Source organism: Salvelinus namaycush, chromosome 2 (genome assembly GCF_016432855.1).
Source record: "Salvelinus namaycush isolate Seneca chromosome 2, SaNama_1.0, whole genome shotgun sequence".
NCBI lineage: Eukaryota > Metazoa > Chordata > Actinopteri > Salmoniformes > Salmonidae > Salvelinus > Salvelinus namaycush.
This window is the reverse complement of record NC_052308.1, coordinates 57,357,773-57,418,720: the sequence shown is the minus strand read 5'-3', so window position 1 is coordinate 57,418,720 and position 60,948 is coordinate 57,357,773. Positions and strand designations below refer to the sequence as shown.

Here is a 60,948-nt window from a genome sequence, read left to right as displayed (position 1 = left end):
TCAAGATATTGTTCTCCTCATCTCCTGCTACTGTAAAGTAGGCTTTTTTAAGGCTGCTAATCATACTGTCATAATTTAAAGTGAAACTATACTGTTTTTGTAACACTCCATTAAGACATTAACAATACACTACCGTAAGCAACATTTTTAAAAATCATGGAGATATGGCAGTTTCCAACGACAGTCATTGTAACAAAGCTCTTTGTGTAATTTCTTAACAAAAAATGGAGGCTGTCAAAATGACAATGGCCTGGAGCTGATTTGGCTTTGTCCATGTTTGTCAGCTCGTTAGGACACATGACTAAAGGTAGACTCAGTGAGATGACGTTGCATGCACAAAGTAAACACTATATCAGGTACATTTCCACAACAACTAAGAGTGTTGATGGACAAGGTTAAAATTATTTTGTTTTGACCCCGTAGCTGTTTTGGTCCCATTGTGGCAGCGTGATGTGCCCCCATGCACAAGCGCAGATACCAGAGAAGGCTGTGGGAGGAGCTATAGTAGGACACGATGAAACGGTATCCAACCACATGTTTGACTCCCATCTATTCCATTCCAGCCATTACAATGCCTCCTATAGGTCCTCCCACTGGCAGATTCGTGCTCATCTCAATATCTGCCGTGCTGCTTATTGCAATGTTATCTCGCTGAGTCGATCTCACTGCATATCACTTTATTGTAGGGATTGTGTTATTCATGATTACACTGTATATTGCACTCATACTGATTAAATATATTTGCCAATAAATGGCAGTTAATATAGCCGTAAATTGTGTTTGCTTCTTATTGAGCTTTTTTTTTTATTTCACCTTTATTTAACTAGGCAAGTCAGTTAAAGAACAAATTCTTATTTTCAATGATGGCCTAGGAACAGTGAGTTAACTGCCTTGTTCAGGGGCAGAACGACATATTTTTACCTTGTCAGCTCGGGGATTCAATCTTGCAACCTTTCGGTTACTAGTCCAATGCTCTAACCACTAGGCTACCTGCTGCCCCATGGCTTCATAAGGATTCATGGCTTCATAAGGATTCATGGCTTCATAAGGATTCAAATTGGAATACTACAGAATCAAAAGGGAAGCACTGAATTGCATGTGATCTCCCATGGATAGTAGGAACCTGTAGATGCCTAATTTCACAACTGCTCTACTTAATTCAGTTTTGGTTAGTTTGGTAGCTTTCAAACAAAAGAATCCTCACACTACCGGCTGTTAAAGGTAATGTTCCTGCGTTCGAGGAGACCGCATTCACGGTAAACGCTGTACATGTCGGTACAATCGGAAAATTACCTTTAAATAGCGCATAGCCAACAAAGTGCTATCGGATTGAATCCTGGCCTTAAGCTGCTTGCCACCTTCTGTTCTTTGGAAGACCAGATTTAAGGTTAATCAGTATCGCTTGTTTAAAAAAGAAACAAATACATTTCAGACAATTTGTTACAATGCAAGTTTTATAGGTACATTTTAGGTTTTGGGTCATGTTCTCTACAGGGCGCCATTTTAGACCAGGCCTCTGAAGAGGAATGAGAGGGACGCTCCCAGAGCCAAACCCAGGGACAAGAAGAAGGCCATAATGGCTCCAGCTGTCTCCGCTTCATGAGCAGCAACTTTTCTGTGGAGAGAGAGAATGACAGCCGATAAGGTGTGGTAAGATTTTAGGTGCAACCTCATTTCTGTCAACCTGGGAGACATTTTTCTCTCGTAATGACCCTTGCAACGTGAGTAAACTAACCATAACATTTTAAATAGACAGGAGTTCCAAAAACTAAAGTTCCACGCTATGAGCAGTTAATGTCTTTTTGCTTGGTAGGACAGAATTGCTTTGCGTTTACCATGTGTGTCGCGCCTCGTCCTTCTAACAGACATTGTAACTTTAATAATTATCACCCTATTTCTAAACTTTATTTGCCTAGCTAAAATGTTTGAATCCTTGATTAATGCTCAGCCAAGATCTTTCTTAACTTCAAAATCTATTCTAAATGTGCATCCGTCGGGCTTCAGACCAGGGCATAACACCTTCTCGGCAGCATCACTGGTTTTAAATGATGTAGTAAATTGTTTGGATAGGAAGAAACAGTGTGCTGCTCTATTTATTGACTTGTCTAAAGCGTTCAACACTGTCGACCGATCTTTACACATTCAAAAAAGTTGTCTGAAATTGTCCTGGATCAGGTGACAGGTAATTGGTTTATGGTGCCCACATTGATCGTGTCCCTGCTTATAAATATCTGGGCATCTGGATTGACAAAAATGAATCTTTTCAAAAGCATATGGATGAGTTGAGAATAAAGTTGAGAATAAAAATGGGCTTCTTCTTTAGAAATAGATCATGCCTCTCCCTGAACAGCAGAAAGCAGATCATTCAGTCAACTTTCCTGCAATTGCTAGACTACAGTGACACCATTTATATGACTGCAGGTGCCACTACACTGAAACCATTAGATGCAGTTTACCACACCGCACTTCACTTTATTACAGGCGACAGGTTCAGTACACATCATTGCATCCTATAGCAGAAAGTAAGCTGGCCGTCTCGTAGATCGATACCCTGCTCTCTTTTTGTTTATATAGCCTTCTTGCACAAACGTCCACCTGACCATACTTCACTGTTAAATTATACGAGTCACCAGACCTGATCACAGGGATGGCTAACTCTAGAGGTCCCGTTGATCTCTACAGAATTAGGGAAATTCAGTTATTTTGCACCCTGTGTATGGAATGATCTGCAGACCTCTGCACCTTGGTGCTCCGTTACCTCTAGGGCAGTTCAATTTAATAAGATGTTTTATTGTCACATACACCAGATAGGTGCAGTGAAATGTGTTGTTTTACAGGGTCAGCCATAGTAATATAGCACCCCTGGAGCAAATAAGGGTTGAGTGCCTTGCCCAACGGAATATCAACATATTTTTGACCTTGTCGGCTCGGGTATTCAAACCAGCGACCTTTCGGTTACTGCTCTAACCGCTAGGCTACCTGCTCCTTGTTGAGGAATGTGATTGCTTTTTCAAAATTGATTGTAAATATTATCTGTTTTTATTACATTGTATTTGTATATTTTGTATAATTTGTGTACTTGCAAAAGAGGCATAGGTCTCAATGGGATTTCCCTGTTAAAGAAAAGTTGCATTTTTACTAATCCCGTCTATGTCAAATTTTAGTTAGCAAATGGTTAGTTTGCTCACAGAGTCATTGCGAGAGTAAAATGTTGCCCGGTACCTTGAACGTTGATCTATTTGGGTTTGTGCCCAGGCGAAGGCAAGAGGTCTTACTTGGGCCCAAAGCACATGCAAAGGCTTGCCAGGTATCCATTGGAAAAGGCAAAGACTATCATGAAGACGATGAACCAGGCGTCGTGTTCAAAGAAGATAGGCAGGTTGTAGCGGGGCTGAACATTGCACAGCATGAAGAGCGGCACGAAGATCACACGGGCCACCAGAAGAATGGGCACCAGTTTGCTGTCCTTCCCAGGCTGAAAGTAGATGGCAGAGGCATGTCAACACTACTGTACCTTAGCCAGACACACCACATTCACATTCAATGAAAAGCACTCAAGTGCATGTTTATTAAAACATTACTGCTGTGTTTGTTTTAAGCCGGTCACCACAAGATAAGGTAGTTATTTATATCTATTTATTTATCTGAAATTCAGGGTAGTTCAGTGTTGACCTGTATTTTTTTCTCAGATGGTAAATTTACCACGTCAGTAAAGGCTTATGCGTAACCTTTATTGTTCTGATTCTTCAACATCACAGATTTTGTTTGCAAGATCAATTATATTTATCTTCAAGGATCTTTTTTGGGGGGGGGGGGGGCGGGGGCAGGAAGCAACTGATCAATAGTACATTACTCTAGCCCCTTTTATACTAATGACCATGGGTCCTGTCCTGATCTTGTCACAATTCTGATTGTCCTCACATTTTCAGAAATAGGTCTGTACCTGGTATTAAAATGTGTCTCTTATCCTCAGATCCTCAAAAAGTTCTACATCTGCAACCCTTGGTACGGCAACTGCAAGGCATTCGACTGCAAGGCGCTACAGAGAGTCGTGAGCACGGCCCAGTACATCTCTGGGGCCGAGCTCACTGCCATCCAGGACCTCTATACCAGGAGGTGTCAAAGGAAGGCCAAACAAATTGTCAAAGACTCCAGCCACCCAAACAATAGACTGTTTTCTCCGCTACTGCAAGCGGCACCAGTGCACCAAGTCTGAAACCAACAAGACCTTGAACAGCTTCTACCCCAAAGCCATAAGACTGCTAAACAAGACTGCTAAATAGCTAATCAAATGGCTACCCGGACTACCTGCATTGACCCTTTTTGCACTAACTGTCTTGCACTGACTCTATGCACAGACACTGGACTCTACCCACACACTCACACATACTGACACCCCAACACAGACATACACTACATATGCACACGCACGCACACACACACACACACACACACACACACACACACACACACACACACACACACACACACACACACACACACACACACACACACACACACACACACACACACACACACACTATGTTGCCTCTGTCTATTATCTATCCTGTTGCCTAGTCACTTTACACCTTCCTATATGTACATAGCTACCTCAATTAACTCGGTACTCGTACTCCCTGTATATAGCCATGTTATTTTTACTCATTACTGTTATTTACTGTCTATTTATTCCTCGTGTACATATTTATCTAAAAAAATAAGTGTATCTTTAACTCTGTATAATTGGAAAAGGACCCGTAAGTAAGCATTTCACTGTTAGTCTACACCTGTTGTTTATGAAGCATGTGACAAATAACATTATTTTTTTTTTTATCCATCCACTGTGACATTTGCAACATTCATTTGACATGCAATATCCACACGCAGCTTTTCTCAGCCAGTCGAAATCATGAATCAGCATTATTTTTATGGATATATTAAAATAAATGTCAATAGAAAAACTGGTAGAATTTTTTTACGATCTGTCGGAACCCGACCGTTGCTGAAGTGCACGAGATGAAGAGTAGAACTGAATTGAAAAGGACTCTCAGCACACTCAAGATCAATGCACAATTTTAAATGTATTTAGGCTGAGCTTTGGGTCGTCGGACTTTCATCGGAGCATACAAAAACACACAATGACTGGCCACATATAGGCAACGTGCGAAAATGCAATCAAATATGATGAGCAACACCTGTGTACAACACAAACGCCAGGATGCACATCAGTAATCAATTATCTCAGAAAAAGTCTGACTTAATCGAGAGTTTATATTGTCTATGTGTGGCCTCTGTCAGTGTGTTTTTATATGCTCTGATGAAGGTTTGACGACTGAAAACTCAGCCTAAATATATTGAAAATTGTGCATTGATCCTCAGTCTGCGGAGATTCCTTTTCATTTCAATACAAGAAACAGGTCAAACAAAAAGAAATGCAGCTAGTTTGTGGTCTTTCCCACTTCAGTTTGAAGTGATTGTGTTAGCTGTGTAGTTCGCTAGCTAACAAAGGGGATGAGCCTCCATAGAAAACATTTTTGTTTGGCGTAGCAACCTGCCAATCAAACTAACCACCAGTCGGATTGGCTGGCAACGATGTCATTCAAACGAATGACCAGTCGGGCATAGCTGGCAACAATGCAAATCGAACAAACTACCAGTGGGCTTTTGGGTAGCAACCTCTGGACTATATCTTCGTGGAAGTAGTATTAATAAATAATGTTTTTAATGAAAATATTGTATGTTAATAATTATTTTAATATGTTGGTAACGTTGTATAAAAGTGATAATGCCTTTGAAAGCCGTGGTTTGGAGGATTTATTGGCAAGGTTTGCTGCCCGAGATGAACACCCGTGTCTGGTTACAGGATCCAGGCGTTTGACGCTAGTTCCTACTACACTGTAGGACCGTTTGAAAAACATTTGAGGGGTTGGACATGTCGAGAGATGAGTCCTTATTGGTCCGTTATGTCACACGCTTCTGTCTATAACAGAATGCGTGCTTCCCCATTATATCGATCATCTTTGCTACCACCGATTTTTGGAACGATATATCTATGGACAACTGCAAAAATGTTGCTACTGCTCTGAAAAACATTGATGCCCTGAATTTAGCTGGTGCTATCGACAAAGCTCAGTGGGCAAACGTTTAAGTAGAGAGACAACTTTCTGGAGGAAAATGCAATGCTGATATAAAGAGATCAGCAAAATCTTTCAAGGGCATTTTCTCCTATTTGTCTCCTGGTTTTACAGGTTTATCAACTTTCAAAGCAGCATAACTTTCCCTTGTTTCCTCCATCTATAGTGTATATGACATACCATTTTGAAGCTATGATTCGGTACAAAAAAAAACCAAAAAGCTAAATCGCAATATTTGACAGAATCTCATATAAAGTTGTTGGGTCACATATAGGCTACCCTCCAAACCAAGGCTTCTAGGACATTATCACGTAATCGTGTGTGGAGAGCTAAATGTAATCCAGACCTGTAAACTGGAATCCTTAGTTCACAATATGAAAAACTTGAATACGAATCAGTTAGTTTCAGGCCTTTCCGTTAATATCGACCAATTTCTTTCACTCTATTTACAAGTGTTTTGTTTTGGTGACTTACCCACATACACACAGCAGTAAGGCTTCTCCCAACCCAGTCGCTGAGGTTGAAGAGCAGGAAACAACACACCGGGATGAAGTACATCTCTGAGAGGAGAGAGCAATGTACAATAAGACACCACATCTGTTCATTTGTGTTTCATTGGTTGTGAATGACTGAATATGATAATTTTGTAAATGCTTGCAAAATGACAAGGCATATACGCTAATATGGACTCATAAACCATGCTCTTATCATAGATATTCATACACGCATACATGTACCACAACCACCCACCCACCCACCTACACCCACACACACACACCCCAGGTGCCTCCATCAGCGATGGTAGACTTGACATCCACAGTGACTGCCGGGAAGATGCCGATGGTGATGGTGAAGGCAAAACACACAGAGAGAGCCAGGACCCAGATCTAGAGTAAATGGGTCAGAGGTTAAGAAGAAAGCATATTAGACCAGCTGATGCCACCACAGACACCTTTTCCCCTGCAGATATACAGTTTAAGTCGGAAGTTAACATACACCTTAGCCAAATACATTTAAACTCAGTTTTTCCACAATTCCTGACATTTAATCCTAGTAACAATTCCCTGTCAGGTCAGTTAGGATCACCACTTAATTTTAAGAATGTGAAATGTCAGAATAATAGTAGAGAGAATTATTTATTTAAGCTTTTATTTATTTCATCACATTCCCAGTGGGTCAGAAGTTTACGTACACTCAATTAGTATTTGGTAGCATTGCCTTTAAAACTTTTTAACTTGGGTCAAACATTTCGGGTAGCCTTCCACAAGCTTCCCACAATAAGTTGGGTGAATTTTGTCCCATTCCTCCTGACAGAGCTGGTGTAACTGAGTCAGGTTTGTAGGCCTTCTTGCTTGCACACACTTTTTCAGTTCTGCCCACAAATTTCTATAGGATTGAGGTCAGGACTTTGTGATGGCCGCTCCAATACCTTGACTTTGTTGTCCTTAAGCCATTTTGCCACAACTTTGAAAGTATGCTTGGGGTCATTGTTCATTTGGAAGACGCATTTGCGACCAAGCTTTAACTTCCTGACTGATGTCTTAAGATGTTGCTTCAATATATCCACATAATTGTCCTCCCTCATGATGCCATCTATCTTGTGAAGTGCACCAGACCCTCCTGCAGCAAAGCACCCCCACAACATGATGCTGCCACCCCTGTGCTTCACGGTTGGGATGGTGTTCTTCGGCTTGCAAGCCTCCCCCTTTTTCCTCCAAACATAATGATGGTAATTATGACCAAACAGTTCTATTTTTGTTTCATCAGAGCAGAGGACATTTCTCCAAAAAGTACAATCTTTGTCCCCATGTGCAGTTGCAAACCATAGTCTGGCTTTTTTTTATGGCGTTGGAGCAGTGGCTTCTTCCTTGCTGAGCTGCCTTTCATGTTATGACGATATAGGACTCGTTTTATTGTGGATATAGATACTTTTGTAGCTGTTTCCTCCAGCATCTTCGCAAGGTCCTTTGCTGTTGTTCTGGGATTGATTTGCACTTTTCGCACCAAAGTACGTTCATCTCCAGGAGACAGAACGCGTCTCCTTTCTGAGCGGTATGACAGCTGCGTGGTCCCATGGTGTTTATACTTGCATACTATTGTTTGTACAGATGAACAATGCGTTTGGATGAACCAGACTTGTGGAGGTCTACAATGTTTTTTCTGAGGTCTTGGCTGATTTCTTTTGATTTTCCCATGATGTCAAGCAAAGAGGCACTGAGTTTGAAGGTAGGCCTTGAAATACATCCACAGGTACACCTCCAATTGACTCAAATTATGTCAATTAGCCTATCAGAAGCTTCTAAAGCCATGACATCATTTAATACAGTGAATTATAAGAGAAATAATCTGTCTGTAAACAATTGTTGGAAAAATTACTTGTGTCATGCACAAAGTAGATGTCCTAACCGACTTGCCAAAACTATAGTCTGTCAACAAGAAATGTGTGGAGTGGTTGAAAAACGAGTTTTAATGACTCCAATCTAAGTGTACGTAAACTTCCGACTTCAAATGTACCCTTGTCAAGCACTATTGTGCTTGCATCCTTCAGTTAATTTAACCCAGGAGAAAGATAGAGAGCTGTATGTGGATAAGCTGTAGAACAAGGTTCCCTAACTCGCCGATGGTTTTATTTGGCCCCCCAAGTTTTCTGAGGAAAAAATATATAAATAATTTATAATAATTGTGTGGAATTTTCATTTTTGGAGATAAAAGACTGCAAAAAAACACCAGGAAATCAGCTCCAAGTCATTTTTGTTAAAGAAATCTGTTCCCAAGTATTCCCATGCATAATAGAGAGACACGGCGTGATTGTGTACAAATGTGAGCAAGGTTTGAAACTATTATGCTTTAGTCAAACATTATGTCTGTTTGGGCTTCTTGCGGTCAAGTTGCAATCTACAAATTATTTGTAAGTATGTTCCGGCCCCCCGACTATCTGCTCAAGATAAAAATCAGCCCGCTGCAGAATCTAGTTCCTGTAGAACATCAACAGTGTGATTGAAGGTGCTCTTTGGTTTAGGGATATACTTTCGTAGTCTTGGAAAAGTGGCAAGTTAATCCATTTTAAGGAGTTATATAAAGAGTGTCTTGGTTTTCGTGATTTTCCAATTCATAAAGTGAATTGAAATTCATGAAATACATTTAAAAAAACTCCAAAACTCATTTGCTATGAAAGTGACTGGTCAGTCGACATGCTAAAGAGCTAAATAAACTGTATTTTTTTTAATAATTGGGCCGTTCCACGAAATGAGTCCCCTTTGATTTTGTAAGTCGAAACTGTGCACCAATACTGAATTTTAAAAGCATGTTATATCAATTACGTTCCCTTTAATATATACAGTGCCTTCGGAAAGTATTCAGACCCGTTAACATTTTGTTACGTTACAGCCTTATTCTGAAATCGATTAAAATTAAAATAAAAATCCTCAGCAAACTACACACAATACACCATAATGAAGAAGCGAAAACAGGTTTTTAGAAATGTTTGTAAATGTATTAAAAATAAAAAAACAAAATACCTTATTTACCTAAGTATTCAGACCTATTGCTATGAGACTCGAAATTGAGATCAGATGTATCCTGTTTCCATTGATCATCCTTGAGTTGTTTCTTCAACTTGATTGGGGTCCACCTGTGGTAAAATCGATTAATTGGACATGATTTGGAAAGGCACACACCTGTCTATATAAGGTCCCACAGTTGACAGTGCATGTCAGAGCAAAAACCAAGCCATGAGGTCGAAGGAATTGTCCGTAGAGCTCCGAGACAGAATTGTGTCAAGGCACAGATCTGGGGAAGGGTGCCAAAAAAAGTCTGCAGCATTGAAGGTCCCCAAGAACAGAGTAGCCTCCATCTTTCTTAAATGGAAGAAGTTTGGAACCACCAAGACTCTTCCTAGAGCTGGCCGCCGGCCAAACTGAGCAATCGGGGGAGAAGGGCCTTGGTCAACAACCAAGAACCCGATGGTCACTCTGAAAGAGCTCCAGAGTTCCTCTGTGGAGATGGGAGAACATGCCAGAAGGACAACATTCTCTGCAGCACTCCACCAATCAGGCCTTTATGGTAGAGTGGCCAGAGGAAGCCACTCCTCAGTAAAAGGCACATGACGACTCGCTTGGAGTTTGCCAAAAATGACCTAAAGAACTCTCAGACCATGAGAAACAAGATTCTCTGGTCTGATGAAACCAAGATTGAACTCTTTGGCCTTGAATGCCAAGCACCCGGTCTGCAGGAAACCTTACATCATCCCTATGGTGAAGCATGGTGGTGGTAGCATCATGCTGTGAGGATGTTTTTCAGCGGCAGGGACTGGGAGACTAGTCAGGATCGGTTTCATCATACCAGAGAACCTTGTTTCTCATGGTCGGAGACTTATTTAGGTGCCTTTTAGCAAACCCCAAGTGGGCTGTCATGTGCCTTTTACTGAGGAGTGGCTTAATGAAACCCTGCTCCAGAGCACTCAGGACCTCAGACTTGGGCGAAGGTTCACCTTCCAACAGGACAGCGACCCTTAGCACACAGCCAAGACAATGCAGGAGTGGCTTGGGACAAGTCTCTGAATGTCCTTGAGTGGCCCAGCCAGAGCCCAGACTTGAACCCGATCGAACATCTCTGGAGAGACCTGAAAATAGCTGTGCATCGACACTCCCAATCCAACCTGACAGAGCATGAGAGAATCTGCAGAGAAGAATGGAAGAAACTCCCCAAATACAGGTGTGCCAAGCTTGTAGCGTTATACCAAAGAAGACTCAAGGCTGTAATCGCTGCCAAAGGTGCTTCAACAAAGTACCTAGTAAAGGGTCTGAATACTTATGTAAATGTGATATTACATTTTTTCTACATTTTCCGAAAAGTTCTAAAAACCTGTTTTTGTTTTGTCATTATGGGGTATTGTGTGTAGATTGGTGAGGGGGAAAAAACAATTTAATCAATTTTAGAATAAGGCTGTAACATAAGAACATTTGGAAAAAGTCAAGGGGTCTGAATACTTTCCGAATGCAATGTAGGCCACATGGAGAGTTCAATAAATCAGATTCTTTATATGAATAAAGACTTGCTAAAGGGCCAAAACTCTGCCTTTTGAAATATCCCTCTTTGCACCCTCTATTACTTCACGGAAGATTTTAACCCATGAAGCCCTAGTTATTTTGTTGCTTCGACAAAGTAATTTCTGAAGATTATTATTTATTTCATATGATTCATTTTAAGGTAAAACAAAACGGTCCCTCATTTTAGGGTCAACCCTGTTATGGGAACTGAACTCTTGATTTGATATGGTGAAACTAACGCTTTTAAAATACACGACTGTTCAAATTTTGGGGTCACTTAGAAATGCCCTTGTTTTTGAAAGAAAAACACATTTTTTGTCCATTAAAATAACATCAAATTGATCAGAAATTCAATGTAGACATTGTTAATGTTGTAAATGACTATTGTAGCTGGAAACGGCAGATTTTTAATGGAATATCTACATAGGCGTACAGAGGCCCATTATCAGTAACCATCACTCCTGTGTTCCAATGAAACATTGCTGATAGGGGGCGCTGTTTTCACTTTGGGAAAAAATCGTGCCCAAATTAAACGGCCTCGTACTCTGTTCTAGATCATACAATATGCATATTATTATTACTATTGGATAGAAAACACTCTGAAGATTCTAAAACTGTTTGAATTATATCTGTGAGTAAAACAGAACTCATTTGGCAGCAAACTTCCAAACAGGAAGTGAAAATTCTGAAAATGGGGCTCTGTGTCAGGGCCTGCCTATTCAACTGGCTTATATTTATGGATCTGTATGCACTTCATATGCCTTCCACTAGATGTCAACAGGCAGTAGAATGTTGAATGGGGTGTCTAGCTTGATGTGAGACCGAATGAGAGCTTTTGGAGTGACAGGTCCGCTCTATTGGCAGTATTCAACTGCGCACCAGGGAACCTCACATTGTCTTCTGAAATGCGTTAGGTATACACGACGAAATGCTCCAGCTCGGATTTTATTGGATACATATGAGAAAAACATCATAAAGTTGGATTTTCAACCGAGTTTGACCAGTTTATTCGACGTTTATTGGGACTTTTGGAATTTTTCGTTCCATGCGCTAAGAGTTCTTGGACATGTGCCCTCCACATGGCTAGCCAAAGTTGCTAATTCGACAGAAGAAATGGACATTCTAAAACAAAACAACGATTTATTCTGGAACTAGGACTCCTTGCACAACATTCTGATGGAAGATCATCAAAAGTAAGAGAATATTTATGATGTTATTTCATATTTTTGTGGTTTGTGTTGGCTCCAACAAGGCGGAGAATTGTTGGGCGCTGTCTCACAATATTGCATGCTGTACGTTGTACTAAAGTTATTTTTTTAAATCTAACACAGCGGTTGCATTAAGAATCTTTCATTTGCTGTACAACATGTATTTTTTAGTAAAGTTTATGATGAGTTTTTTGGTTAGATTACGTGACTGTCCAAAATATCTCCGGACAATTTTGTGCAATATGGATACGTATTAACAATGTAAAACTAAAATGTATACCTCTAAATATGCACATTTTCAAACAAAACATAAATGTATTGTATAACATGATGTTATAAGACTGTCATCTGATGAAGTTGTTCAAAGGTTAGTGATTAATTTTATCTCTATTTGTGGGTTTTGTGAAAGCTATGTTAGCGGTGAAAACATGGTGAAAACATGGCGTTGTGTGTTTGGCTATTGTGGTGAGCTAATATAAATATATATTGTGTTTTCGTTGGAAAACATTTTAAAAATCGGAAATGATGGCTGGATTCACAAGATGTTTATCTTTCATTTGCTGTATTGGACTTGTGATTTCATGAAATTATATTATATGATATCCCTGTGGCGCTAGGCTAGGCTATGCTAGTCAGCTCTTTTGATGAGGAGGATCCCGGATCCGGGAGGGTGACTCGTTAGAGGTTAAAGAAGCAATAAAACTGGCCTCCTTTAGATAAGTTGAGTATCTGGAGCATCAGCATTTGTGGGTTCGATTACAGGCTCAAAATGGCTAGAAACAAATAACTTTCTTCTGAAACTCGTCAGTCTATTCTTGTTCTGAGAAATTAAGGCTATTCCATGCGAGAAATTGCCAAGAAACTGAACATCTCGTACAATGCTGTGTGCTACTCCCTTCACAACAGCGCAAACCGGCTCTAACCAGAATAGATAGAGGAATGGTAGGCCCCGGTGCACAACTGAGCACGAGGACAAGTACATTAGAGTGTCTAGTTTGAGAAACAGACGCCTCACAAGTCCTCAACTGGCAGCTTCATTAAATAGTACCCGCAAAACACCAGTGTCAATATCAACAGTGAAGAGGCGACTCCGGGATGCTGGCCATCTAGGCAGAGTTTCTCTGTCCAGTGTCTGTGTTCTTTTGTCGATCTCTAGTCTGTTTCTTTGCAACTCTGCCTAGAAGGCCAGCATCCCGGAGTCGTCTCTTCACTGTTGACAATGAGACTGGTGTTTTGCCGGTACTATTTAATGAGGAACATTGCCTTTACATTTCACTCATTCAATAAAGTTGAAATTCAGCAATATAGAATGAATCTAGCCCTTAATTTACCTTCTTGAAGATGGTCAACATGGACACGTTTTGCTCCTCTTCTCCTTTCTCCTTGAAAACTGGTCTAGTCTCTGCTGCATTTTCTGAGGGGTTAAGGAACAAGGCAATCCATTAACTGCAGTTTAAACAATAACAAAGCAGAGACCCCCTCCACTGTTTCAGTAAACAGCTGAGGGATGGGGCTGGAGAAATGTAACCACTTTCAAATTCATAGACAGAGCTGTAGATGCAAGGACTGACCATCCATGATATTAACATTACAGTTTTAACCATGTTTTGAGGCTATAGAGTGTTTGTTTACAATAAAACAAACAGGAGTACAGCATGATTGGGGCCATACTTGCAAACATAAAAGTTTTTCTAAGTACATTTTTTTGCTTTGTCTCAAAATGTGCATCAGCCAGTTGCATGTGATACAATGCTACATGTATTGATAGCTGTTCCCATAAGATAGCCTAGCACATTTAGCCCTAACCTGACCAGCTGTCCGGTGATTATTTCCTCTAACAAATTCCGCATCAGCCTATCAAAGATATTAGACTTCATGTCCACCAAACAATATAATTTCTGAAAATAGGTCTTGGCCACCAGAGGGATATTTTAAACCTCCAAATTCAAGGTTACTTTTGTTCCACTTGGTCTTTCACAATTATAGTGTGGAAATATTGCATGATGCATCCTTGACTAGTCTACTAGCTTCTAACGTTAGAACAATTCAAGAGGCACGTTTTTACATAGTTTATTCAGAAAGTATTCAAGACCCCTTGACTTTTTCCACATTTTGTTACATTACAGCCTTATTCTAAAATTGATTGAATAGTTTTTTTCTCTCATCAATCTACACACAATACTCCACAATAACAAAGCAAAAACTGTTTTTAGAAAATGTTGCTAATTTATAAAACATAAGAAACTGAAATTGTACATTTACAATTATTGACAATTACAACAAGTATTCAGATCCTTTACTCAGTACTTTGTTGAAGCACCTTTGGCAGCGATTACAGCCATGAGTCTTCTTGGGTATGATGCTAGAAGCTTGGCACGCCTGGTTTGGGAGAGTTTCTCCCATTCTTCTCTGCAGATGCTCTCAAGCTCTGTCAGGTTGGATGGGGAGCGTTGCTGCACAGCTATTTTCAGTTATATCCAGAGATGTTCAACTCCGGGCTCTGGCTGGGCCATTCAAGGACATTCAGAGACTTGTCCCGAAGCCACTCCTGCATTGTCTTGGCTGTGTGCTTAGGGTCGTTGTCCCGTTGGAAGGTGAACCTTCGCCCCAGTCTGAGGTCCTGAGCAATCTGGATCAGGTTTTCATCAAGGAGCTCTCTGTACTTTGCTCAGTTCATATTTCCCTAGGTCCTGACTAGTCTCCCAGTCCCTGCCGTTGAAAAACATCCCCAAAGCATGATGCTGCCACCACCATGTTTCACCGTAGGGATGGTGCCAAGTTTCCTCCAGATGTGACGCTTGGCATTCTGGCCAAAGAGTTCAATCTTGGTTTCATCAGACCAGAGAATGTTGTTTCACATGGTCAAAGAGTACTTTAGGTGCCTTTTGGCAAACTCCAAGCGGGCTGTCATGTGCCTTTTACTGAGGAGTGGCTTCCGTCTGGCCACTCTACCATAAAGGCCTGATTGGTGGAGTGCTACAGAGATGGCTGTCTATCTGGAAGGTTCTCCCTTCTCCACAGAGGAACTTTGGAGCTCTGTCAGACTGACCATTGCATTCTTGGTCACCTCCCTGACCTCCCTGACTAAGGCCCTTCTTCCCTGTTTGCTCAGTTTGGCAGGGCGGCCAGCTCTAGGAAGAGTCTTAGTGGTTCCAAATTTCTTCCATTTAAGAATGATGGAGGCCACTGTGTTCTTGGGGACCTTCAATGAGTGCAATAAATGTTTTGGCACCCTTCTTCAGATCTGTGCATCGACACAATCCTGTCTCGGAACTCTACGGACAATTCCTTTGAGCTCATGGCTTGGTTTTTGCTCTGACATGCACTGTCAACAATGGGACCTTATATAGACAGGTGTGTGCCTTTCCAAATCATGCCCAATCAATTGAATGTACCACAGGTGCACTACAATCACGTTGTAGAAACATCTCAAGGATGATCAACGGAAACAGGATGCACCTGAGCTCAATTTCGGGTCTCATAGCTAAGGGTCTGAATACTTATGTAAATAAGGTTTTTCTGTTTTATAGTTTTAATACATTTGCAAAAATTTATAAAATCCAGTTTTTACATTATTGGCTATTTTGTGTAGAATGATGAGGAAAAACATGTATTTAATCAATTTAAAAATAATGCCGTAATGTAACAAATAGTGGAAAAGTCAAGGGGTCGGAATACTTTCCAAATGCACTGTATATGACATAATCCCACAATTTAGTTTCACATCGATGTACTTTTATCATCAGTTTCACATCGATGTACTTTTAAATATAAATGAAGTGTATACAACATGTAAGTTTATCGTACATCCCCTCAAAAACACAGAGCCTTATGAACTTAAATAGTGGTCATGTACCATTATCACCATTGCTACCAGGTGGTACACATTGCTAAAGTGGTTGACTCTAAATCAACAGTGCGTGTTAAGAATGGATACGAGCTCCACTTGCATCAAGCTTTTCTGTTAAATCCCCAATGGTTTTAAGGGCCCGGGGCTGGCCAAATTCAATGTTTAATAAACTATTTGTATTTTTTTATTATTTTTTTACCTACAAGGGTCCTACAATTCTAAATAAAATAGCTAAATGATCCTTGGTCATAGGATCATTTAGCTATTGTATTTAGAATGTTAATATCTAAATCTGTGGTTGGCATGAATTTTGGGTTGATAAATAGGCTATAATTTCTGTCAAAATAGGGCTCCAAAATTGCAGATGTATTTTGTTTAATAGAGAATAATTTGCCTACATATTTTTGTGTACAAATATCACATAACCTAATTCACTTGAGGGTAGGTCAGGTAGGGCGGCAACGCCTTCGGAGAGGCTGGTGGATGCTGTGTCTTCTGGGCATTGTGATTGATAAGACTATGAATTACTTTTAGATGGGCCGGGGTCCCTTTTATAGGGCTGGAGGGGGGCTGGAGAGGAGTCATCATGGGATAAATTATACAATTATTATCACAGTTTGAATTTTGAAAACTCCTGTCTTTAGTGACATCATAGTAGCCTAGTATTTGCATGATGATGCAATAGAAACTGTGACATACCAAACACAAAAAACAGGAAAATAAACAAAAATACAAAACACAGCGGAATATAAAGTTGATTATTCGATGTGGGAGGACCTTCTTTTGACCCTGAAATGAAGAAAATCTGCCAGAAATTGCAGGAGGAGACCTTCCTGCAGCTTAGAATCCTTAGTATATTAAAATATAGATTTGTAATCACCTGGTACCCCTGCATATGCACTTGATAATGTAAGAATATTTCGAAGATATATACACAACGAAGAGGACTAAAGGTCAAGAGGATTAAAAGTCAATAGAGTACTAACGATCAATGGAAATAGTGTTTTTTCTGTAATAGGGAACTGTCCCCCTTGCCCCTGTCCCCCTTGCTGTCCGGTCGCATTCCGCTTCGCTCCACAGGTAGTATCACATTTCATTTCATTTCATTACAGTACAACGGTTTGATTTGCTTGATCTTAGCTAGCTACATAGCCGTCTTTGTATCTAAGATAATTGGGTAGTTTAGACTATCGGTTAGCTAGCCAGCTATTTTCGTCCTTTTAACGTAACGTAACGTAACGTAGTCAACACTGCTAGCTAGCCAGCTAGCCACCGAATAGCAGCACTGTAGAAACTATTACATTCAACGGAACAACGGAACGACTTGATTAGTGTAGTGTTAGCTAGCTACATAGTTGTCTTTGCTGTCTTTGTATCTAAGATAGTTGCGTTAGCTAGCCAGTTTCGGTTAGCTAGCCAGCTATTTTCGTTCTTTTAACGTAACGTAACGTAGTCAACACTGCTAGCTAGCTAGCCAGCTAGCCACCGAATAGCAGCACTGTAGAAACTATTACATTCAACGGAACAACGGAACGACTTGATTAGTGTAGTGTTAGCAGCACTGTAGAAACTATTACATTCGTAGTCTAGAGTAATTATCGGTTAGCTAGCCAGCTATTTTCGTCCGCCGCGCTGCCGTTCTCCTACCTAGTCACACTGCTAGCTAGCCAACTTCTACCGAATAGCAGCACTGTAGAAACTATTACATTACAACGGAACGATTTGATTAGTGTAGTGTTAGCTAGCTACATAGTTGTCTTTGCTGTCCTTGTATCTAAGACAATTGTGTAGTTTAGACTAATTATCTAGCCAGTTACCGAGGTTACCTAGCTAGCTATCGAGGTTACCTAGCCAGCTACACTTTCTAACAAAGTCAACAACGCAGCCACTGCTAGCTAGCCTACTTCAGCAGTACTGTATCATTTTAATCACTTTAGTCAATAAGATTTTTGCAACGTAAGCTTAACTTTCTGAACATTCGAGACGTGTAGTCCACTTGTCATTCCAATCTCCTTTGCATTAGCGTAGCCTCTTCTGTAGCCTGTCAACTATGTGTCTGTCTATCCCTGTTCTCTCCTCTCTGCACAGACCATACAAACGCTTCACACCGCGTGGCCGCGGCCACCCTAACCTGGTGGTCCCAGCGCGCACGACCCACGTGGAGTTCCAGGTCTCCGGCAGCCTCTGGAACTGCCGATCTGCGGCCAACAAGGCAGAGTTCATCTCAGCCTATGCTTCCCTCCAGTCCCTCGACTTCTTGGCACTGACGGAAACATGGATCACCACAGATAACACTGCCACTCCTACTGCTCTCTCCTCGTCTGCCCACGTGTTCTCGCACACCCCGAGAGCTTCTGGTCAGCGGGGTGGTGGCACCGGGATCCTCATCTCTCCCAAGTGGTCATTCTCTCTTTCTCCCCTTACCCATCTGTCTATCGCCTCCTTTGAATTCCATGCTGTCACAGTTACCAGCCCTTTCAAGCTTAACATCCTTATCATTTATCGCCCTCCAGGTTCCCTCGGAGAGTTCATCAATGAGCTTGATGCCTTGATAAGCTCCTTTCCTGAGGACGGCTCACCTCTCACAGTTCTGGGTGACTTTAACCTCCCCACGTCTACCTTTGACTCATTCCTTTCTGCCTCCTTCTTTCCACTCCTCTCCTCTTTTGACCTCACCCTCTCACCTTCCCCCCTTACTCACAAGGCAGGCAATACGCTTGACCTCATCTTTACTAGATGCTGTTCTTCCACTAACCTCATCGCAACTCCCCTCCAAGTCTCCGACCACTACCTTGTATCCTTTTCCCTCTCGCTCTCATCCAACACTTCCCACACTGCCCCTACTCGGATGGTATCGCGCCGTCCCAACCTTCGCTCTCTCTCCCCCGCTACTCTCTCCTCTTCCATCCTATAATCTCTTCCCTCTGCTCAAACCTTCTCTAACGTATCTCCTGACTCTGCCTCCTCAACCCTCCTCTCCTCCCTTTCTGCATCCTTTGACTCTCTATGTCCCCTATCCTCCAGGCCGGCTCGGTCCTCCCCTCCTGCTCCGTGGCTCGACGACTCATTGCGAGTTCACAGAACAGGGCTCCGGGCAGCCGAGCGGAAATGGAGGAAAACTCGCCTCCCTGCGGACCTGGCATCCTTTCACTCCCTCCTCTCTACATTTTCCTCTTCTGTCTCTGCTGCTAAAGCCACTTTCTACCACTCTAAATTCCAAGCATCTGCCTCTAACCCTAGGAAGCTCTTTGCCACCTTCTCCTCCCTCCTGAATCCTCCCCCCCCCCCCCCCCTCCTCCCTCTCTGCAGATGACTTCGTCAACCATTTTGAAAAGAAGGTCGACGACATCCGATCCTCGTTTGCTAAGTCAAACGGCACCGCTGGTTCTGCTCACACTGCCCTACCCTGTGCTCTGACCTCTTTCTCCCCTCTCTCTCCAGATGAAATCTCGCGTCTTGTGACGGCCGGCCGCCCAACAACCTGCCCGCTTGACCCTATCCCCTCCTCTCTTCTCCAGACCATTTCCGGAGACCTTCTCCCTTACCTCACCTCGCTCATCAACTCATCCCTGACCGCTGGCTACGTCCCTTCCGTCTTCAAGAGAGCGAGAGTTGCACCCCTTCTGAAAAAACCTACACTCGATCCCTCCGATGTCAACAACTACAGACCAGTATCCCTTCTTTCTTTTCTCTCCAAAACTCTTGAACGTGCCGTCCTTGGCCAGCTCTCCTGCTATCTCTCTCAGAATGACCTTCTTGATCCAAATCAGTCAGGTTTCAAGACTAGTCATTCAACTGAGACTGCTCTTCTCTGTATCACGGAGGCGCTCCGCACTGCTAAAGCTAACTCTCTCTCCTCTGCTCTCATCCTTCTAGACCTATCGGCTGCCTTCGATACTGTGAACCATCAGATCCTCCTCTCCACCCTCTCCGAGTTGGGCATCTCCGGCGCGGCCCACGCCTGGATTGCGTCCTACCTGACAGGTCGCTCCTACCAGGTGGCGTGGCGAGAATCTGTCTCCTCACCACGTGCTCTCACCACTGGTGTCCCCCAGGGCTCTGTTCTAGGCCCTCTCCTATTCTCGCTATACACCAAGTCACTTGGCTCTGCCATAACCTCACATGGTCTCTCCTATCATTGCTATGCAGACGACACACAATTAATCTTCTCCTTTCCCCCTTCTGATGACCAGGTGGCGAATCGCATCTCTGCATGTCTGGCAGACATATCAGTGTGGATGACGGATCACCACCTCAAGCTGAACCTCGGCAAGACGGAGCTGCTCTTCCTCCCGGGGAAGGACTGCCCGTTCCATGATCTCGCCATCACGGTTGACAACTCCATTGTGTCCTCCTCCCAGAGCGCTAAGAACCTTGGCATGATCCTGGACAACACCCTGTCGTTCTCAAATAACATCAAGGCGGTGGCCCGTTCCTGTAGGTTCATGCTCTACAACATCCGCAGAGTACGACCCTGCCTCACACAGGAAGCGGCGCAGGTCCTAATCCAGGCACTTGTCATCTCCCGTCTGGATTACTGCAACTCGCTGTTGGCTGGGCTCCCTGCCTGTGCCATTAAACCCCTACAACTCATCCAGAACGCCGCAGCCCGTCTGGTGTTCAACCTTCCCAAGTTCTCTCACGTCACCCCGCTCCTCCGCTCTCTCCACTGGCTTCCAATTGAAGCTCGCATCCGCTACAAGACCATGGTGCTTGCCTACGGAGCTGTGAGGGGAACGGCACCTCAGTACCTTCAGGCTCTGATCAGGCCCTACACCCAAACAAGGGCACTGCGTTCATCCACCTCTGGCCTGCTCGCCTCCCTACCACTGAGGAAGTACAGTTCCCGCTCAGCCCAGTCAAAACTGTTCGCCGCTCTGGCACCCCAATGGTGGAACAAACTCCCTCACGACGCCAGGACAGCGGAGTCAATCACCACCTTCCGGAGACACCTGAAACCCCACCTCTTTAAGGAATACCTAGGATAGGATAAAGTAATCCTTCTGACCCCCCCCCCCCCCTTAAAAGATTTAGATGCACTATTGTAAAGTGGCTGTTCCACTGGATGTCATAAGGTGAATGCACCAATTTGTAAGTCGCTCTGGATAAGAGCGTCTGCTAAATGACTTAAATGTAAATGTAAATGTATTGATCAATGGGTCAATGGGTCAATGTCAGAGACATGGGAGGAATTTGTCTACTCATTGAGCCTGAAATAGGATACTTGTCATTTGGCCATTGGCCCAGTTTTATTGCAAGGAATTCTAATTGGTCAACCACAGGCTAGGGTTGGGTTATAAAAGTAAATTCTGTCCCTTTGTTCTGTGGAGAGAATCACTGAATAAAGAATCACTGAGGACAGGGGAGAATGAACATCTACCTCTCAGCATAACATCTATGATTTGTCCTTTTTGAATAAACCTATTTTTCTCCCCCTGGTTTGCTTTGGGGTCTGTGTTATTGAAGAGTAACATCAACTGCTAACAGTAGGCTACTGGCACTCGCTGTATGTTAGCCTACTTTTACTCCTTATTGTTATTCACTGTGTATTCAGGCTATTACTCCTGTCACTTAAAAAATATATATATATATATCTTAATCTTAACTCTGCATTGTTGGAAAACTACCCATAAGTCAGCATGTCATTGTTAGTCTACACCTGATGTTTACGAAGTATGTGACAAATACACATTTATTTGATTTGATCTTAAGGTTTTGGCTGCACATCCCTTTTCAAAACTATCACAATAAATGTAATTCTACATTTCAAAAGAATAACAATATCTCACCTGAAATTCAAACTTGCCGCAAGAGGCGAAAAGTGCCAGGAGCCAGGCTCACTAAACTGCGAGCAAATCATTCAGTTGCCATTTTGCGTACGTTGTACCTTTGATCATCAGGTGCCGTTTGATTTCTGTTAAGGGTGTTCTTATGGAAACGTGTTCCATCACGTACATCTACATCAACATTTGTAATTGGCTGATGCAGAACTTGTTACCGGATATAATCACTGCCACCTGGTCAGGTTAGCATAGGGCTAAATGTGCCAGGTTATCTTATGGGAACAGGTATACATGTAGCGTTGTATCACGTGCAACTACATCGACGATTGTATAACCACCTACAAGGCTACTTGCATAGGGTATTGGCTGATGTGCATTTTGAGATGGAGCATACATTTACACTATGGACCCGCTTATATTTTGGGTTCTGGTGGCGTTAGACAACTACCCACTGGGCACAGACGCCAATTCAACGTCTAATCCACATTGGCTCAGCGTAATTTCATTGAAATTACGTGGAAAGAACTTTGATTCAACCAGTGTGTAAGCTCATGAAAAATTATAATAAAGCTAATTTACAAAATAAACCCAGAATATAATTGTCTTTCATTTGAAATGGATAACATTGCCTAGTTCATCATCTGCTAGCTTTATGTACAATTGATTACATACTTAAGCAATAAGGCCCGAGGGGGTGACCAGTTGGTAACCAGTTTATAAAAGCAATGAAACACCTCGGGGGGTGTTTGGTATATGTGTTTTGGTATATGGCCAATATACCACTGCTAAGGGCTGTTCTTAAGCACGATGCAAAGTGCCTGAACACAGCCCTTAGCCGTGGTATATTGGCCATATTCCACAAACCTCCGAGGTGCCTTATTGCTATTATAAACTGCTTACCAACATAAATAGAACAGGAAAAACAAATGTTTTGTCATACCCGTGGTATACGGTCTGATAAAGCACAGCTGTCAGCCAATCAGAAATCAGGGTTCAAACCACCCAGTTAATTATAAGTTATATTCTTTAAGAATCAATGGTTATATATTACGAATTGAAAAGTCCAAAAATGTATGTAGCAATTGCAGATTGCCTCTTTAATGTATTTCTATCTCCATGATTGTTAAAATAGGTAATACAAATATGTTTGAATAGAAATTCAATGGGTGTCTAAGTAAATGCAAGACTTGGATTACCTTTTCTATACAATAAAATAAAAATGACAAATCTCTTTGTCTTATTTCTACATTTAATATTTTCACAAATCTAAGAAACAGAAATGGCTGTCGTTTTACCTTTCTTGAGTAGATCCAGCTTGTTCTCCTCATCACTAACTCTGTTTCTACTTTGGGTCTTGTAATATTGGTAGAACTCCTAAAGTAAGGTTCAGAACGACCAATTATCTCACAGTGGGGATGGTAGTTAAACGGAGGAGATCAACTGGAATGGATCAAATGGAGGTATTATGCATTTTGTTTCCTTTAACAACACTGGAAAATGAATAATGGTGAATTATAGTAGTGAATTAAATGTTGTGAAAGGGTAACCATTTGTGAAAGGGTAACCATAACCAACTCAGATTTTTCACCTTAAAATGCATACCAAAGAAAAACCATTGATTTCAAAGAATAACAAACCATACAACTCTATGCACAAGGACTACTTTTAACAATTTCTACAGAGAATGTTACAAAAACTATTTTTTTTGTCATTTGCATTTGTTCTGTGCAGATGCAAAGTTTGGTCATTATTACGGTAAAATTGCCCGAAAGCATTACTTGCATTACTTATTATCATTGAGTAAACTCACTTTTTCAGCCAAATTGATGTAATAACTTATAAAATCCAGAGTTGAGTTATTACCAGTTTAGGGAGGACCACATAGGATATTATGGCCAATAAGATCACTGCACAGGCTGTGATGAAGTATCCAAAAGCAGCGTCATTTATCTCCGAGCCACCTGGGGAAGGAGAGAGAGACAGAGAGCGAGAGAGATATTTGATTTTGGAATGCCACTGTTGCCCTCCCCTGTATCATCTCTCAGACTTACTTGCGATAGCACAGATCATGGAGAAGGCAGCGAAAGTTCCCGCCATGCCTTGCCCACTCATGATGGGTGTGGTGTATTTGGTAGGCAGTTTGCCTGCCATGCCAAACAGACTGCCCTGCAGGATAGCGCCAAAGGCTGAAGAGGTTGTAAAAAAACAACAGTCATAATTCTGATCAGAGTCCAGTCATTACAACAAGGAATTATCGCTTGACAAATGAATGACTACTCAATGACAGTGATCCCAATATGCCCCATTTACTGATCGTACACTCCCCTACATATTTATTTGGACAGTGAAGCAAAATCTTTTAATTTGGTTCTGTTCCCTCGTATTTTGGATTTGAGATCAAATGTTTCATGAGGCGACAGTACAGAATGTCTGTCACCTTTTATTTGAGGGTATTATCATACACATCTGTTTTACCATTTAGAAATGGAAGTATTTGAACAAATTCCCTTATAGTGTATTAAAGTAGTCAACATTTTTGTATTTGGTTTCCATATTCCTAGCACACAATGACACAATGACTACATCAAACTTGTGACTCTACAAACTTGTTGGATGCATTTGCAGTTTGTTTTCGTTGTGTTTCGGATTATGTTGTGCCCAATAGAAATGATGGTAAATAACTGAAAGCGAGAACCACCACATTTAATCATGGCAAGGCAACTGTAAACATGACCGAATACAAACAGTGTTATTCACTCCGCAAGGCAATCAAACAAGCAAAGCAACAGTATAGAGACAGTAGAGTCGTAGAGTCGCAATTCAACGGCTCAAACACGAGACATTTGTGGCCTATAGGACAATTACAGTGCCACTACCAAAGACTGTGGACCAACATGAGTAAAACATTTAAACGTGTTAACCCTTGCATTCCTTGCCACATCCTCAGAGCATGCGCAGAGACCAGCTGGCTGGTGTGTTTACTGACATATTCAATCAATCCCTAACCCAGTCTGCGGTCTCCATTGTTCCTGTTCTCAAGAAAGCAAAGGTAACATCATGAAGTGCTTTGAGAGACTATCACCTCCACCCTACCTGATACCCTAGACCCACACCAATTTGCTTACCGCCCCAAAAGATCCACAGACGATGCAATCGCCATCGCATTGCCCTATCCCATCAGGACAAGAGGAATACCTATGTATTGGGGCGGCAGGTAGCCTTAGAGCATTGGGCCAGTAACCGAAAGGTTGCTGGATCGAATCCCCGAGCTGACAAGGTAAAAATCTGTCGTTCTGCCTATGAACAAGGCAGTTAACCCACTGTTCCCTGGTAGGCCGTCATTGTAAATAAGAATTTGTTCCTAACTGACTTGCCTCAGGAGACTGAAGGAATTTGGCTTTTCACCTAAAACCCTCACATTCGAGACCATCCTGTCAGGCTGTATCACTGCCTGGTACGGCAACTGCACCGCCCTCAACCACAAGGCTCTCCAGAGGGTAGTGCAGTCTGCACAACACATCACCGGGGGCAAACTACCTGCCCTCCACGACACCTACAGCACCCGATGTCACAGGTAGGCCAAAAAGATCATCAAGGACAACAACTACCCAAGCCACTGCCCGTTCACCCCGCTATCATCCAGAAGGCGAGGTCAGTAGACTGAAAAACAGCTTCTATCTCAAGGCCATCAGACTGTTAAACAGCCATCACTAACATAGAGAGGCTGCTGCCAACATACAGACTCAAATCACTGGCCACTTTAATAAATGGATTTAATAAAGGTATCACTTTAAATAATGCCACTTTAATAATGTTTACATATCCTACATTACTCATCTCATATACTGCATTTTATACCATCTATTGCATCTTGCCTATGCCGCATGGCCATCGCGCATCCATATATTTATATATACATATTCTTATTACATCCCCTTACATTGGAAGTATAAGGTAGTCGTCGTGAATTTGTTAGATTACTTGTTAGATATTACTGCACTGTCAGAACTAGAAGCACAAGCATTTCGCTACAGTCGCATTAACATCTGCTAACCATGTATATGTGACCAATAACATTTGATTTGAGACTGCACTTGAAGTAACTTTCAAAGTTCTTTAAATTTTCCGTATTGACTGATCTTCATGTCTTAAGCCATTTGCCACAACTTTGGAAGTATGCTTGGAGTCATTGTCCATTTGGAAGACCTGTTTGCGACCAAGCTATAACTTCCTGACTGATGTCTTGAGATGTTGCTTCAATATATCCACATAATTTTCCATCCTCGTGATGCCATCTATTTTGTCCACGAGTCCCTCCTGCAGCAAAGCACCCCCACAGCATGATGCTGCCACCCCCGTGCTTCACGTTTGGGATGGTGTTCTTCAGCTTGCAAGCATCCCCCTTTTTCCTCCAAACATAATGATGGTCAGTATGGCCGAACAGTTCTATTTTTGTTTCATCAGACCAGAGGACATTTCTTCAAAAAGTACGATCTTCGTCCCCATGTGCAGTTGCAAACCGTAGTCTGGCTTTTTTATGGCGGTTTTGGAGCAGTGGCTTCTTCCTTGCTGAGCGGCCATTCCGGTTATGTCGATATAGGACTCGTTTTACTGTGGATATAGTTACTTTTGTACCTGTTTCCTCCAGCATATTCACAAGGTCCTTTGCTGTTGTTCTGGGATTGATTTGCACTTTTCACACCAAAGTCATCTCTAGGAGACAGAACGTGTCTCCTTCCTGAGTGGTATGACGGCTGCGTGGTCCCATGGTGTTTATACTTGCGTACTATTGTTTGTACAGATGAACATGGTACCTTCAGGCATTTGGAAATTGCTCCCAAGGATGAACCAGACTTGTGGAGGTCTACAAATATTTATCTGAGGTCTTGGCTGATTTCTTTAGATTTTCCCATGATATCAAGCAAAGAAGAACTGAGTTTGAAGGTATGCCGAAGAAATACATCCACAGGTACACCTCCAATTGACTCAAATTATGTCAATTAGCCTACCAAAAGCTTATAAAGTAATGACATCATTTTCTGGAATTTTCCAAGCTGTTTAAAGGCAAAGTCAAGTTAGTGTATGTAAACTTCTGAACCACTGGAATTGTGATACAGTGAATTATAGGTTAAATAATCTATCTATAAACAATTTTTGGAAAAATTACTTGTGTCATGCACAAACTAGATGTCCTAACCGACTTGCCAAAACTATAGTTTGTTAACAAGAAATGTATGGAGTGGTTGAAAAATGAGTTTTAACTTCTTATGGCTGGGTGGCAGTATTGAGTAGCTTGGATGAAAAGGTGCCCAGAGTAAACTGCCTGGTACTCAGGCTCAGAGGCTAAGATATGCATATTATTAGTAGATCTGGATAGAAAACACTCTGAAGTTTCTAAAACTGTTTGAATGATGTCTGTGAGTATAACAGAACTCATATGGCAGGCAAAAACCTGAAAAAAATCCAACCAGGAAGTGGGAAATCTGAGGTTTGTAGGTTTGCCGATCCAATATGCAGTGAGATATTGGTCATATTGCACTTCCTAAGGCTTCCACTAGATGTCAACAGTCTTTAGAACCTTGTTTGATGCTTCTACTGTGAAGAATGAGGGAAGGAGAGCTCTTTGAGTCAGGTGTCTGGCATGAGCTGAACATGCGCACTGACGTGAGAGCGACCTGCTTTCCATTGCATTTCTGAAGACAAAGGAATTCTCCGGTTGAAACATTATTGAAGATTTATGTTAAAAACATCCTAAAGATTGATTCTATACATCGTTTGACATGTTTCTACGAACTGTAATGGAATTGTTTGACTTTTTGTCTGACCTGCGCGTCATGAATTTGGATTACTGGACTGAACGCGCGAACAAAATGGAGGTATTTGGACATAAATGATGGACTATATCGAACAAAACAAACATTTATTGTGGAACTGGGATTTCTGGGAGCGCATTCTGATGAAGATCATCAAAGGTAAGTGAATATTTATAATGCTATTTCTGACTTCTGTTGACTCCAAAACATGGCGGATATCTGTATGGCTTATTTGGGCTCTGAATATAGCATGGTGTGCTTTTTCCGTAAAGTTTTTTAGAAATCTGACACAGCGGTTGCATTAAGGAGAAGTTTATCTAAAGTTCCATGTTTAATACTTGTATCTTTTATCATTGTTTATTATGAGTATTTCTGTAAATTGATGTGGCTCTCTGCAAAATCACTGGATGTTTTGGAGGCAAAACATTACTGAACATAACGCGCCAATGTAAACTGAGATTTTTGGATATAAATATGAACTTTATCGAACAAAACATACATGTATTGTGTAACATGAAGTCCTATGAGTGTCATCTGATGAAGATCATCAAAGGTTAGTGATTAATTTGATCTCTATTTCTGCTTTTTGTGACTCCTCTCTTTGGCTGGAAAAATGGCTGGAAAAATGGCTGGGTTTTTCTGTGACTAGGTGCAGACCTAACATAATCGTATGGAGTGCTTTCGTCGTAAAGTCTTTTTGAAATCGGACACTGTGGTGGGATTAACAACAAGTTTATCTTTAAAATGGTGTAAAATACTTGTACGTCTGGGGAATTTTAATTATCAGATTTCTGTTGTTTTGAATTCTGCGCCCTGCACTTTCACTGGCTGCACTTTCACTGGCTGATCTCATCCGTAGGAAGTTTTTAATGACTCCAACGTAAGTGTATGTAAACTTCCGAATTCAACTATATCTAAGAGGGTGCCCATGGTTACGGATTTTGGGTTGTACCTGGTAGGTTCCTTGATAATTTGTGTGAGATTGAGGGCATCTATCTTAAATTGTAAAATGGCTGGGGTGTTAAGCATGTCCCAGTTTAGATCACCTAACAGTACAAACTCTGAAGATAGATGGGGGGCAATCAATTCACATATGGTGTCCAGGGCACAGCTGGGGGCTGAAGGGGGTCTATAACAAGCGGCAACGGTGAGAGACTTGTTTCTGGAAAGGTGGATTTTTAACAGAAGACACTCGAATTGTTTGGGCACAGACCTGGATAGTAAGACAGAACTCTGCAGGCTATCTCTGCAGTAGATTGCAACTCTGCAGTTCTATCTTTGGCAGTTCTATCTTGTTGGAAAATGTTATAGTTAGGTATGGACATTTCAGGATTTTTGGTGGCCTTCCTAAGCCATGATTCAGACACAGCTAGGACATCTGGATTGGCGGAGTGTGCTAGAGCAGTGAATAAAACAAACTTAGGGAGGAGGCTTCTGATGTTAACATGCATGAAACCAAGGTTTTTACGGTTACAGAAGTCAACAAATGAGAGCGCCTGCGGAATGGGTGTGATGCTGGGGGCTGCAGGGCCTGGGTTAACCTCTACATCACCAGAGGTACAGAGGAGGAGTAGAATAAGAGTACGACTAAAGGCTAAAAGAACTGGTCTTCTAGTGCGTTCGGAACAGAGAGTAAAGGGTGCAGGTTTCTGGGCACGGAAGGATAGATTCAAGGCACAATGTACAGACAAGTGTATGATAGGACGTGAGTACAGTGGAGGTAAGCCTAGGCATTGAGTGACGATGAGAGAGGTTTTGTCTCTAGAAGCACCATTTAAGCCAGGTGCGGTCACCGCATGTGTGGGGGGTGGAAGAACAGGGCTAGCTAAGGCACACTGAGCAAGGCTGGAGGCTCTACAGTGAAATAAGACAAAAATTACTAACCAAAACAGCAATAGACAAGCCATATTTACATTAGGGAGAGGCATGTGTAACCGAGTAATCATAGGGTCCAGTGAGTAGCTAGGCGAGCTGGAGGCACGGAGATTCAGACAGCTAGCAGGCCGGGGCAAGCAGCAGGCTAGCAGATGGGCCTCAGGGGGATGTCGCAACGGGGGAGCTTGTTGAAACCCCCTCGAACGGTTACGTCAGCAGACCAGTCGTGGTGGATCGGCGAGGTAATTGAAGCCCAGGAATTGCTTAATAGATCTATTCGGCTAGCCGGGAGATGGGCCTAGATTCGAGGCCAGCTCCAGGCTAACTGGGGCTTGCTTTGGGACAGAGATATTAGCCAGGAGTAGCCACTCGGATAGCAGCTAGCTAACTGTGATGATCTGGAGTAAAGATTCAGAGCTTGTGCTAGGAATCCGGAGATATGGTGGAAAAAATCAGTCCGATATGCTCTTGGTTGATATTGCGCTGTGCAGCCTGGCAGGAGTTGACCGGGCTGAAGCTGGCAGATGTCCCAGTTAACGGTGATGGCTAACTGACATCTAGCTAGTAGCTGGCTAGCTTGAAGGGGGTTACGGTTCTAAAGTATAAAAAATTGCAGATTCATACCGCATTGGGTGAGGCGGGTTGCAGGAGAGTATGTTCAGTCCGTAGATGGAAAAATGTGATAAAAAATATATACGAAGAAAAAAACGATATATACAAGGGACGGGACAAGACAATCAAAGCATCCCACTGCTACGCCATCTTGGATTCCCTAATATATTCTTGATATTCTTCTTAGGGCTAGATCCCTTTTTTCTCCACTTCCTATCTGAATAACGTGCCCAAAGTAAACTGCCTGTAGCTCAGGCCCTGAAGCCAGGATATGCATATAACTGGTACCATTGGTAAGAAAACACTTTGAAGTCTGTAGAAATGTTAAAATAATGTAGGAGAATATAACACAATAGATATGGTAGGAGAAAATCCAAAGAAAAACCAACCAGATTTTTTTTTTTGAGAGACCATCCTCTTCGAATTGCAAGAGAAAGTTCATATTGAAAATTAGCTCCCTGGATGCAATTCCTATGGCTTCCACAGGGTGTTAGCAGTCTTCGTTCAAGGTTTCAGGCGTGTAACTACAAAAACGAAAAGGAAATATCAGTTTTAGTAGAGGGACACAGTCTTGGAAATTTGTGTTTGTGCGCGTCATGAAGACATTATGCACCTGCTAAAATCGGTTTCCTATTGAACATACTTCTTTCCGAAATAAATATTATAGTTTGATTACATTTTAAGGTATCTGAGGAGTAAATAGAAACGTATTTTGACTTGTTGAAACAAAGTTTAGGGGTAGATTTTCGGATTCCTTTCTCTGCAAGTTGAACGAGTGTATTTCTCAAATCGATGGCGCCAACTAAACAGACTTTTGGGATATAAAGAAGGATTTTATCTAACAAAACGACACTACATGTTATAGCTGGGACCCTTTGGATGATACATCAGAGGAAGATTTTCAAATAGTAAGTGAATATTTAATCGTTATTTGTGAATGTATGACACCTGTGCCGGTAAATATTTTGATCTGGGGCGCCGTCCTCAAACAATCGCATGGCATGTTTTCGCTGTAATAGCTACTGTAAATCGGACAGTGCAGTTAGATTAACAATAATTTAAGCTTTCAGCTGATATAAGACACTTATATGTACATAAATGTTTAAAATCCATAATATTTATGATGATTTATTTGAATTGCTAGCTAGCGGGACTCCTATCCCTAAGAAGATTCTTAAGATATATGTGTTGACTGAATATAAGCAGCAAGTGATGTCTGCTAAATAATGGGGCAGTCATATACTGTAGCCTCTGCACCTACTGTACATAAAGATGAGTTACTCACTCATTCATGGCTTTGGATCAAAATAAATAAGTACCAACATTCTTTCTGATAGTCTTTAATTAAAAAATGTTTTGACTGTCCGCCTCATGACCTCAAACTGCACCATTTTGTTTCTCTCCGTCGCCCACACGCACTTTAAACATTTGGATAATAATGCATTTTAAAGCATATTGAAGACAGAAGCCGGCTCTTAATGAGTTCCGAGAGCCGATCTGTTATCCAATGATTATTATTAACCCTGCATTATAATTATATAAAAGCCCCTTAGATATTCTCACAGAGCAGATTTGACATAAAAAGCACACATTTGTAAATCCCAAACTCTAAAAGTAATTAGAAAGGTAGATACAAAAGGTAGTAATCAAGTGACATGGCCAAACTTTAATCGACTGAAAATAGAAGTGATTAGAAAAATTCACGACAATTGATTGTATAATAAAACATAAAAAATACATATATAAAATATTTTCCCAATCGAAAAATACATCTACAAATATGTTAATTTATTATAATCCATAAGAATTTACAAGGACGCACTGCAGCCTGCACGTAGCCCAGATAGTTCAAGTAACCCAACGCCCAGTGGACCTGCAGTCCTAAGTTATTTTACTGTTTATCCTACAAACATCGCTTCCAGCTGCCTCATGGTGGCGATTTGACATATTCAATAATTATCAAAAAAAATCCTCCTGTGACGAAAGGGGTTTGAACATCTGCATGCATCCTAATAGCAACAGTGGCATTACCCAAGTGAGTGCTACACAAGTGGTAGTGCAAGACTAGCCAGCTAAATGTCTACAAAGGAGCATGACAAGGTGCGCAGCTGAAGCTACTGACCTGTCTGTCTCTGACTTCAACCAGCTGTGATCAAGATGCTCCGTCCACTCAGACCATCGATGCTTCCTTTGCTCATACACCCAAACAACTCTCTGGTCCATGATCTCTTCAGACCTCTTTATTTTCATGATTAGCCTGATTTTATTCTTCTTGAACTGCCTGTACACGCAATTCAGCTTTTAGCTGCCATATACTGTATACTGCAATAAAGCCTACCAAAAGTAATAGTTATCCTGCTAGTTGTGAATCAGTGGAGGCTGCTGAGGGGAGGACGGCTTATAATAATGGCTGAAACGGAGTAAATGGAATGGCATCAAACACGTGTTTGATGACATCTGTGAGGGAAAAATTATGTATTTACCTGATTTATTTGATATTAATGGTTAACAATTCATATTTAACTAATAGTAAGACATTTCTGCTCTACTAGTGTCTGTGTTTTTATGGTCTCCACTCCGCTAATCTGGGCGTATGGTCACCAGAGATGGGCTTGAGCTGACAAATTAGTTAAAGACTGCATTACATAGACAAGAATGTGTTTTACTAGAGATAGTTTAGGAGTAGAACGATCCCTCATTGTCTCAAAATCATCCTTGCATCTGGGAAACTAAATCAGGGTGGGGTTAAGACAACAACCCACGTGCAGATAACGACAGGATGAACCCAGAGTGGCTTATGATGCCCCAATCTGCATGGGATGTGTGGATCCAATCATGACTAAGCATTTTTAGTGTCAGCTATATATAGTATTCTGCATTTGTGTAAAGGTTAGGTTACTCGGTCCAACACTCAAGGGTGTGGGGTCGACCACGCTCACTATTGCAATAATTAATCGATATTGAATAAAGATGACTGTTTGAAGAAATGACAAAGTCTCTCTCACTTGATTAGAATATTCCACGACACATCCCACCTATTCCACTCCAGCCATTACCACGAGCCCATTTTCCCCAATCAAAGTGCCACCAACCTCCTGCGTTGTGAATTCCCCCCAACATCGAATACCTTACTGTTGTACTTGTCATTCTTGCACTAACACTTGTCTTATCTTACTAGCACTGATTTTACGAATCGATGCTTTATTGAGGAATGTTATTATTTGCAATGACTGTGATATGTGGTTGTTCTATCTACCTTAGTTGAATGCACTGACTGTAAGTCACCCTGGATAAGAGCGTCTGCTACTGACCAAAATGTAAAGTCTTAAATAAAGACATACGACATTGAGGGTGCTGAGGCCTAGTTCTACTTTCAGGACAACTCAGAGGATTGAAGGGTAAAAGATTTGACACGTTAAAAAGAGGGAGGAAGGAGGCAAAAAAGGGACACTAGAAAGGCCGGAAAAACTCACAGTTTATGATGACAATCTTGATCATGGTCAACGTGAAAAAGGGGAGGGGTGCCATCTCTATTTTAACCAAAATGGCTGTCAGAAGAAACACCACCAAAATCACTGCCAGGCTGCCCATGATCCGAAACTTCTGAGGAATCCTGTGAGTTAGAGAGTTGGAGTGAAATATCTGAGGTCAATCTTATGCTTACTACAAGTGTTTCTCCTGCCTAGTACCCTTTTCACACTACAGAGCAGAGCTGGGCCAAGCTGAAATGCAATGGCCTGGCTACGCATCCACTGTAGTTGCTGGAACCGTGCTAGAAAGGACAATGTAAAAAGAAAATATCTGCTCCAGTACAGTACAGCATGGGTCGGCACGATAGTGTAAAAAGTGTACAATCGTCTAAGTTGAACCCCAAAGGAAATCTAAACATGCCTGCTCAATACATGCACACATGATCATATTAGATGTCCAGTAAAAGATTAAAGTCCTACTCCAGTCAACGATCGTCTATTATATTTGCAAGATACTTCTAGTGACTGCTCTAACAATGGAAATACATGTCCTCAAAGATGGAAGGCAGGCGGGAGGAGGAGAGATCAGGTGGGACCATTCTAGCCAATGAGTGGTCCAAAACTTCACATTTGTTGCTTTTTAGCAATTTTCACGTAGACTTGATTGTGTGTTTTGGATAATTGTCTTGCTGCACGCCCAAAACTACGCTTCAGCTTCAGCTCACAGACGGATGGCCTGACATTCTCCTGTAGAATTCTCTGATACAGAGCAGAATTCATGGTTCCTTCTATTAAGGCAAGTCGTCCAGGTACTAAGGCAGCAAAGCATACCCACACCATCACACTCCCACCACCATGCTTGACTGTTGGTATGAGGTTCTTACTGTGGAATGCAGTGTTTGGTTTTCGCCAGACATAACGGGACCCATCTCGCCCTTGTGTGTGTACATGACTGCATTTATACTTGGTATATTGTTTTTCAACAGGAAAAGTTAAAATATAGCTGTAGTGCGTCTTCAAGATGTAACTTTTGGAGTAGTGCTTTAATGCATTAGGAAAGATGTGGGTGGGGTGGTGGACAAACCTTTGATGCAGGACTGAGTTGAGACAGGTGAAGGCCAGTAAAGGCACCATGGCACAAAGTGTCATTACGTTATTGAACTTGGCCTCCAAAAGGCTACGGTTGTCCCCTTCTCCCCCGGTCCCATTGCCTGACAGGTCGGTGCCCATTTGGGAGGGGTCTCTGAGACGGCTGCTAAAATACTGTAGAGACAGAGGACAGCCACTTAATTTTTGTTAATTGCTGATGTGTGGTGTTAGTTCTGGCACAACATGTCTGCCATGCATCACCCTTGTGGGTGGTATCCATTTTTAGTGGATGAAATACAATAATGTATTAAATATTCTATTATGTAAAGCACTTTGAGCATGCTATAAAATGCTATTTAATTTAAAACCATCATTAATTATTATAATGAGTAGATTAGGGGTTATCGGTATTTCTGTTAATTATCATTGGCTATCAAGAAGATCTGAAAAGTAAGACTTGAGACATATTTAGAAATTGATACAGACATTTCACTAAAAGCTCTGGCATTGTATCGTTGAAATGTATTCTTTAATTATTCACACTCTTAAAGTAGATGATACAAAAATATTGTGTGCTCTACCATGGTGGCTGTCATAAAGAAGTTCCATGGCAGGAGAGTTCCTAAGCCCAGCATGAAAAAGATCAGCCACACGCCATTGTTTCTGTTGGATGACAGATGAGAGGAAACTAGGGTTACAGACTTTATTTGTAATTTGACAAAAAAATACCATATTATGTAGGCCCACAGAAATTATAAAGGTAGAATGGTATTTACTTGTTATGATACAAAATGTGGGGAGTTCAATTAGTAATTTCTGCGGGACTATGTGAAACCACTGGGGGAACCCTGGACGTCTGACTGACCTCAAGGTGAGCACGCTAACCACAGTCCCTAAAGAGTTAACTCCCTTAGGGGAACTCGTAACACACTTCCATTCCAAAGGCTAACATAGCAGTTACATGACCATTTGGTGCAAAGAAGTAACCAAGTGTGTCACAGAAACTTGATACTGTATCTGAGGGCGCATTGTCAAAATGTGAAGATGTCACCATACACATTGAACACATAAAAGAGGCTGCTACTCACTTGTCTTTTGGCTCGTGGACGGACATGATTTATCTTCAGTGATTACTATCACCCTTTTCCACACTTCAGCACCAAACCTGAAAGAAATAGTCATGTCAAGGAATTACAAGAAAACAAACTCATATTATTGCATGTTATTTTATCAACTACATTAGAGAAAAAAGACAAAGAGGGTTTTAGGAACTTAAACTGGGTTAGTGGAATAAAAAATCATATTTGAATGAATATGGGGCTATGAGATCTGAAAACTAGGGTTAGACTACATTTCCACAGTGCTGAAACTTCAATTGAATGACTGAAATGAAGATCAGCTGACTCTTTGGATGCTATTCAGTAGCATACTGACTAATAGCCTAGGCTACAGTTTTTTTGCTCTTGTACAATGTAAGATTGATATTCTTAATATTACCAAACATCGAGGCATTAGACAGAGAGCATCATGCAATGTGATAATGAGAGAAAAAAACTTACAGCAACATACTCAGTGTCATCAACTACCCATTTCCTAGACAGTTGTCAAGATCTTCTTAGTTTTTAAAGTTGAGAGGTAGGCTAATGGACATTCTAAGAACTCAGATGTTGACTCCTCCCAAAATCAGGGAAGCCCTCACTCCTCCAAGCGCAACTATGTGTGCGTTTCAGCGCCTTAAAGTGACTAACTGGAGCTATCTTAATGTCTAATCTGCCCCACAGCCACCCGACACGCTTTTCCATATTCCCCACACTACGGGGAAGAGAACTGTGATGTATCAAAATAACAACTTAAAATGAATAAGCTACATTATTTTTCTCTATCTGCTTAATAATTGTATGGGCCTCATTACATTTTCAATTGGGATCTGTAGGCTATAGCATCTCACAAGGTAGCCTACTGTGTTCAGTCTTAGGACAATACTGGTCAGAATGGATGGTCTGATTAGGTTAATCATTCTAACAATGTGCAATTCAACCTTATCAATAACTTCCTTCCTTCACCTTTTTCATTGCCCTGTGTCTCTGGGTCAAAATTAATGAGAACCACACCTCCCTGTCTCTCTCTATCGCTCTCTCTTTCTGTCCCTCTCTCTCTCTCTCTGTCCCTCTCTCCCTTTCTCTCTCTCTCTGTCCCTCTCTCCCTCTCTCCCTCTCTCTCTCTCTGTCCCTCCCTCTCTCTCTCTCTGTCCCTCCCTCTCTCAGGCATGCACGTTCACAGAACTTTTTTCTTTAAAAAACGTCTTCTTTTCTCAAATTTAGCCTAGGTCTTGTGTTCCTCTGGTTAGTAAATGCAACAAAAGCACAATGCAACTCATCACTCACTAAACTGATTGTGTAATGGTCTGGGTGTAGCTGGTGCAGAGGAGTCAGGCGCAGGACAGCAGAGATGAGTAATAAAAGTAACTTTACTCAAAATGACCAAATACATGAAGTAATACCAAGCCCACACAAAATGACCAAAATACATAAAACAAACACGCACAAAAACCACGGGGAAAATAGAGGGTTAAATAATGAACATGTAATTGAGGAATTGAAACCAGGTGTGTAAAGCAAAGACAAAACAAATGGAAAATGAAAGGTGGATCGGCGATGGCTAGAAGGCCGGTGACGTCGACCGCCGAACGCCGCCCGAACAAGGAGAGGGACCGACTTCGGTGGAAGACGTGACAGTACCCCCCCCCCCCCGACACGCGGCTCCAGCCGCGCGTCGACACCGACCTCGGGGACGACCCGGAGGACGAGGCGCAGGGCGAACCGTATGGAGACGGTGGAACTCCCGCAGCAACGAAGGGTCCAAAACGTTCTCCACCGGCACCCAGCATCTCTCCTCCGGACCGTACCCCTCCCACTCCACGAGGTACAGAAGGCCCCTCGCCCGACGCCTCGAGTCCAGTATGGCTTTAACAGCATACGCCGGGGCCCCCTCGATGTCGAGGGGGCAGAGGGACCTACCGCACCTCAGACTCCTGTAGTGGACCAGCCACCACCGGCCTGAGGAGAGACACATGGAACGAGGGGTTAATACGGTAATCGGGGGAAAGCTGTAACCTGCAGCAAACCTCGTTCAGTCTCCTCGGGACTTTGAATGGCCCCACAAACCGCGGGCCCAGCTTCCGGCAGGGCAGGCGGAGGGGCAGGTTTTGGGTCGAGAGCCAGACCCGGTCCCCCGGTGCGAACACCTGGGGCCTCACTGTGGTAGCGATCGGCGCTCGCCTTCTGACACCTCACGTCCCATTGCAGGTGCACATGAGCGGCGTCCCAGGTCTCCATTCGTCCACCGCAGGAGCATCGATCTGGCTCTGATGCCAAGGTGCCAGAAACCGGCTGAAACCCCAGTACGCACTGGAATGGGGAGAGGTTAGTGGAGGAGAGGCAGAGCGAGTTTTAGGCCATCTCTGCCCAGGGGATGAATGCCACCCACTCCCCCGGCCGGTCCTGGCAATAAGACCGCAGAAACCTACCCACATCCTGGTTTATTCTCTCCACCTGCCCGTTACTATCGGGGTGAAAACCCGAGGTAAGGCTGACCGAGACCCCCAGATGTTCCATGAACGCCCTCCAGACCCTTGACGTGAACTGGGGACCTCGATCAGACATGATATCCTCAGGCACCCCGTAGTGCCGGAAGACGTGTGTAAACAGGGCCTCCGCAGTCTGTAGGGCCGTAGGGAGACCGGGAAAAGGAAGGAGACGGCAGGACTTAGAGAACCGATCCACAACGACCAGGATCGTTGTTACCCTGTGAGGGAGGAAGATCCGTGAGAAAATCCACCAATAGCTGCGACCACGGCCGTTGTGGAACGGGTAAGGGCTGTAACATCCCTCTGGGCAGGTGCCTGGGGGCCTTGCACTGGGCGCACACCGAGCAGGAAGAAGCATAAACCCTCACGTCCTTGGCCAAGGTGGACCACCAGTACTTCCCACTAAGACAGCGCACCGTCCGACCGATGCCAGGATGACCAGAGGAGGGTGGCGTGTGGGCCCAATAGATCAAACGGTCGTGGACAGCAGACGGAACGTACAGACGCCCAGCTGGACACTGGGGGGAGTGGGCTCTGTATGTAACGCCCGCTCGATGTCCGCGTCCAGCTCCCACACCACCGGTGCCACCAGGCAAGAGGCCGGAAGTATGGGAGTGGGATCCATGGACCGCTCCTCTGTGTCATACATCCGGGACAGTGCGTCTGCCTTAGCGTTCTGGGAACCTGGTCTGTAGGATAGGGTGAAAACAAAATGGGTAAAGAACATGGCCCACCTTGCCTGGCGAGGGTTCAGTCTCCTCGCCACCCGGATGTACTCCAGATTGCGGTGGTCAGTCCAGATGAGGTAAAGGGTGTTTAGCCCCCTCAAGCCAATGTCTCCACGCCTTCAGAGCCTTGACAAAAGCCAACAGCTCCCGGTCCCCCACATCATAGTTTCGCCCCGCCGGGCTGAGCTTCTTCGAAAAGAAAGCACAGGGGCGGAGCTTTGGTGTTGTACCCGAGCTCTGAGAGAGCACGGCTCCTATCCCAGCCTTGGGCGCGACCAACTCCACTATGAACGCCAAAGAGGGATCCGGATGAGCCAGCACGGGAGCTGAGGTAAACAGAGTCTTCAGGTGACCAAAAGCCCTGTCCGCCTCAGCCGACCACTGCAGTCGCACCGGTCCCCCCTTCAGCAGTGAGGTAATGGGAGCCGCTACCTAACCAAAACCCCGGATAAACCTCCGGTAGTAGTTGGCAAACCCTAGAAACCGCTGCACTTCCTTTACCGTGGTGGGAGTCGGCCAATTACACACGGCTGAAATGCGGTCAATCTCCATCTCCACCCCTGAAGTGGAAATGCGGTACCATAGGAAGGAGACGGACTGTTGGAAGAACAGACATTTCTCAGCCTTGACGTACAGGTCATGCATCCAACAGTCGACCAAGCACCCTGCGCCCCAGGGACACATGTTCGGCACGTGTAGCGGAGTATATCAGAATGTCATCGATATACACCACTACACCCTGCCCGTGCAGGTCTCGGAAAGTCTTGTATACAAATGCCTGGAAGACTGATGGAGCATTCATCAACCCGTACGGCATGACGAGGTACTCATAGTGCCCTAAGGTGGTACTTCCATTCATCCCTTTCCCGGATACGCACCAGGTTGTAAGCGCTCCTGAGATCCAATTTTGTGAAGAAGCGCGCTCCGTGCATTGACTCTATCGCACTGGCTATGAGAGGCAGCGGGTAGCTGTACCTCACAGTGATTTGGTTGATACCTCGATAGTCAATGCACGGGCGCAGACCTCCATCCTTCTTCTTCACAAAAAAGAAACTCGAGGAGGCAGGTGAAGTGGAGGGCTGAATGTACCGCTGCCCCAGGGATTCGGAGACATATGCTTCCATAGCCGCCATCTCCTCCTGTGACAGGGGATACACGTGACTCCTGGGAAGTGCTGCGTTTACCAGGAGATTTATCGCACAATCCCCCCGTCGATGGGGTGGTAATTAAGTTGCCTTCTTCTTACAGAAGGCGAGAGACCAAATAGGCATATTCAGAGGGGATGCGCACAGTGGAGACCTGGTTTGGACTTTCCACCGTAGTAGCACCGACAGAAACCCCTAAACACCTCCCCGAGCACTTTCGTGACCACCCCTTGAGAGCCCTCTGTTGCCACGAAATAGTGGGGTCATGACAGGCCAACCAGGGTATGCCCAGCACCACTGGAAACACAGGAGAATCAATAAGGAAAAAACAAATTCTCTCCTTGTGACCCTCCTGCGTCACCATGCCCAGTGGAGCGGTGGCCTCCCTAATTAGCCCTGACCCTAATGGTCGACTACCAAGGGCGTGCACAGGGAAGGGCATGTCCACAGGAACAATGGGGATCCCTAAACTATGGGCAAATGCTCTGTCAATAAAATTCCCAGCTGCGCCTGAATCTACGAGCGCCTTATGCTGGGAATGCGGGGAAAACTCAGGAAAAACAAAAACATGTGAGCAACAGGGGGCTCTGAGTGAGCCTGGTGCCGACTCACCTGGGGTGACACAAGAGTGCCCTGCCTGTTGTCTCGACTTCCAGAGGAACCTCCCCAGCACTGACCAGCAGTGTGCCCTCTGCGGCCACAGATGGTACAGGGAACGGCCCCTCCTCCGGTCGCCCTACGCGCTGCACTTCCCAGCTCCATGGGCGTCGGAGCGGTGGTGCTGGGGGATGGAACTGACAGGCCCCGATCCAGACGTCCGCGGGTAGCCAGCAGGTTATCCAGCCGGATGGACAGGTCCACCAGCTGGTCAAACGTCAGAGTGGTATCCCTGCAGGCCAATTCCCGACAGATGTCCTCGCGCAGACTGCACCGGTAGTGATCGATCAGGGCCCTGTCGTTCCATCCCGCGCTGGCGGCCAGGGTCCGGAAGTCCAAGGCGAACTCCTGTGCGCTCCTCGTCCCTGCCTCAAGTGGAACAGATGTTCACCCGCCGCTCTACCCTCAGGCGGGTGGTCGAAAACTGCCCGAAAGCGACGAGTGAACTCCGCGTAATGGTCCAACACCGCTTCTCCTTCCCCCCATACGGCGTTGGCCCACTCCAGGGCTTTCCCTTGAGAGACAGGAGACGAGGGCGGACACGCTCTCACGTCTCGAAGGAGCCGGGTGGACGGTCGCCAGGTAGAGTTCCAGCTGGAGTAGGAACCCCTGGTATCCGGCAGCTGTCCCATCATACTCCCTCGTGAGCGCGAGCCGAATCCCACTTGGACCGGGTGAAAGAGGGGTGAACGGTGGTGGCTGTTGTAGTGGTGCCGGTGGAGGCTCTGGCAGAACTCCTCCTCTCTCCCATCAGTCCATCGTCTGCAGCACGCGATCCATGGCGGTGCCGAGATGTTGCAACATGGTCGCATGCTGCTGGACGCGTTCCTCGACTGCATAAGGGGGGTTGTCTGCTCCTGCTGACTCCATTTAGAGGTGCGTGTTTCTGTAATGGTCTGGGTGTAGCTGGTGCAGAGGAGTCAGGCGCAGGACAGCAGAGATGAGTAATAAAAGTAACTTTACTCAAAATTACCAAATACATGAAGTAATACCAAGCCCACACAAAAGGACCAAAATATATAAAACAAACACGCACAAAAACCATGGGGAAAACAGAGGGTTAAATAATGAACATGTAATTGGGGAATTGAATCCAGGTGTGTAAAACAAAGACAAAACAAATGTAAAATGAAAAGTGGATCGGCGATGGCTTGAAGGCCGGTGACGTCGACCGCCGAACAAACAATGATAGGGACTGACTTCGGCGGAAGTCGTGACAGATTGTTTAACTTCTTTGGGCTGCAAGCCCGAAGCCGGGCACAATATGACAACAGCCACTTCAAGCGCAGGGCGCGAAATTCAAAATATTTTTTTTCGAAATATTTAACTTTCACACATTAACAAGTCCAATACAGCATATGAAAGATAAACATCTTGTGAATCCAGCCAACATGTCCGATTTTTAAAATGTTTTACAGCGAAAACACCACATATATTTATGTTAGCTCACCACCAAATACAAAAAAGGACAGACATTTTTCACAGCACAGGTAGCATGCACAAAGCCAACCTAACTAACCAAGAACCAACCAAACTAACCAAGAAACAACTTCATCAGATGACAGTCTTATAACATGTTATACAATAAATCTATGTTTTGTTCGAAAAATGTGCATATTTGAGGTATAAATCAGTTTTACATTGCAGCTACCATCACAGCTACCGTCACAAATAGGACCGAAGCAGCCAGAGTAATTACAGACACCAACGTCAAATACCTAAATACTCATCATAAAACATTTCTGAAAAATCGATGGTGTACAGCAAATTAAAGACAAACATCTTGTGAATCCAGCCAATATTTCCGATTTTTTAAGTGTTTTACAGCGAAAACACAATATAGCACTATATTAGCTTACTACAATAGCCTACCACACTACCGCATTCATTCATCAAGGCACGTTAGCGATAGCAATAGGCACGTTAGCGATAGCGAATAAACCAGCAAAAGATATATAATTTTTGACTAACCTTGATAAGCATCATCAGATGACAGTCCTATAACATCAGGTTATACATACACTTATGTTTTGTTCGAAAATGTGCATATTTAGAGCTGAAATCAGTGGTTATACATTGTGCTAACGTAGCATCTTTTTCCCAGAATGTGCGGATATTTTTATGACACTCAAACTATTCTGACCAAATAACTATACATAAACGTTACTAAAAAATACATGTTGTATAGGAAATGATAGATACACTAGTTCTTAATGCAATCGCCGTGTTAGAATTCTAAAAATAACTTCATTACGACATCCAGCTTAGTTATAGCGAGAGAGTGCCCAAACTCTGGACGCAAACTACTAGTACAACATGTTCGACAGATATATGAAATAGCATCATAAAATGGGTCCTACTTTTGACGATCTTTCATCAGAATGTTGTACAAGGGGTCCTTTGTCGGGAACAATTGTTGTTTGGATTTAGAATGTCCTCTTCTCCAGTCAATTAGCACGGAAGCTAGCAAAGTGGCGCGAAGCTCTCCTTCCTGAACAAAGGCACACAACACAACACGCCTAACGTCCCGAAAAAATTTCAATAATCTAATAAAACTATATTGAAAAAACATACTTTACGATGATATTGTCACATGTATCAAATAAAATCAAAGCCGGAGATATTAGTCGTCTATAACGACAGCTGTAAAGAAGGCAAAACCAGGTCCCTTCACGCGCTCTCCAGAAAACAGGAAACTGGTGACACGTCATACAAAGAGCTTTTGTTCGACCCCAGATCAAGTTATACACTCCATTTCTTCTCTCACTGCCTGTCGACATCTAGTGGAAGACGTATGAAGTGCATGTATACTGATATATATCAAGGACATTTATAGGCAGGCCCTAGAACAGAGCATCGATTTCAGATTTTCCACTTCCTGTCAGGAAGTTTGCTGCAAAATGAGTTCTGTTTTACTCACAGATATAATTCAAACGGTTTTAGAAACTAGAGAGTGTTTTCTATCCAATAGTAATAATAATATGCATATTGTACGAGCAAGAATTGAGTACGAGGCCGTTTGAAATGGGCACCTTTTATCCGGCTACTCAATACTGCCCCTGCAGCCCAAACAGGTTAAGCCTACATTGTAGAGTGGGTTTAGGCTTGTCTTGCCTTATTATCACCCCTAAACCCCCCTGGGAGAATAGCCTATAGCCTATTTGCCTTCAATACATATCATCATTCATCATTCACATCATACATTCATTGGCATGTCTGAGTGATGCAGGTCAAGTGATGAACAGATTAACATGTAGGTAGAATGTGAGTAGAATGCTGTCTGTGTAGAGAGAGTTAGAGCAGCTAAAGGGGGCTCAAACCTATATGATCCTATGGTGCAGAGGCAAGTGCTCTACTCCCTGCACCTAAGGGACTTGAGCATCAGCAGTAGAGCACTCACATATGCCATGCTACACGCAAGGCATCAATGTTGCATAATTCTACATACATTTTCCTGGCGCAGTTGTATTTACACAGACCTTAGCTCCAAATCAAACATATACAACTATCTCAAGTCAGTAGGAGTAGTCATGTCTGACGCAACAGCATGGAATGATGTTGCTGGCAGGTTTGAGTTGAGTGAAAGCTGTGTGAGGTTAAGCTAGGAGTTAGGCCTACATTAAGGAATTTAACTCTGGATAAGATCCCATGTGATATCAGAAATAAATAAGTATGAGGGGTTGCTTTGCAAAGACAGGTGGCAGTCCTTGTGAAATATCAAAATGTGTTAGCTCAACGATGGACGAATGCCACACCCAAGCAAAATAACATTTGCCCTATTGAATAAAAGGTACATGCAGTACAAGTTTTTGTGAAAGTAAGTAGAGCTTTTTTGAAAGAAAACCTCAAATCATGAGGGAGGCCCTCCTAATCTTTTTTAATCCAAACTGAGATGAATAGTAGCCAGATAATGGCTAGGCTATCTTAGAGAATCTTAAGTGATGAGCAATTGTGGTTGATCTTGCCTATTCAAAGACTAATACAAAAAAGGTAGGCCTAATATTTAATAAAGGGCCTAATCTTTTAAATAATTTAAGTAGCCTAATCTTTAACATAGGTGCTATTGTGTTCTTAGCATTGGCCAGTTTTGGTCTCTAACCTCCTCCCTATAGGCTGTTTCATCGTGGTCGGTGAACAGGCTAACACATGTTGATACTGTTGTGTCGTCAGCAAACTTAATGATGGTGTTGGAGTCGTGCTTGGCTACGCAGTCATGGGGAAACAGGGAGTACAGGAGGGGACTAAGCACGCACCCCTGAGTGGCCCAGGTGTTTTCAGGATCAGCGTGGCAGTTGTGTTGTTACCTACCCTTACCACCTGGGGGCGGCCCGTCAGGAAGTCCAGGATCCAGTTGCAGATGGAGGTGTTTAGTCCCAGGGTCAGCACTATAGTGTTGAACGTTGAGCTGTAGTCAATAAACAACAAGTCAGAATAAGACTGTCTGCTAAATTACCAAAATGTAAATGTACATTTGTGTGTATAGGCCTGTTCTTTGTCATCTAGGTAATTTTATCAGTTTAAACTTAGGCTACCAGATATGTCAGCAGATATGTCCTACAGTATTTAGACCCAATTGAATTAAGATATTGTGCAAAAACACACTGTCACTCTTCTTTACAAAATATGATTGAGGGTTCAAATGAGAACCACTAAGCTTGAGCTCCAGCTGAAGATAGTGGGGTTATTTTGAAGAATAATTTAGGCTACTGTCATGTTAGGCTAATTATTATTGCTGATGACAAGCATACCCATAACATCATGCAGTCACCACCATGATTGAAAATATGAAGAGTGGTTCTCAGGGATGTGTATCGTTGGATTTGCCCCAAACAAAATGATTTGTATTCAGGGCAAAAAGCTTATTTCTTTTCACTCTGTAATTTATGTTAGTATTGTGGAGTAACTACAATGTTATTGATGAAACCTCAGTTATCTCCTAACTGCCTGTCGGCCCACCTGTCTGTATCTGTTTGGTTGTCTGCCTAACTGCCCGGGGGACTGTCATGACCTGGCATATGAAATTTGAAGTCAATAGACCCAAAAGCATTTTTGACCTCCATTGGACACAATGCTCTTGCAGTTCTAGAAACTAAGAGCCTTGTTATGAATTATTGAATGAATTCTGAAAATAAATACTGTCTGTCTGCCAGCCTACCTAACTGTTTGCCTGTTTCTCTGCCTGTCTGTGTCTGTCTGTCAGCTTGTCTAACGGCCTGTCTGCCTAACAGCCTGCCTCTGTCTGCCTGTGTCTGTCTGTCTGTCTGTCTGTGAGAGTGAGAAGAGGGAGAGATGAGAGGAGGGGGAGGCAAGGAAAAAGGAGGGAGCGAGAATGGAGGGGGAGGAGAGAGATAAAAGGGGGAGAGTGAAGGAGGGGGAGAAGGTGGGATGGGAGAGAGAAGAGTGTACGAGATGAGAGGAGGGGGAAGGAAAGAAGGAGGGAGAGAAAACTAAGGGGGATGAGGGAGAGAGAGAGAAGGGGAGAGTGAGGGAGGGGGAGAGAGGGAGGGGTAGAGGGTGAAGGAGGGAGGGGGAGAGCGAGTACGGAGGGAAGAGAGTCAACAGACAGACAGAGGTGGGAGAGAGAGAGAGATGAGAGGGGGGGCAGGGAAAGGAGGGAGAGAGAATGGATGGGGAGGAAGGAGAAAGAAGGGGAGAGTGAGGGAAGGGGACGGTGAGGGAGAGGGTGAAGGAGGGACGGGGAGAGAGAGGAGGTCGAAAAGAGGGAGATGAGGAGGTCGAGGGAGGGAAAGAAGAAAGTAGAGAGAATGGAGGGGGGATGAGGGAGAGAGAAAGAGAGAGAGAAGGGGGAGAGTGAGTTAGAGAGGGGAGAGAGAGACGGAGAGGGTGAGAGAGGGGGGAGTGAAAGAGGAGGGAGAGAGAAGAGAATGAGTGTGGATAACGAGGAGGGAAGCACTTTGCAAAAATGGTCCATACCAGGAGATATCTTTACATTACATATTTTTGAAATTCTGGAGCAGGGGTTCCCAAAATGTTTCACTCAGCATTGGGGAACATCCCACCGCCTGAGCTATTTTTACACATTTTGTCATGGGGTGCAGATAAAATGTTGCAGTTAGAAAGCCGTTTTGTGCCGTTTAAAGCTATTTTTCTTGCAATTCTATACATTGTGTCATGTTTAATGTGCATTCATGTTATATTTGAGTGACTCGAAAATTACTACAAAATATGTGGGCTAAAAAACCTAGCAAAATTTTTTTTGCTGACATGGGCTAGTTGATCTGGACATTTCTATGAATAGCTCTCTAAAGGTATGCAATGACTGACATGACAAGACGAAAACTGATGATGCACTACCCAATTTCGAAATTGCACCTTGTGCATTCTACTGTTACAACTTTTAAGAGTAAGATGAAAGCCGGACTGAGTTGGCCCCCCTGCCGACCCCTCTCGCTCCACAGTTTGGGAACCACTGTTCTAGAGAATACAGACCATTTCCAATGCATATTTTAAGATTTGTGGACATGCACCATATGCTGACAAATTCTGAATCCAGATGCGTCTTTTAGATATATATAATATTACTCAGAATATCACACATGGACATTTCCTGATATGGACTCAGAACTGATATTTGAAAATAAAAGAAACCTTAACCTGACAACAAATGATATATTGGCAAAACAAACTAACAGTTAAAACTAGGTAAATAAATAAACACATCTAGCAATGGCACAATGAAGTCACAGTCAATTGTGTGGCGACAACGGTTTCTCAGAATCGTATCCCTCTAACCCACAGTCCTCTCAACACATTCAAGATATGAAACTTATCTTGGCTGAGGTCCATATCCAGATCTTGATATGCTAAAGCACATTTTCTGGTGCATTTCTGAGTTTTCAGCACATGCTCAATAATTTGACAATGTGAAATCCATATTTTTCTTACACGCACAAATCATTTGTGGATTCCCTCCGGATATCATACATGGTATGGCCGGATATTGACTCATTAGACATAAGCTTATGTGGACATCTTATTAAAAAAAATATATACTGACAGTAGGCCTACATAGTATATTTGTGACTCGTTTCAGGAAACTAGGCATATGTCGCGCGTCATATGTCGCGCGTCATATGTCGCAGGTCCTAATCCAGGCACTTGTCATCTCCCGTCTGGATTACTGCAACTCGCTGTTGGCTGGGCTCCCTGCCTGTGCCATTAAACCCCTACAACTCATCCAGAACGCCGCAGCCCGTCTGGTGTTCAACCTTCCCAAGTTCTCTCACGTCACCCCGCTCCTCCGCTCTCTCCACTGGCTTCCAGTTGAAGCTCGCATCCGCTACAAGACCATGGTGCTTGCTTACGGAGCTGTGAGGGGAACGGCACCTCCGTACCTTCAGGCTCTGATCAGGCCCTACACCCAAACAAGGGCACTGCGTTCATCCACCTCTGGCCTGCTCGCCTCCCTACCTCTGAGGAAGTACAGTTCCCGCTCAGCCCAGTCAAAACTGTTCGCTGCTCTGGCACCCCAATGGTGGAACAAACTCCCTCACGACGCCAGGACAGCGGAGTCAATCACCACCTTCCGGAGACACCTGAAACCCCACCTCTTTAAGGAATACCTAGGATAGGATAAAGTAATCCTTCTAACCCCCCCCCCCCCCCCCCCCCCCTTAAAAGATTTAGATGCACTATTGTAAAGTTGCTGTTCCACTGGATGTCATAAGGTGAATGCACCAATTTGTAAGTCGCTCTGGATAAGAGCGTCTGCTAAATGACTTAAATGTAAATGTAAATGTCACTACTTCACGGGAGAGCCATTTGAATGTAAAAATGTGTTTTTTGCAGAAATACCTTCTGGAACATGTGAACTTTCATGTGCCCTAATTACAAACTTGTATGCCATCTGTAAATATGAATACAATTGTTAAGTTACGAGCCTAGTTGGTTTAGCCATGGAAAAAGACAGGAACCTTTCCGCTAGCCATGATTGACTGAGATAATGGACTGACGAGAATAGAATAGAATAGACTGACGAGTTTCAGAAGAAAGTCTTTGTTTCTGGCCATTTTGAGCCTGTAATCGAACCCACAAATGCTGATGCTCTAGATACTCAACTAGTCTAAAGAAGGCCAGTTTTACTGCTTCTTAAATCAGGACAACAGTTTTCTGCTGTGCTAACATAATTGCAAAAGGGTTTTCTAATGATCAATTAGCCTTTTAAAATTATAAACTTGGATTAGCTAACACAACGTGCCATTGGAACACAGGAGTGATGGTTGCTGATAATGGGCCTCTGTACGCCTATGTAGATATTCCATTAAAAATGTCCAAAATTTCAGTTTCCAGCTACAATAGTCATTTACAACATTAACAATGTCTACACTGTATTTCTGATCAATTTGATGTTATTTTAATGGACCAAAAATGTGCTTTTCTTTCAAAAACAAGGACATATCTAAGTGACCCCAAACTTTTGAACGGTAGTATATTTATAGAATACACACACACACACACACACACACACACACACACACACACACACACACACACACACACACACACACACACACACACACACACACACACACACACACACACATCTTTTTAAAATATATTTTCCTGTATTATTTCCCGTAAACACTACCACCCCTCACCTTATTGGGGTAAACTAATGAACAACAACACTTAGGCTTCCACAGCTTATTCATTTTTATACATTTTACGGACACAATCTATCCTCTATTTCTGATGTTCTGATTTCTATTTGCCATATATTTTTAACTGTGCTCTTTCGCAAAAGTTCTGAACCTATATAGTCCCACCCTTCAGCTCCATTCAACCCCTCCCATCTATCTCTTTACACCATCCATATTGCTATTATTATTATTATTATTATTATTATTTATTCTCGCATGTTTACCGAGCAACAGATCATTCGAAAATAAAATCACAAATGTACACTGCACAAAAATATAAATGCAGCATGCAATAATTTCAAAGATTTTACTTAGTTACAGTTCAGATAAGGAAATTAGTCAATTGAAATTAATTCATTAGGCCCTATTCTATGGATTTCACATGACTGGGAATACAGATATTCAGCTGTTGGTCACAGATACCTTAAAAAAAAGGAAGAAAAGGTTGATCAGTGTGACTAGGGCTGTTAACGCCACACCAGCGGTCACAAGTCATGACCGCAGTCAAATTCCACATGACCGTTTAGTCACGGCAACTAGGCTTCTCCAAGCTCTGATGCTGCTGGTAGTATTAGTAGCCTACCAAACTTGCTAACTGCCTGGCACTCAGCACTCTATTGTTCCTCTAATCACTCTGACATCAATGCAAATGTAATTGAAGTCTAAAAAAACACCCCTGAGAGTCCATGAGCTCATTGCGCAACATCTCTATAGGCTATGAAATTGTGTGACAAAACAGGGTTTTGATGGCCTCTATTAAAAAGAGGAGGCCCCATCAGCTTTCTATATTTATTTCTCAACTTTCCTAATATTAAGCACATTGCTTTGCTTTACAACATGAGTATAGCCTATCTGGCCGGCATGAAAATGAACCACTGGAAAAGTGTCCTCCATTCACTATTTATGTGCATAGATGACATGTATTTTTTCCCGCGGCCCCTGTTCCGAGACAGGTGCATGATAATGGTCCATTCTAAATCCAAACCAATTTCACACATATATTATTTAGCATATGTAAAGACAAGACTAAATGAAGAATAGACTAATGGGTGACAATATTATCACGTGTGAATGATGCCCAGCATGTGTAGTAAGGCAAGAAACAGCACATACTTTTTTTTGCGACTTTTTCTAATTATAGTCACGCACCTCATGTAGCCTAGCCCATGATTAGGTTTGTACCACAACCAAAGTGGCATAATAACTTCTTAAAATTAAGCACATTAATCCTCTTTACAACCAGTGTAGAGCCTAACTGGCATACTGTACATAGGCGCATGAGTTTCAGGAAGATAATTTTCACCATAAAAAGGCACTTTTATAATAAAGCATTACATGCATAATCACATTTGCGGTCACTTTTGAGAATGGTGTTTTCCCGCTAATTGATTGCATTTTGGAACATTCACGCTTATAGCCTACTGCCATGTGCACATTACTGCGTTCATAATGTGAAGAAATAGCCTAATAGTTTAGCAACATTTTAAGCTAAACGTTCTGATCTGTTGCATCAGCCTCATTGCTTTTAAAATGTTTTTTGAAGCAAGTGGCTATATTCATTTGGATCTATCGCATCCCACAAGTGTCCCAGAGTATGTTTAGAATATTTATTTCTCGGACAGAAGGACAAGTTGACCATGAAGGCCTGATTCACACAGTCTTCTCTAAACAGTTGATGTTGAGATGTGTCTGTTACTTGAACTCTGTGAAGCATTTATTTGGGCTGCAATGCCAAGAGTGTGCAAAGCTGTCATCACACAAAGGGTGGCCATTTGAAGAATCTCAAATATAAAATTGATTTTGATTTGTTTAACACTTTTTTGGTTACTACATTTCATAGTTTTGATGTCTTCACTATTATTTTACAATGTAGAAAATAGTAAAAATAAAGAAAAACCCTTGAATGAGTAGGTGTTCTAAAACTTTTGACTGGCACACAAACTCTTCTAAACTGTTTCGGCTAGGAAGCATGTGGACGCCTTTAGAAGTAAAAGAGCCTGGAAGATCATTTTGGAGTTAAAAGAATTGTCACACTGGGAACCTTTCAAGTTCAAAAAGGTTCCTTTAGGAACCGCTCTGAAAAATGGTCTTCGTGGACCCCGCTTTTTGTGATGGGAGGTGTTTAATTTGGAACTTTTAAAATAATACACTGCTCAAAAAAATAAAGGGAACACTTAAACAACACAATGTAACTCCAAGTCAATCACACTTCTGTGAAATCAAACTGTCCACTTAGGAAGCAACACTGATTGACAATAAATTTCACATGCTGTTGTGCAAATGGAATAGACAAAAGGTGGAAATTATAGGCAATTAGCAAGACACCCCCAAAAATGGAGTGATTCTGCAGGTGGTGACCACAGACCACTTCTCAGTTCCTATGCTTCCTGGCTGATGTTTTGGTCACTTTTGAATGCTGGCGGTGCTCTCACTCTAGTGGTAGCATGAGACGGAGTCTACAACCCACACAAGTGGCTCAGGTAGTGCAGTTCATCCAGGATGGCACATCAATGCGAGCTGTGGCAAAAAGGTTTGCTGTGTCTGTCAGCGTAGTGTCCAGAGCATGGAGGCGCTACCAGGAGACAGGCCAGTACATCAGGAGACGTGGAGGAGGCCGTAGGAGGGCAACAACCCAGCAGCAGGACCGCTACCTCCGCCTTTGTGCAAGGAGGTGCACTGCCAGAGCCCTGCAAAATGACCTCCAGCAGGCCACAAATGTGCATGTGTCTGCTCAAACGGTCAGAAACAGACTCCATGAGGGTGGTATGAGGGCCTTTTGTCTATTCCATTTGCACAACAGCATGTGAAATTTATTGTCAATCAGTGTTGCTTCCTAAGTGGACAGTTTGATTTCACAGAAGTGTGATTGACTTGGAGTTACATTGTGTTGTTTAAGTGTTCCCTTTATTTTTTTGAGCAGTGTATATTGTAGAGGTGGCAGCCTATCAGAAGATTGGAGGCATCGCTTTCACACAGTTCTTTTTGGCCACCAGTTAGAGTAAATATAATTTCTGTTCAACATGTTATGTTTGTACACTGCAAATGTAAATTTCCCTTGAATATTATTGCATATTACACATTCTAATATCGTAGTAATAATTAACATTGCTGATTACATAGAGTAATAAAGTGGTACTATTCCAACTTTGCATAGGACCTTGAGGAACTCATACACCTCAGTAAGTCTCATTGAATCTACAAAACTGTCAGTTTTCAACCTTAACATGTGATGACAATACAACAGAACAGATTAACAGGAATGACATTTACTCCCATGGGTGACCTAAAAAGATCTATCTGAAAGCCAAGGTCCTACTAAGCCATGCCTCCAGTCCAGGGTTCCTCCAGTTCCTCTACTATAGGTGTTTTGGCGTTACTCTGAACCCTGATCTCTCTTTTGAGGAACATATCAAGACCGTTTCAAGGACAGCTTTTTTCCATCTACATAACATTGCAAAAATCTGAAACTTTCTATCCAAAATGATGCAGAAAAATGTATCCATGCTTTTGTCACTTCTAGGTTAGACTACTGCAATGCTCTACTTTCCGGCTACCCGAATAAAGCACTAAATAAACTTCAGTTAGTGCTAAACACGGCTGCTAGAATCTTGACTAGAACCAAAACATTTGATCATATTACTCCAGTGCTAGCCTCTCTACACTGGCCTCCTGTTAAGGTAAGGGCCGATTTCAAGGTTTTACTGCTAACCTACAAAGCATTACATGGGCTTGCTCCTACCTATCTTTCCGATTTGGTCCTGCCATACATACCTACACGTACGCTACGGTCACAAGACGCAAGCCTCCTAACTTTACCTAGAATTTCTAAGCAAACAGCTGGAGGCAGGGCTTTCTCCTATAGATCTCCATTTTTATGGAATGGTCTGCCTACCCATGTGAGAGACGCAGACTCGGTCTCAACCTTTAAGTCTTTATTGAAGACTCATCTCTTCAGTAGGTCCTATGATTGAGTGTAGTCTGGCCCAGGAGTGTGAAGGTGAACGGAAAGGCTCTGGAGCAACGAACCGCCCTTGCTGTCTCTGCCTGGCTGGTTCCCCTCTCTCCACTGAGATTCTCTGCCTCTAACCCTACTTCAGGGGCTGAGTCACTGGCTTACTGGTGCTCTTCCATGCTGTCCATAGGAGGGGTGCGTCACTTGAGTGGGTTGAGTCACTGACGTGATCTTCCTGTCTGGGTTGGCGCCCCCCCCTTGGGTTGTGCCTTGGCGGAGATCTTTGTGGGCTATACTCTGCCTTGTCTCAGGATGGTAAGTTGGTGATTGAAAGTATCCCTCTAGTGGTGTGGGGCCTGTGCGTTGGCTAAGTGGGTGGGGTTATATCCTTCCTGTTTGGCCCTGTCCGGGGGTATCGTCAGATGGGGCCACAGTGTTTCCTGACCCCTCCTGTCTCAGCCTCCAGTATTTATGCTGCAATAGTTTGTGTCGGGGGCTAGGGTCAGTCTGTTATATCTGGAGTATTTCTCCTGTCTTATCCGGTGTCCTGTGTGAATTTAAGTATGCTCTCTCTAATTCTCTCTTTCTTTCTCTCTCTCTCTCTCTCTCTCTCTCTCTCTCTCGGAGGAGGACCTGCGCCCTAGCACCATGCCTCAGGACTACCTGGCCTGATGACTCCTTGCTGTCCCCAGTCCACCTGGCCGTGCTGCTGCTCCAGTTTCAACTGTTCTGCCTGCGGCTATGAAACCCTGACCTGTTCACCGGACGTGCTACCTGTCCCAGACCTGCTGTTTTCAATTCTCTAGAGACAGCAGGAGCGGTAGAGATACTCTGAATGATCGGCTATGAAAAGCCATCTGACATTTACTCCTGAGGTGCTGACCTGTTGCACGCTCGACAACCACTGTGATTATTATTATTTGACCATGCTGGTCATCTATGAACATTTGAACATCTTGGCCATGTTCTGTTATAATCTCCACCCAGCACAGCCAGAAGAGGACTGGCCACCACTCATAGCCTGATTCCACTCTAGGTTTCTTCCTAGGTTCTGGCCTTTCTAGCCACCATGCTTCTACACCTGCATTGCTTGCTGTTTGTGTTTTAGGCTGGGTTTCTGTACAGCACTTTGAGATATCAGCTGATGTAAGGGCTTTATAAATACATTTGATTTCTCCTCACTGAACAAGCACTTTCCTTTTTGTAGAAATGTGTCACTGACTTCTGTATATCTGGTCACATTTCTTTTGTCAAGTTGGCTTTTATCATTTGATTTTTGAGGAGATAAGTAGGAAACAGAGTTAAAAGGTACTAAAGTTGTCACGATCGTTGTACGAACTGGAAGCATACTCGGACCAAGGCGCAGCGGATGTTGAGTTGCACATAATTTATTAGAAAGTGAAACTTAGCAAAACAAAACAATAAACTAACAACGAACCGTGACTACAGAGGTGCTACGTGCACTAACTTAAAACAATATCCCATAAACACAGGTGGAAAAAAGCTACCTGTCTCTAATTAGGGATCATATTCCCCAATTAGAGACAACGATTACCAGCTGCCTCTAATTGGGAATCATACACAATCACCAACATAGCAAACAAACCTAGAACCCCACATAGAAATAATAAACTAGACTAACCCCCCAGTCACGCCCTGACCTACTCTACCATAGAAAATAAGGACTCTCTATGGTCAGGACGTGACAAAAGTACTCATATCAGACAATATCCATCCTACTCTTTTTAAATTCAGTGGCTAGTTGGCCAGCATGAAAGCAGACCAGACAAAACCACTGTCATATATTTAAATGCTGAGCTTTTAATCACATGCTGAGAGTGCACCAAAAAGGGGAAATGAAATGTGGCCAATTGACAAGAAACAAAAGTAGTTTCAAACATAATATAATTTGTGTGAGTAACAGACAATGCCAACTGTGAGCTTTTGAATTCTCTAATGTTAGAGGGAATTAGTCATGTTCAGCCAAAGTAAAATTGGTATTGCTTTTCCCTTCACCTGCATTGCAGAGTGGAGGGAAACATTTAAGTAATATTTATAAACTAGCTAACATGGAAACCATTTAAAATCTACCCGTACTCTTATGATAGTTAAGACATTATAGTGTTTACTATTATTAAAATAGTAACATCAATCACCCTGCAGAGTAAAGTACATTTTACACTATTTGTTGCACAGCTCAGTTCTATTTTGTGTGAGCAAAATTGAGCCCTATGTCTCACATCAGCCTGGTCTCAGAGCAAAACATATTATATTTTACTAAAATCAGTGATACCCCATTTAGTATATGTTACTTTACGTTAGGCTACATTACATTTGTATAGGTAAATCCGCAACACTCAAATTAGTATGATACGTTACGTTTGGTATGACAGTAGGTCATACCAAACATACACAATTGCCTAGCAACCCAAAAGTTGCGTGTTTGAATCTCATTTTGGCTAATTAGCAACTTTGGACTACTTACTACTTTTTAGCTACCTTGCAACCACTTAGCATGTTAGCTAACCCTTCCCTATAACCTTACCACTTTAACCTATCTCCTAACCTTAACCCCTATCTAACATGGCACATGATTCTAAAACAGTTGAACGTAATATATCATACTAAATAAGTCAAAAGTACTATATCATACTAAAGCAGTCAAACGTAATATATCATACTAAAGTGGTCAAACGTAATATATCAAATTAAAGAAGTCAAACATAATATATCATACTAAACCTAATAATAATAATAATAATAAACGGTCAAATCAAACTGGTGTATGTACTCATGTGTATATATATACAATAAAATAAATAATATGTTTTGCTCTGAGACCAGGTTGCTCTCATGACATTTATGGGAAGTATTCTACAATATGCTTTATCATGTTTTATCACTGCCTGAAACACTTTTTTCTTAAGAGCCCTTTCCCTTTAAATCAATGATTGATTAAAACCTCTCATACCGCCTTCCAGAACAAGAATAATAATAATAATGTGGCAGTCATGTTTTAACTGCTAAAACAAGGATGATAGAAATAGGCCTGGATAGTAGATAAGGAACAACAAACAGTAAGGCCAAGTAGCACCTGCACATTTGTCCTGTATGTGTCCTATGTAATGTGTGGAGGGCTTGCACACTATTTCCAAGTTCCTTGTAAATATGTCACACTTCAATGTAATCTATACTGAACAAAAATATAAACATAACATGCAAAGTGTTGTTGGTCCCATGTTTCATGAGCTAAAGTAAAATTGTGTCGGGGCTTATTTCTCTAAAATTTTGGGCACCTTGTGCTGGGGACAATAACAGGCCTCTGTGCAATTTTGTCACACAACACAATGCCACAGATGTCTTGTTTTGAGGGAGTGTGCAATTGACATGCTGACAGCAGGAATGTCCATCAGAGCTATTGTCAGAGAATTGTATGTTATGTTCTATACCATAAGCCGCCTCCAATGTTGTTTTCTAGAATTTGGCAGTACGTCGAATCGGCCTCACAACAACCGCAGACCACGTGTATGGCGTTGTACGGGTGAACGATTTGAGATGTCAATGTTGTGAAAAGAGTGCCCCGTGGTGGCGGTGGGGTTATGGTATGAGCAGGCATAAGCTATGGACAACAAATACAATTTTATCGATGGCAATTTGAATGCACAGAGATACCATGACGAGGTCCTAAAGCCCATTGTCGTGCCATTCATCCGCCGCCATCACCTCATGTTTCAGCATGATAATGCACGACCCCATGTCACAAGCATCTGCACACAATTCCTGGAAGCTGAACATGTCCCAGTTCTTCCATGGCCTGCATACTCACCAGACATATCACCCATTGAGCATGTTTGGGATGACCTGGAGCGACATGTACACAGCGTGTTCCAGTTCCCACCAATATCCAGCAACCGGTCGTGATCTGGAGTCTCATAGGGCGTCACACAATTGGCCCAGTGTTGTCCGGGTTATGGGAGGGTTTGGCAAGTGTAGGCCGTCATTGTAAATAAGAATTGGTTCTTAACTGACTTGCATAGTTAAAAAGGTTAAATCATTTTTTATATATTTAAACTACACACAGCCATTGAAGAGGAGTGGGACAACATTCCACAGGCCACAATCAACAGCCTGATCAATTCTATGTGAAGGAGATGTCACGCTGCACGAGGCAAATGATGATCACACCAGATACTGACTGGTTTAATGATCCACACCCCTACCTCTTTTGTTAAGGTATCTGTGACCAACATATTCATATCTGTATTCCCAGTGAAATCCATAGAAAAGGCATCCAGAAAAATGTATATTGGGTATGGGAATTTATACAATCAAAAAACACCATAACAGACCTGGTTTAGTTTATGACAGGGCAGCCTGTGAGACTGCAGCCTGTAGGCTTTTGTTAGATTCCTGCACTGAATCATATAATCTAATAGTCATGGCTGTCACTCAGAAAAAATATTTGTGTAGTTAATCAGACATGTTAAATTTGCCTTCCATATTGGAAGAACAGCCCTGGTTTAAGATAATAGTCCCATACTGTGGTAAATACAGCACATATCCATCTTCAGATGCAGAATCAATATGACTTACTGTATGTCACGTGAGCTGATGTGACATGATGTTTTATTAAGACTGATTATTTCTTGCATCCATGAGCAGGGTTGTTAAACATAGATTGTATCTACTTACAAAGCTTAGCTACTCCGTAGTTGTGCTGTCCTCATCTCACCTGTTGTTGGTCATACACTGAAGTCATGGAGTTATTGTATGTTTCTCTCTTTCAATTCAACCACTACACATGTAGTCTTATCCCCTTCTCTGAAATACCTCTTGGAACAACCTTAGTCGAACCAATAATACCCTGACTTCAGCTCTTGGAGAAGTCCTTGCTGCTTGCGCTGCAGTTTCTCTATTACGCAATTGATTATTCCTGTGCTAGTTGGTTTTTACATGTTCATGTCACATTTCTTCTTCCCCCTTAAAGAGACAAGTGTATTTTTCAATGACTAGTTATAGGAGAGAATGTACGGTAATGCATATTATTGCTGGCTAAAAAGATATTGTTTGCATACACACCTACTCCAGGACACCTACACCACCCGATGTCACAGGAAGGCCATAAAGATCATCAAGGACAACAACCACCCAAGCCACTGCCTGTTCACCCCGCTATCATCCAGAAGGCGAGGTCAGTACAGGTGCATCAAAGCAGGGACCGAGAGACTGAAAAACAGCTTCTATCTCAAGGCCATCAGACTGTTAAACAGCCACCACTAACATTTAGCGGCCGCTGCCAACATACTGACTCAACTCCAGCCACTTTAATAATGGGAATTGATGGAAATTATGTAAAAATGTACCACTAGCCACTTTAAACAATGCCACTTAATATAATGTTTACATACCCTACATTACTCATCTCATATGTATATGTATATACTGTACTCTATATCATCTACTGCATCTTGCCATCTTTATGTAATACATGTATCACTAGCCACTTTAAACTATGCCACTTCATGTTTACATACCCTACATTACTCATCTCATATGTATATACTGTACTCTATACCATCTACTGCATCTTGCCTATGCCGTTCTGTACCATCACTCATTCATATATCTTTATGTACATATTCTTTATCCCTTTACACTTGTGTGTATAAGGTAGTAGTTGTGGAATTGTTAGGTTAGATTACTTGTTGGTTATTACTGCATTGTCGGAACTAGAAGCACAAGCATTTCGCTACACTCGCATTAACATCTGCTAACCATGTGTATGTGACAAATAACATTTTATTTTATTTTGATTTGATTTACACTAGAAACTTTCCTTTAGCATGCCTAGTTTACGACTACTATGGGTTTTCTTTTACATAATCAGGCTGGGAAATATTTTCTGATACACTTGCTGTTGAAGTGCACAAGAAGCGAGAGTCAGGTTTTAATTATCACTGTTAAAATGAAATGTGCGACTTGATTTTAAGGAATATTTGATGGTATTTCAACATGTAACAAAATATTATGCAAGGCTCTATCCATGGTAGTACACATGAGCATTCCAAGTGGAAATCATTAACTGGATTGATAAAGATATTGACCATGAGTTTTTGCCCTGGATGAAATGGCTGATTGACATCAACGTGCAAACAGGAAAACCTTTATTGTACATCCCTTGAATTAAATTTTAAAAAGCTAATTAAAAGCTCTTACTTCCCAAACACAAAACAATATGTGTCATTATAAAGTGATCAGACAAGTCTTAAGTGTTATTGACTGTACGATTGTTTATCCCATGTGTAACTCTGTGTTGTTTTTGTCACACTGCTTTGCTTAATCTTGGCCAGGTCGCAGTTGTAATTGAGAACTTATTCTCAACTGGCGTACCTGGTTAAATAAAGGTGAAATATATATATATATTTTAAATTAAGTATTGTTGTCAAAAATGTAATTCATGGAGGAAGGATAAAGCTTTATCTAGTTGTATACAACATGTTGCCATATTTTTGATACTTGCTTTAGCTCTCTGTCAAAGTCTACTAACTCGCAATCATTAATAAGATAGATAGATGTCAGCTGCAGTTAAACGATATTCAACAATGTATGCTGTGTATATTTACTTGTCTACTGTCACTCACAATAACAGGCGACAATAATTACACATAAACAAACAATAAGACACTACAATGGCAGTAGAGGAAAAGTTGCTGAAACATGCAGATTGGAGCTAATTGTCCATATTATTGATCATTGTTGGTTTGACAAATGTGTTCACATGGTTTGAGAAAGGCTAAACGGTCTAGCTGTGCTTTACTTTGTACTGTTATTCTAAGATAGGTGTTGGTGAGTGTGTGGTCTTTCTAAAAATGACAAACAGAGGAAAGATTATGCCTCTAAGTGAGACAAATCATTTGACTAAAAGTAAATAAACCTAAGGAAAGGTGTAAACACTTACTTGCAAAATTCTGTCAGGACTATGTTCACCGGCGAGCGATGTCTCAACAGCTGAAGTTCAAAGACCAATAGGGCCTTATCTGACGTGTTCAATGGGAGTGGTAAAAAACACAGCAATCTCAATAATGACTAATGACTAAAATATTTGCAATACATTATATTTAATCTACCTAGTATGGAATAAATAGAATAGCCCCAAAATTGCAAGCATCAAGTTAAATCAAATGCACCTTGAACACAAACATTGGAAGTTGTTTTAAATATTTAACCAGGTCGGCTAGGGACTCTTCTACTGCATGTCATGCAATCACTAAAACATTCCATTCAACAACTGTCACTCTTTCTCACTTTGTTTTGCCAAATCCTTATTGATGTCAACAA

The 60,948-nt window shown here is 42.5% G+C and overlaps 1 protein-coding gene across 1 annotated transcript; it reads right to left on the bottom strand.

The window, feature by feature from the left end:
- Positions 1-1,431: 1,431 nt before the first annotated feature.
- slc29a1b (solute carrier family 29 member 1b) lies at positions 1,432-45,357 on the bottom strand. The gene is made up of 13 exons (XM_039015396.1): positions 45,307-45,357; positions 35,971-36,047; positions 35,464-35,545; positions 34,878-35,056; positions 33,797-33,936; positions 24,075-24,209; positions 23,887-23,984; positions 23,319-23,397; positions 13,722-13,804; positions 6,913-7,021; positions 6,609-6,694; positions 3,276-3,475; positions 1,432-1,615 (listed from the first exon to the last, which is right to left on the bottom strand). Exons 2-13 carry the CDS (start codon positions 35,994-35,996, stop codon positions 1,504-1,506), a joined length of 1,329 nt encoding a protein of 442 aa, XP_038871324.1. The 5' UTR covers positions 35,997-36,047; positions 45,307-45,357; the 3' UTR covers positions 1,432-1,503.
- Positions 45,358-60,948: the final 15,591 nt, after the last annotated feature.

What these genes read in the sequence shown, in the direction of transcription:
- slc29a1b (XM_039015396.1), bottom strand. Translation starts at nt 35,996, where the DNA reads ATGTCCGTCCACGAGCCAAAAGACAA. An exon ending in ATGTGGTCCTCCCTAAACTG is followed by an intron (nt 23,398 to 23,886) that starts GTAATAACTCAA and finishes ACCTTACTTTAG; the next exon opens with GAGTTCTACCAATATTACAA. An exon ending in TGCATGTGCTTTGGGCCCAA is followed by an intron (nt 1,616 to 3,275) that starts GTAAGACCTCTT and finishes CTCTCTCCACAG; the next exon opens with AAAAGTTGCTGCTCATGAAG.